Source organism: Dermacentor andersoni, unplaced genomic scaffold, assembly GCF_023375885.2.
Source record: "Dermacentor andersoni unplaced genomic scaffold, qqDerAnde1_hic_scaffold ctg00000042.1, whole genome shotgun sequence".
Lineage (NCBI taxonomy): Eukaryota > Metazoa > Arthropoda > Arachnida > Ixodida > Ixodidae > Dermacentor > Dermacentor andersoni.
In genome coordinates, this window is record NW_027314756.1 from 959,140 (window position 1) to 1,031,228 (window position 72,089).

At 47.6% G+C, this 72,089-nt stretch overlaps 1 long non-coding RNA gene and 1 other non-coding gene across 2 annotated transcripts; both read right to left on the bottom strand.

Moving 5' to 3' along the window:
• Positions 1-12,136: 12,136 nt before the first annotated feature.
• On the bottom strand, positions 12,137-12,209 carry TRNAS-UGA (transfer RNA serine (anticodon UGA)). Its single transcript has one exon. It is a non-coding gene; the product is annotated as a tRNA-Ser (tRNA).
• Positions 12,210-26,651: 14,442 nt separating this feature from the next.
• Positions 26,652-28,616, bottom strand: LOC140214420 (uncharacterized). The gene is made up of 2 exons (XR_011891356.1): positions 28,170-28,616; positions 26,652-27,410 (listed from the first exon to the last, which is right to left on the bottom strand). It is a non-coding gene; the product is annotated as an uncharacterized lncRNA (long non-coding RNA).
• Between the last annotated feature and the right edge of the window lie 43,473 nt (positions 28,617-72,089).

The window sequence follows — 72,089 nt, forward strand, 5'->3', positions numbered from 1 at the left end:
GCAGCATAATGCTGACCGATGAACAGCTGCCAAGTCTCAACATTGATCTGGCGGCGCTTTAGGAATGTGTGAGGAGTGGTGGCGTGGGGGGGGGGGGTATGCCACTTGATTTCGGGGGGGGGGGCCCGGGCCCCCCCGGGCCCCTCAATGGGTACGTGCCTGTATATATATATATATATATATATATATATATATATGTGTGTGTGTGTGTGTGTGTGTGTGTGTGTGTGTGTGTGTGTGTGTGTGTGTGTCTGTTTATATGTGTGTGTGCGTGTGTGTGTGTGTGTAAACTTGTAAACACAGGCTTACTAACTAACTTACCAATAATGATGTCAGTGCGCATAGGCAAACACGCACGCATCACACTCGATGACCGTGGACACTCGCTGCCAAAACACAGGCGTGAGGAACCGCGGCAGCAGCAGCGAGCGAAGTGACCTTCGTTCTGTCTATCGCCTTAACGCAAAGTGAGCGCCGAAAACGCAGCACGCGAAAAGTTACGAGCCGTCGGCCCACCTAGACTGCAGTGCCCCAAAGCTTTCAAGGTCCACACGACAGCGCGCGCTGCTGCCGAAGTACAAGGCTTCCCCTGCCTCCGCAAACCCCGCCCCCCCTCCCCACCCCCGTTTACTTGCATGCTACAGAACACTGCGCGCTTCCTCCCCGCTTTCCCCTCTTGCGCACGCGAGATTGAGCCGTGATCGTTGGCTCACTCTCGCACGCTTTCACTCGCACGTACAGAATGCGGTGCGTGGCGGTAGTGTTATCGCCTTTGGAGTTTATACTGGAAATCACGGCGACGGCGATGACTGCGCAAAAATGCACCTGGAGTGTTCATATAATTTCTATCGCAATATTAAGTGAAAGAGCCTGGAAATGCTTCGATGAGTTATGTTTGTATTAAACAGACATAACCTATTTATCAATACACATAGGGCCCCGGGGGCCCGAAAAATTAGTTTAATTTGCATTTATTTCTTGCAACTATATGAAATCGCAAGGTGATACAGGGACAAAAAGCAATGAGTGCTCCACAGACGTCCCGGATCCCGCCCAGTAGCAGCAGTACAGCGCACATGAACAGTGCTCATTTGCGACCAACAATTTTATTTATTAAACAAAAGAAGTGTACTCGGTGTTTGACTTCGCAGCATAAACGTATCGCTAGTCTAGGTAATAGCATTGTCGAGGTTATACGCAACGAAGTATAATCAACGTAAGTTACTTGCAATATTCACAGGAACGACAGCAGATGTGTGGGACTTTAGAGAATGACAACCCGATTTCCAGTGAAGCTGTTTCTCTCGAGGAACAAACGTTTCAGTTTCTATTAATTATATCGCATACGTTAAAAAGGTGCCAGTATATATATATATATATATATATATATATATATACACTCGTAGTAGTGACGGTGAATAATACAGTGGGAAAACTGCGGATGACGAAACTAACTTTTTTATTGGGCGAACTTCTGCCCACAAGAGCAAGTTACACTCAAAACACAGCGATAGCGGCGAAAACAGTCGATGATCGTCGAAACCTGATCTGCCGGTCAGGCATGGTCAAGCGCGTCGGCTTTTATACATGAGCCATCGAAGGTTCCAGACTAATTGCTGGTGCCCGCGTGTCAGAACATCAGGTCGATAATGATGGCCTCCTATTATGGCTCACACGGACACTGGGGTATTGGCCAAGAATTGTGCGCTGACACGCCTACTTAATCATTTGAAGCACTGCATATTCGATTGAAACAAGAAAAAAAGGCATACAAAAACGTCAGACGAGTCCTGTGTAAGTTTAATGGAGTAACACGGCAGCGTAATCTCGTGATAAGTACTTCTGGTTGTCTTGATGAACCCCCCCCCCCCCCCAACCACAGGATTTTCCACGGAAATTTTAGGTGCTGAAATTCTGTCCATGTTATTATTGATTCAGTGACGTCTCTATGAATTGAATATTTTCGATATAATATTGCTGTTATGTGCGCCACTACTAGAAGAACCGGCGTTATATGTCCACTCAGGCATGCTCGCGCTAATGAGTGTGCCATTTCATTTAAATGTAATCCACAGTGACTTGGTACCTATACTAGTTTTAGAGAATTCAACTGTGAAGGAACTAATGTTAGAAACGTGTTTAGATTTGACGAATTGCATGAAGCTGTAAGCGATGTACAAACAGAAGGGAAACGTGTTATAGACCGTTTTTTCGTAGGCGCCGCCATATTGTGAGCTCAGTGGCGCCGCCTATGAGCAGCGCCATACTGGCTTGGGTGAAAGCGGTCCTTTGCATGGCAGGTATACGCTCGGCGGTCGGTTCTGGCGTTTGTTTTCGCGGTCGCGCACTCTGTTTAGCATGACGTGCGTATCCTACGTGGTAAACGGTTCTGTGAGACGTGCTGAAGTGGTTTAAGGCGTTATGGCCGGAATTTCTGCTGGCGTTGAGGTGGACGGAACACGCAGCGCGAGGTGTGCGCGCATATTCGAGCCTACAATCTAGCCTCGGAGATCATTTGTGTATTTCTGAATGTTCTAGTCATTAATGTGACCTTATTGCAGTATTATGCTCTAATTCTAAGCTGCGGTTTAGGAGCCATGAAACATACGCGACGATCGTAACAGCGTGGGTACCGTTCTGCTACGATAGGAGCTGTGATGTTATACTTTGACAAGCGTTCAAACTGTTCGCTGCAGGTTACATTGCGTGACTACTTGGTTCGATGGATGAGGTTTCCACCCATCAATAAAATAGTTTTGCCAAGTAATAGCAGCATACCTTACAGTCTGAATTAGGCTTGTCCAGCAAAGGGACTGTTTACGAACTGCGCGAGCGTCCTAAGCAGTGGTAGGTGCTGGATCACATATATCTTTGTTCTATATACCGCATGGTCCAAGCATACGGCACCAGCGGTTATATATTTATAAACGTTGTGCGGCGTGACTATGCGAGGTCCTATTGCGGCGTTAGCCCGTTTTCTCTTGCTCTTGAAAGATGATGATAACCGATTTTTCTTCGGTTGTGTTCATTCCGTTCTCTACGATGCACTCACGCGTATTACAGAAATTTTGTCCTCAAAAATAGGCATCGCATTCTTTTTATGCGATCCCTCTCATATATTATGGCTGCATGCAGGCCAAAAAGGCAACGCCGAAGCGCACAGCTTACATATGTATCGTGCTAGTTCACCAACCGCAGTGATCAGTGTGCTGAGCAGCGCCATCGGCCTCATGCAGGAAGGCTAGCGTAGACATATGGTAATTTGAAGCCTACTAGACCAGAAATGCGCGAGAACGATGTCGGCGCATCACAAATATTTGATAGCGCCTGCAGCTTAGATGTTTCGTGGTTGCCTTAGGTTGGCCGTGCACGAGCATGCGCTCTTATGCTTTATGTTTTACTCCCTACGCCAAGCGATCAGATAGTGAGCAGATTTACCATTCCATGCTGCTAATACAGAGACACCGCTTTCCTTTGTTGAATTAAAACCGATATAAGCAAAATAATTCACAGCACATACACACACCGCGACTGATAATGTGCGTACACCAAGGCTGATAAAACGCGTCACATTTTTGCGCCCCCAAGAGATATTTCCGCCTACTGTAGTTACCGATGCACAGGAAGGCTTCCCTGACGACCTCATGTGAACGGACATGGAGTAAATTTCACAAAGTACCATCGAAAACAACTCGAAATCGTTCCGCAGCACGCGACAGCAATACTTTCAAGCAGCGCCGCGCCGGATCGCCCAATCCAGAGAGGAGGAAAGGCCCTCCGCGCGCCCTATCCTCTTCGCCCGATGAAACGGTCTATAAGAAGCGCACTTACTGCGTTCGAAGGGAACTTCCGGAGCGCTAAAATCATTGCTTCAAGCTCCACATCAAAAACAGGAATGAAATCTTGCAGTCCCAAAGGGAATGAACAGCAAGCGAAAGCGAGGAAATGCCTACCCCCGCCTTTTCGTTGTTCACTGAATCGTCTGTAGCTATTATGTTGTTAGTGTGTACGTGTTCTAGGTAATCTTGCAGCAACTTATTAAGAACGACACTGATTGCAACTGAGGGTTTCACGGGAAATTGTCATCAAATGCTATCTGAATATTGTGATTCGATTCAGTTGGTCGAATTACCTCTGGAATGTTCACATTTAGACAATCTAAATGTTTTTGTACACATACAATCTGTGGAGTGCGGTAAAGAGGCCAATTAGCAAGCAAAAAGGAATTTGGATCATTAATAAAGGCGTATTCAAATCGTCTAAGTGGCAAGCTGTAAATTCTCAGAAATGTTTGAATTGTGAGGATGCGAAATCCGCAGGGCAATGTTGGTAGGCGCGCTTCTTGACAGATAACATTATCAGCCACAAATCTACCCAGTCCCACACACAGCCGCAGGGCTTCACGCTCCAAAAGAACCACAGGATTTGTTTTGTAAGCAGGGCCGCCTGACAACAATACACACACGAATTACAACATTGGGCGCATATAAGTTTTTTAAATCGTTAGGGAATCTCTACTAAGTCCACATTGTCGGTTACTCATTCAGCGGCGCTTACCTGAAGCACGTTGTGCCTTAGACGCTAGACTTTGTATGTGTGGACTCCAGTTGTTTTCTGCCATACATAATTTCCAAATATTTTAGAGACTCAACCTGGGAAATGGGTTATTTTTTATAAGATATAGAATTTGAAATCGAATCCATAAACGGCAACTCTAGGAAGCCTAATCAGTCTCACTCCAGAAAATATTGCAGGCGGACTGACCATCTGACTGACCACCTTAAAAGTGTACAGCCTGCACTATTTCCTCAAGTCAGATATGAGCTGTCCTAACTGAAAAATTATCAGCAGATATAGTTAGAAGCCATAAATTCTCATGGTACACCTACCAGGTAATGTAATCCAACTGAAGGGTGTAGCTATTTCAGCGAGTTATTAAATCTTGACTTCCCGTACGTAGCAGACGAAAAACAAAGACGACAATTGCAGAGCGAAGAGGAGACAAAGGTCCCAGCGGTTCATATGTCTCCTCTTCTCCTTTTAATCGCTTTGTTCATTGTGACTTAGGCATATATGAAGTCGAGATATGCCAGCTCATGCATGTTATCATAACAAGGAATCCTTAAATTCCGACAATGCAATGACGATCGATGCACCCCAAAAAGTAAATATTCAGGCCAACTACAAACATCGCATAGGTGACAATATATTTTTACAACATAGAAAAAATGGAAGGTCTCGCCGTAATTAGGTAAAAGCGCCGTACGAGTTACCGCAGATCCCTACGAAAAAATGAAATCAGAAATGTCCGCTTCAACGGAACGCTGCGGCATCCGTCGAATTCTCTGGAGGCGCGTCATCGGAAAAATTGCGCGAGGGCAGCCAGGATTCCAGCTCGGCGATTGCAGAGCCGATTTTATGGAAGCCTATAACATCCGAACGAACAGCCCGGACGTCCTTGTACTGCTTGAAAAGTATCTTCGAAAACTGCTCCGCCACAGTCAGAATGGCGGCGGAGTGCTCGCCCTCGCGGAACTGCAACTGCCCGCACGTATGTTGAAGGTCTCGTGGTGCTCGACGTGGGACAGGGCAGGGCGTCGAAGGCGATGACGGCGGGGTTCTCGAATCCACGCGCGGAGCCAGCCACGCAAAAGCTGTGGGTGCACTCGAAGCGAGACGCGTCGCCCTTGCGCCAAGCCCCACCGCTGGAACAGGGGCTAGGACTGCGAGGTGCCCGTGCGATGGTCAGACGGTGGGCGGAGGCTTCGACAACGCGGCGCTGGTGTGGAGATCGCCCGGGATGACACGCTGTACCGGCTGCGAGCTCGTTCCGCCTCCTGTGAACCGTCGCGTTGGTTGCTGAAGCTGGAGTGAGAAGCCACGCCGAGATTGCACCAGCAGATCCGCGACCAGAATTTCTTGGGTTGACTCCTTGGTGGTGCTTTCCGCTGAAACATTAAGATTTTGCAATAAATCGGAATATTTGCATCACTGCGCCTAAAAAGTTCGTCACAGTTTGTTTGTCCTCTTCTATGATATTTTTCTATCGCATAATTACTTTCAATACTAAATGCTCAAATAACAATGATGTATTAAGTGAAATTTATATTTTCTTAATTAATATTTCATTAAAGGCCTAATCGAATAACATGCATTTAGCTCCTGGGCGGTTACACAAAATAAATTTCATTAAGCTAGAAGTGTTCACAAGAGCAAATGTCACCCAAACGTGATTTTCGACGTTTTACGAAGCAGAAACAACCTGCCAATGCCAAACAACCAGTTACAACCAAAAGGTATCTCCTTCCTTCCGCTGCTGATTACAGTCAGTAGAACAAGGCTGGCACAATGAGAACACGTCCACACGAGGTGAGCGCAGTGTCGCATGTGTTCTCTTTGTGTTTGGCCTTCTGCTGCGCATGAAAAACATTTATCCAAGTTTCAACATGCCAGCTTAACAGGTTAAAGGAGCCTGCGCACCCAATGTACGAAGGACATGCACGTTTCTTTTGGGATTAGCGCTACGTGAGAAGACGTATTCGAAATAGCCCTAAAACTGCTTGGCGCGACAATTGCCGCGGGCTTTGGTGTACGCGGTGCCACCGACACGAGTGCGACCTCTCGTCAGAGCACTGCATGAAGGATACTTTTAAACTATCTCTCTCAGAAATGCTAAAGTTTGGCTGAGAGAACATGTCAGAATATTCACCTGTCTGCTGTTCCGTTATAGACGCGAGAGCAAGCGCCTCCGGGCAAATGGAACGCCGACTCGTGGCGGCCGCCAGAAGGGAAGACCCCGGGATGCATGCCGCGTTTCGTCCACCCACGAGAAGGTTGAAACCGAGGGTCGCCGTGTGCGGACACCGTCGCTGATGCCTGAACGCGGCCGCAGGCGTCGTCTTGTTGAGCAACGTGGCGAAATCCGTGGCCAGTCGTCTTTGCATCCTGGTGCGAAGTCGTGGCGTCGGACTGAGGCCGTTGCATCTTGATTGGCAGGAGGCGTCGCAAGAGTATCGCTCGAGGGAAAAGCAGGAGTTCCCGCTGGTCGGCGTCCAAGAAACCTCGCCGGATTATTTAGATGAAGTACTGCGGGACCAAAGCGCCTAGTAGCTCCCACAGAATGGAGGCGGGTGCGCAATGCACGAGGCAGGCTGCGTTCTTCTTTTTCTTCTACTCACGCGCATAGAACGCATTCGAGGATGTTATATAAGGCGTCGCTGCCTACCGCAGCGCCATGAGAAGGCGCGCGCTTGAAGTCGCCCAAGGTGGAGGAAAAAGAGGATGGAATAAAGGCAGAGAATGAGTAATGCCTCCATTGCTGTCGTACTGAGTAATATGCTCGATATAACAGAGGAAATATCTTCTGAACACTCCAGAGAATGATTATTATTATTATTATTATTATTATTATTATTATTATTATTATTAATATTATTACACTTTGCCTTTTGATGTACGATTATTGTAAGATGGCAACAATAAATATTATTATTATTATTATTATTATTATTATTATTATTATTATTATTATTATTATTATTATTATTATTCGATGTGGGAACGCATATGCATTGCACAGAGATGGAAATTTAATCGAGAGGCGCCGGACGCCTGCCTACTCTTCAGGAAGGAGGGAATATAAAAAGAATTTCAAAATGAAAAAGAAATCAAGTTGAGGGGAAAATTGTAGCGGTTTCGGGGATATTTTTTAGTTATTCATAGATTGTTTTTATTCATTTCTTCATGAGAATTTTCACTTTCTTCAGGAGTAGCTGCAAATTTCCCTAACACCACCTGAATCTCGGCTGATCTCTCACACTGGGCGTGCGCCATAACCGTAGGAACACAAAACGAAAGCAGAGAAACAGCAAGATGACCGGCCACACGGACTAAAGTAAAACAACGGCAAAGTGTAGAGTGTCCCAGTATGAACCGAACAGTAATGCAGGCGCTCCGTTGAACAGCAGCCTAGAAGACATGTTCGAACAGGTCTTCTTTTGCACCTACGCAGTACTGTGTCCGCTTTATCACACCTTCAGTGGGTTTCTTGATGACCGACGCTGGAACTCTACGGCAGACATCTGTTGTCCTTGCCTTGAACTAATCTGACATCTGTCTCGATCATGTAAGTACGATCTTTCGCGTAACCCCAAAGAAAGAAATCGAGTTGAGAGAAATCAGGTCAGAAGCGAGTCAGGGACTCGCTTCTGCGTAGCGCTGCTCTAGAAAAGCAAATCCTGGCTGTCCGGCGTGCCCGCGATCGGGCCGGTGGGCTAGACCTGCCGGTTCCGACGCGGGACTATAGCCGGGTGCGCGACGAGTTCGCGTCCTCGCCGGACCTGCAATAAAGTTTCTTCCCTCACTCAAGTCAGGTGACCTAGCCGGCCAATTTACAGGCCTGTGCCTTCCAATCTATTGCGCATGAAATATCGCATCCAGCCAGTTTCGTGCTCGGCTGCTGCGGTGTGTGGGCGCCCCATCTCGCTGATACCACAGAAGTGGAAGACGTGACGTACAGCGGGATTTCGATAAAAAACTCGTCCACCACTCCTTCAAGGGTTTCGTTCAGGTAACGCTGTCCATTCACTGTGTGATCAAAGTAGATGGGACCGATTATAGCACCGGCGTAAATTACGAAACACACATTGAGGGACCACTGGTACTGGTGCCGATTGCGCTTTACCCAGTGTAGATTGGAGTCCCTCCAATAGTGTGCATTATGCAAATTTACCTAGGTGTTTCTGCGAAAACTGGCTTCATCTGTGCACATGATGTTGCGCAAAGAGCCCGATGACTCATCGGCTTTAGTGAGGACACAATTCGAGAAATCTAGACGAATATACTGGTCCATATCTTCTAAACATTGGTGCTGTTTAAGGTGGTACGGGTGAAACGCCAAGTCATTTAATATCTTCCAAACTGACGACTTGGAAATTGGTACCTGGGCGGCCACGTCCCGCACGCTAGCATGAGGGTTTGAGGCAATAAATGGAACACCCGTGCATATTCTAGGACTCAAAGATGGACTCCTCCGCCGCTGTTTCTTGAAGCTGCCGGTTCGCCAGAGGTTTTCATAATTTCTGATGATAGTCGATGCGTTTGGTCTACCGCCTCACTTCCATGACACACACACACACACACACACACACACACACACACACACACACACACACACACACACATATATATATATATATATATGCGGCCTTCCTCTTGTTGCAATTTGCAGATCCCAAAGCAAGGATCATGTATGAAAGACATGGCGAATTGGACGAAAACAAAACGCATCTTTAAGCCCTCTGCACTGCCGTTGTCGATTCACTTTTGTGGCGATATGTTTTGTTGAAAAAGAAGAAACAAACATCCGTGCACTTTATCTACGCTAAGACAACAGCTATCACAGCTTGTTTCTAACCAACGCCAAACGCGAGGCAATAGCTCGATCATGATGTTTTTTTCTTTATTTCCTTTGTTTCGTTCTGGATAACTCAAAGGGAGCCTGTTCGAGGGCGCTGGTTTATGATCCGGGTGGGAGGGCGGTCATGTGGTATTCCCCATATTTTGCAGGGTTTATTTATCAGTCGGAAAAATTCAGTACGCGCCTAGTACGTCGCTGAAAACACCGCAGTTAGATGTCCCTTGGCTGCGCCTACAAATGCTCATTGACGCTTTGATAATTAAGATACGTCTCGAGTTGGACAATTAATTACAATTACGTCATTAAATCTCAGTAACGAAAATATTACTGGCAGCTACTTCATGGTACTGGAAACAATATGCACTAGGTTTTCTTCGAGTATAACGCATTGCTCTTTTTTAAAATCTTGGTGCATGATAGTTAATAGGGACACCCTGTATATATTTATTAACTTTGCGTGCAACTGACGATGATTTCATCCCTAACAAATGGTGTAAATTATTAGAAATGTTTTTTTTTTTCATGAGTCGTTAGCATCGCTTAGTGGAAAGAGAAGCAATACTGAGACACACAACATTCACGTGCATTTCACACGCCATTGATAAAAGACTCTGCCGAAGGCGTTGCTGAAGACTATAGGTTTCTTTCGTGGTCAAAAAAGCACGCAAAGCAATTTCAAGGGTGGCGAACAAACAACAAAATATTCATTCTCTAGGCATAGGCTATCCAGAGCATTAGAAATAATTTTTAGTTGGCTAGCACTATCCCTTTCAAAAACATAATAAACTTTGTCCTGTGTGTATATTGAAATATATCGTGTATGTGCATGGTATTTACAGTGGAAATTTAAAACAATGTTGAAGTGAGAAAATACGGATGAGGCAGCCGCCGCTAGCGCTACTAATGCGTATGTCCTCCTATTGTCAGGATTTGCAGAAATAAAGCGAAAGTATGAATTAAAAGCCATGCACGTCCGCGCCAACAATGATGCAGTAAGCTATTAGCCCCAGTAAAATTTCAAGTGAAATGGTCGAGGAAAGTTAAAAGAAACCTCAAATGTTGTGGGTGACAAAGCTCTGGTAATGGCATTTTAGGTGTGTGTATGTGGGGGGGGGGGGGCTTCAGTATCCCCCGGAGGGTGCTCAGCCCCCCCCCCCCCCCCCGGAGAACTCCGGAGGGGGCTCGGGTCCAGGAGCCCCCCCCTTCGTAGTCGGCGCCTATGCAAGTCGCCATGGAGTCTGGTGGCGTCGAAAAGCAAAACCACTCTGGGTGGTCGTGCTTGGTCCGCAGTGTACGACACATGAAAAGATCAGCTGTACGTAAAATGACACCAGTGTCAGTGTGCATTGAAGATTGTGGTTTTGGCAACTGAATTGAAGATTGTGGTTTATTACAGCATGCGGCACCACAGTCGATGTTGAATCTTTAAAACATGGTGCATATATACTCACGTTGACGAATGACCACAGACAAAGCGATCCTGTAAGATTTTAAGAAGTGTCTAAACTTGCAAAAAAATAAAAAATAAATTATTGTACATGGCGCATCTGTGAGACACATCGTTCTTGTGGCGTTGTAAGTACAATACGAAGTCATAATTTTTAAGGATGTTTTTAATTTCGCTAGTGGCAGGGAGTATAATTCTTGTATAATTCTAGTATAATTCTAAGAACAAAAGCCCGAATAAAACATGAAAAGGGGGAGTGATTCCACTGTCACTGTGTTTTGTACAAGGTCAGCATTGTTAGTCCGTGCTATGTATTTAACGTATGGTTGCTTGGTAGACTTGGATGATTAGTTAAACGTGAAAATGGTTTGTTGGGCTAGTTGGTAGATGGCCCTAGTCGCAGAATGCCAGCAAACGTGAAAAAGGAGAAAGTCGAGAGGATGATGGCTGAACAAACAACTTGTCTTCATTCTTGAAAACAACTACCCCAAAGCCGCACTAAACATGCCCAAGGCACAACATATCATAATAACGGTAATCACATTATCTATGCAGGGCAACACGGCTAAAGATATTAGAGCTCATTCTTGGTTAGGATCACCGATGTCGCGCTTACACACTTTTCGGGGCCAAGTTTAGAAATGCGATAGGCTTCTGTCAACTCTCTTTCCTGCTGCGTCCTCGCCTTCCCCCCGACTGACATGTTGCTGAAGATGGGAGTGCATCCGTGCTGCTTACAATGTTGCGGAAGGTTGCCGCCCGAGCTTGTAGGCACACGGGACACGAGGGGCAGCTGTAGCTCTCCCATGTTCAGTTTGCCGCCACGTTTACGTAAAGCTTTAAGCCCTCCAAATAATTTTCGAAGTCGGCAAGCAGTCGGTACGTGTCTGCGTTAGAAGCACAGCGTCTGCCGCTGTCCAAAACTGCACGTAGTCGAAACAAAGGGTGAACAAAGGCACGGAAGAAAAATCCTTGGAACACGAGACACCTTATTATGCTGCTCATTTGGTTTTGATCCGCACGCTCAGGGTGCCCGGTCTCACTATGACATAAGGAAAAAAGAGCCCTCTAGCTACAAATCAGTGAGTGTATATATATATATATATATATATATATATATATATATATATATATATATATATATATAGTAATATCATAAGAAGCTAACAAACCATGACACCAAGGACAACATAGAGGAAATTACTTGTGCTTAATAAAGGAAATAAAGAAACGATAAATTAATGGAAATTAAATTGGATGAAGAAACAACTTGCCGCAGGTGGGAACCGAACCCACAACCTTCGCATTTCACGTGCGATGCTCTACCAATTGAGCTGCCACGGCGCCGCTTCCCATGCACTTTCTTGGGTATTTATGTCTCCTAGTAGAACCCTGGGAGTGTTAGCCAGCGCCACCACTCACAGACCTTGGCGGCGGACGTGGAACGTCCTTTTTGCCGCAGGCGTCACGAGAACGTGATCTTTTTGGGTGAAGGCAACTGGTCAATAAACCCACATATGCTACCTGAAGGCATCAATGTTGCCGGTTTCGAGATAGCTCAATTGGTATCATTGTTTGTTGGCTTCTTATGATATGACTAATAAAAATCGGGCCCCTTGGTTAACCCCCTTTCTTCTCGTTTATATACATACATATATATATATATATATGGGCGCTTGCAGGTTGAGGATGCACGTTCGAGAAAAACGATGCTTTATCCCTACGGTTCGAAAAGGGTCCGGCCTTCGTCAGCGTCGGTCAGCCGCCGAAATGTACTGAATAAAGCAGTGTTTTTTTCGTACGTGCATCCTCAACGTACAAGTGCCTCTTCGACTATCGGATCCCGGCAGACTCTCATTTTGTATAGGAATATATTGTAATGGAGACAGATAAGCAAACAACAAACGCACCTCATCAGTTCTGCTGAAAGTCTCTTTTCTTAAGGCGATACAAATGCACAAAAAATTGTTTCTCCTGCGTTGGTCCACACCGGTATCACTAGCCGGTTACCGTACAGGCCACGTGTTCTCACTCAGTGTCTCGGCGATCAGGAAAGGACAGTCCAACTTTGCGTACAACTTCTTGCATGGTGACTGTGCGTATTGCTCTACCCACAACTCGTCCCAGACCTGCTATTACGGCGCTGGTCGGTGCCAGCGGCCATAGTACCGTTTCTGGGCTTTTGCGCGTCGGGGGCCCTTTTGCGTACCTCAGCCCGAATGTTGAGGCAGATGGTTTGTCTTTTAGTGGTACGTCCATCTTTTACATGTGTGTCCAAGTTTTTGACGGCGGTCAATTTTGTAATGTGTCGGTAGAGATCTTCATAAGGTGAAGTTCAAAAGAAGATTGAAACGTCGCATTAATTGCGTATGCAGGTGCTGCTACCAGGTGTTCATCCCAGTCCGTTTCGGTTTCTTGTTCCTCCATTAAGCGATGAGTCGGGCCTGTAGGGTCGGGTTGTGACACTCAGTTAATCCATTCGCTTGAGGATGCTATGCTAAAGTGAAGTAGTATTCCACGCCAGCATTCAGGAAGTAAGTTCAAAGTTCACGACTGCGGTTAAAGGGCACTCTGTCTGGAACCACGTTTCTTGAGCAGACCGTGTTTCCATTGAAAGCGGTCCTGCAGAAATTTATGACCAAGTTAGCAGCGAGAGAAGGCACTGCAATGACTTCCACAAACTTCGATAAGCAGTCCACTGCGACTAACACGTCCCGCTTCCCTCCTGCTGTAGTTGGTAATTGGTCGACGTGATCACTCCCGTTTTGTTAAATTAAATTAAGTTATAGGGTTCTATGTGCCAAACCACTTTCTGATTATGAGGCACGCCGTAGTGGGAGACTCCGGAAATTTAAACCACCTGGGGTTCCTTAACGTGCACCTAAACCTAAGTACACGGGTGTTTTCGCATTTCGCCCCCATCGAAATGCGGCCGCCTTGGCCGGGATTCGATCCCGCGACCTCGTGCTCAGCAGCCCAACACCATAGCCACTGAGCAACCACGGCGGGTTCTCGTTTTGTGACGAATAGTGTCAGGGAGCGGAATAGCTTGGCATCCCGGGCGACACCTATGCTTTTGGCTCATCTCGCAGTTCGTGAAGTACGACGGAATGCTCTTATCCATCCTAGGCCACATAACGTCCCTGGATCTTACGAAGATTAGCCCGTAAGGGTGTGTGTCCACCTTCCGGGGTATCATGAATGGCGTGGAGGATTTCAGAATGCATGGTCGAGGGGATTAGTAGAAGATGACATTAATCTTGGTTGCTGGCCGATTGGGGTCGATACAAAGTTTTTGGCACAGCACAAATTTGGAATCGCACTGCATATCTCCGAGGGAGGTTATTATTGATGCCAAATCTGAATCACACCGTTGAGAGAAACGTCCAGTTTTAAGAACCAGATCCACCCTTCTTCGGTTTGAGGTGAGCTCTCCTCCCATGGATTTCGCGATAGTGCATCAGAAACCTGGTTTCGCGTCGCAACCCGATGCTTTACGTCGTAGGCATGAATTAATTTTGCAGTCGAATGATCCAGCGGGTGAACTTGTGCTTCAGGGGTTGTTTGGCAAACACCCATGCATGGCGGCGTTGCCCGTCGCGATAGGGAACTTGTGGCCGAAGATGTAGTGCCGAATCTTCTCGCGAACGCTCCAGACAACGGTCAAGCGCTCCAGGCCATTCAAGGAGTAATGGCGCTCCATGTATCATAATTTATAAGTGACGCAGGCGACAAGCTGCTTAGCCCCATCGGGATAGCGCTCAAGGAGAACTACTCCTAGGCCGGCCTGGCTGGCATCAGGCTCCACCTGGTTGTCTTACTCGTCCTTGAAGTTGTGTGAGCCGGTGCTAGAGGGCTTTAAATGCGGTGTCTTGTGAAGGCGCCCACTCAAACCTCGAGGCTTTCTTAAGCATGTTCGTGAGTGGAGCTGCTGTCCATGTGAGGCTTGGAACAAACTTCAGCAGGCACGACGCGAGGCCCAGAAATGCCTGTAGCTGCTTCGAACACATCGGAGTAGGAAAGCTGGCTACAGCTGCCACCCTTTCGGGTAGAGGTTCCCTGCGGTCACGTTGTTGGAAAGGAATTGGCATTTTCTCGGATTAATCGGAACCCCGCATCATAAAGTCGTTGTAGAAATTCGTCCATCTTCCAATGATTTCTTCTTCTGTTGTGCCCATGACTAATATGTTGCCGAGGAACCTGACACAAGCGTGGTCTTTGAATGTGCCGAGAAAAATACTCATGGCACGCTAAAATGCACTTGCCGCTGTTCGCAGCCCGAAAGGCATGTGGTTAAACTAATGAAGGCCGGAAGGTGTTCGCAACGCTGTGTTATCCTTGCCTTCCACAGTAACGTTGATTTCCTAGTGCCCCGAACGAAGATAAAGTGATGAATAGAATCTAGAGTTTCGCAAGTTGTTGGTGGCGTCGTCAATGCGGGTACGTGGGTAGGAATCAGAGGTGGTATGCCTGCTTAACTCTCAATAATGAACACAAAACCGGAGACTGCCGTTCTTCGTAGCAAAGACGACAGGTGCGGCCAAAAGGCTACAAGATCATTGGATGACGCTAGCGGCCAGCATTTGCTGCCCTTGTTTGGCAATGACGGTACGTTCCCGATCAGTGTAACGTAGCAATGGTATGTATATGGTTGGGTGCTCCTCCATACGAATGCGATGTTCCAGTGAGTTAGTGCCTGGTAACTACAATGTAATGTCTGCGAAAATCGCTCCATAGCGTTCGAGAACTGTGAAAACTGTTATACATCTGTCAGGCTCCCCTGTAGCGACTGCAGTAGCTGTTGAAGTTGAGGCTATTGGGTGGAAAAGGATTGCAACGCCCTCGATGACGAGATGCACGTCAACGGACAGTAGGTAGTCGGTTCCTAGGTTCAGATCGGCTCGTACTTATTTGAAGACGGGAGCAGCGGCCAGAGACTTGCTTCCATCGTCTGTGGGGAGTCGCAGGTGAAGAGCAGCAGTGGGCAGCACGCTACCCAGAGGCTTCAAAGAGGTGGCTCGGTCCATGGCTGAAGTGTGTGTGTGTGGCGTGACGTCGCAGCAGGGCCGCGCGCTCAGCTAACGTGTCAACAAGTACCGTGAGCTCATTTATGCCGACAACGCGGACACGGAGTGTTGGTAGTGGGCGGGTTTGATATGGCGTGGTCTATCTTGGATCTAGCGAACAGTTCCTGTAGCAGTGGCCCACGCGGCCGCAAGGAAAACATCCCCGTCTAAGCAGGACCTGGGGAGAGGTGTGCTCAGGGGCTGTGGCTGCCAAACGCCGACTTGCGGTATCCTGTACTTCGGCTGCCTTCCGGACAAAAAGCGTGCCGACTGGGTTTCGTTGGCTGCACGAAATGGAGGGCGGCAGGGGTGGGACCTCGGATACCACCAGTGATATACTGCCTGACCGCAGGGTACGCCCAAGCAAGGCGAGAGTTTCGAGAAGGTATGATTTCCCGTAGATGTTTGTGGCGACATCCCATTGTCCCTCTGACAGCAGGATCGCATCCCCATAAATCTAATATCGTAGCTCCCCGGAAGTTCCTCAAATTGGGAAATCAACGCTGCGCTCCACTTTGCCCATGTTGAGTATTGGCGTACTTCAAAACGACGCCATGATACTACAGCTCCATGGAGACATCCTTCGGCGATGGATCTCTTCTGCGCGTCCGTCCGTTGATTGGATACGGCCAGTGTCCACGTTGTGAACTAAGATGGAAGAGTCATCCTTGAACCCGTGAACATCAGTGAGCGTCCGTGCAGAAGTTGCCAAAGCACCGGGACCGACTAGTGGAGTAAAGGAATTAGTCGCGTCACGGAGACTGTTCAAGGTCACCGTCAGCAGCGCTGCGGCCGCACTTTACCAATGCCGCTGTGGAGACCTGAATGCTGTCCAAGGGCGTTGCGGCAATTGAGGGCTGGGAATGTTGGTCCGGAAGGCGGCGACCTCTTCTAGGAGCACCATGTTTCACGGCCAGGCGTTGGGAGACCCGTTGTTAATCGACTGCGCCATTGTAACGGGGAAAAAGACACAACACCCGTTCTACGGGCCGCCTGTTTCATTCATTACGGTGATGATGTTCTTAAAGTCCTTGACACTGTTCATAAAATCATCTTGTTGTTCATGTTGACTGAAAACGTGGCTCGTTCCGACTGTTCTGTTTCCTCCTTTGTCGTAACCGAAAGCGTTACCATGCTAGGCAACAAATGCACTTGGAATGTTCCGCTTTCAATGAACACTTATCAACCGACATTTCAGCGAATTGCGCAGTGATCTCACCGGGTATCGGCGGTTCAGTAATTACTTGCAACGCTTCAAACTGGGCCAGGAACGCAAAAATGTTGTTGCACATTGCAGTTACCATGTCCAGTTACCAAGATATGGGCGAAAGTTTTGCACTGCCAGAACAACAGCAAGGCACTCCCCCTGCTCGGTTATAGTGTAATTCTTCTCTGCAGTGGTTAGTGTACGACTAGCGTATGCAATTACTCGTTCGCGGAAGATGTTGTCACGTTGCAGTAGAATGGGACCGAGACCATGACTGCTAGCGTCAGTGTGAAGGATGGTGGGCGCGCTCGGATTGAAGTGGCACAGTACTGGGTCCGACGCCAGAGCAAGTTAGCCAGGAAAGCACGTTCACATTCGTCGGACCAAGCGAAGGGCGCATGAATGGCGAGGAGTTGATGCAGCGGGGCCGCAAGCGCAGCGACGTTGCGTATGAAGCAACGGAAGTATAAGAAGCAAGTCCGAGAAAACTGCGCAGGTCTTTTTGGCGCAGCGGACGGCAAAATTCGAGGACGGCAGCGAGCTTTTCAGGGTCCGGTCGAATACCTTCCGTGCTGACTATGTGAACCAGAACTTTGATGGTCTTGCTGGCGGAACTTCATTTTTTCTGTTGAGCTGCAGGCCAGCGTTTTCAAGACAGGCAAGCACTTCATGAAGACGTTGCAAATGTCGTCGAGATAGCACAGACATGTTTTCCGTTTTCAAACCACGCAAGACGTTATCGATCATGCGTTCTAAGGTGGCAGGCGTATTGTGAAGTCCAAAAGACGTCACATTGAACTCGGAGAGTTCATCAGGGGTAGCAAACGCCGTTTTTTCTTTGTCGGATTTGGACATCCCTATTTGCCTGTATCCTGATCTAAGGTCAAGGCTCGAAAAATATTCGGCACAGTGGAGCGAATATAGTGCATCGTCGATCCGTGGCAGGGGTAAACGTCTTTGCGGGTGATTTTGTTCAGTGCACGGTAATCGACGCAAAAACGCACTGAGCCCTCTTTCTCTTGCACTAGAACAACTGGGGAGGACCAGGGACTCGAGGAAGGACGTATGATATTTCGTCTAAGCATGTCTGATACGTTTTCCTCGATGATCTTACGCTCTGCAAGAGCCACGCGATATGGGCGCTGCTGAACAATGCGGGATCCATCAGTCTTATGGGGTGAGTAGCGGCGGTAGTCATACCGAGGAAGGGCGAATTCACGCCGAACAAGGAGCGGTGTTTGTTCAATAGTGCGAGGAGTTCTTGACTCTAGACGAACGTTAGGTCAGGGCTCATGGTTGCCAACAATGGTGTGGAAGAGGCATTACTTGGCGGCGATCTTGACCCGGGTGGCACTGTCGTAAGTGTGACAATTGCAGCGGGATGAGTGTCAACAGCGCAAGTGACAGTTTATCCACAAGGCAACATTTGGGGTTCGGGCTCGAGTTTGGTTTAAGGCGGTAAGCAATGCAGACCCTTGAGAGAAATGAATAAGGCCAGGGGTAATCAGAATCCCTCGAGATAGGGTAGGGCCGTAGGGTAGAATGAGCACGTCGCCATTCACAATGTTGCAGGAGTTGACGCTTATAATATCTTCTCTAGATGGCCAAAGAACGTAATCGGAGGAGGTGACGAGACGAACGCGGTCTTCATGGTTAGGAAGAGATTTGCCGGTGGCATCCAGTTGTATGAGGCGCTGACGACAAGAGATAGAAGCGGACGGGAAAGATAAGAACGCCCACTCCAAGATGAGTTCGTGGGTACACTCACGAAATACCGTAAAAAAAAAGTGGTGACGAATTCCGTTTGTGGGCACCCACTGCGCGATTGGCCGAATAATAGCGTTGGTCGCTGCACGAAGAGAAGGGCCGGAGTAAGGCGTGGTCACTTTTCGAAGGCGGGATCAAAAGTCAGGACGAATAATCGAAATGGCGGCGCCTGTAATAACGGTAGCTTCGACGAATACACCTTCTACAAATACTGACAACAAGTTGGACGGTCGCTCTGGAGGAATTGTAGGCTGTCCAATGGATGCAGTTTCCTCTCCTAAAACTGCATCGGGGAGTTTTCCGAGAGGGCGTTCGTGACATGAGAAGCGGGTCGGAGAGACGACACCTAACGAAGACGGGGAGACGGCGACGTGCGGCGATAGTCACGAGAATTCACATGCATATCAGTAGTGTAGGAAGGAGAAGGTGACCGGTGATAAGAGGAGCGGTAAGACGTGCGCTGATAGCCCAATGCTGGATGGATGCGTGTACGTTCCTCGGGAGCGTAGCCACGTTGCTCATCTTGTTGACGCCTACTACAAAATCGGGAGATGTGCCCTCGATAGCCACAGTAGTAGCAAATGGGCCTGGCAGGACGCGGAGCGTAGTAACGCTGTACACGCACTGGCGGTGACAACAAAGCCACTGGAGGGTGGTCATCTGGTGCAGGCGAAGGGGCGGTGATGGCTGCAGAGAGCGCCGCAACGTCGACATGCATTGGAACCTGATGGGAGCAGGGGCAGTCGGAGCACGGTAGCCGCGATGCGGACGTGATCTCTTGCTGAATGAGGTCGCACTAAAGCCCCTACATCCACGCGCCACCGCCGCTTTCCTGGTCGGCGGAAACGTGTATGGAGGGGCTTTAAGTCGCACAAGCCGTCGGTGGAGAAGGAACGATACTTTGCGGAGCACAGGAAGAGCACCACCCGTGAAGCTCTTCGCGAATAAGCGTGCGTCCATGTCGCGAATAAGCGTGCGTCCATGGTCGAAGGGGGACGAATGTCGGAGATATCGGTGCCTAGCCAAAGGGACTGGAGCTCCTCAAGCCTCTGGCAAGTAGTCATCACATCTTGGATGGTAGCAGGATTTTGCGTAGCCAGGGCATTGAAGGCGACGGTGTTTATCCCTTTAATAATGTGGCGTAGTCGGTCGCTCTGGGACATGGTGGCGTTCACACGCTTGCACAATGCAAACGCATCCTCAATGTATGAAGTGTACGATTCCACAGCGAATTGGATACGCTTACCGAGCTTCTTCGTGGCCTCAGCAGGAACAGCTGGGGCACCGAAAATCTACCGAAGCTGTTGCGAGAACGTCGCCCAGTCAGGAAGATCGGGCTCATAGATCCAAAACCAGGTTTTCGCGACATCGGACCGGTAGAACGGGATGCTCCGTAATTTCTGTGAACTGTCCCACGTGTTGAAGTCACTTGCGAAGTCGTAGTTTTGGAGCCAGTCCTCTACGTCATCTACGCGCAAACCAGCGAAGACTTGGGGGTCGCGCTGGCGGCTGTCGGTGGTCACGACGGAAGGCGAAGGCTGCAATGGAGCAGCGGCCTCGGACGTGTCTGGATTCGGACGTGGCCTCGGACGTGGCCGCTGGTGTTATGCGGCGACCCGAGCGGAGCTCCAGTGAGAATGTGCGAGAGGTCTTGGGGAACGAAAGGCACCGTCCAATACTTATAAGTTGTAAGGAACCGCTTTGTTCCAGCCGAGCTCGTGCTACTACCACGAGGATCAAGCTGTGCTGCTGCTGCTGATATATACAGATGAAGAAGATGCACAGATGCACCATGGATGATGATATGTGGAGATGATGAACTTAAAAGTCAGGCATGTGTTGCGCTCACAATATATATATATATATATGTTTGTGTGTGCGTGTGTGTGTGGGTGTAAACTTGTAAACACAGGCTTCCTAACTAAATACCAATAATGATGTCAGCGCGCATAGGCAAACACGCACGCATCACACTCGATGACCGTGGACACTCGCTGCCAAAACCCTGGCGTGAATAACCTTGGCAGCAGCAGCGAGCGAAATGACCTTTGTGTTGTCTATCGCCTTAACGTAAAGTAGGAGCCGAAAACGCAGCACACGAAAAGTTACGAGCCGTCGGCCCAGCTAGACTGCAGTGCCCCAAAGCTTTCAAGGTCCACATGAAAGCGCGCACTGCTGCCGAAGTACAACGCTCCCCCTGCCTCCGCAACCCCCCCCCCCCCCCGCGGTTCCTTGCATGCTACAGAAGACCGCGCGCTTCCTCCCCGCTTTCCCCTCTTGCGCACGCGAGATTGAGCCGTGATCGTTGGCTCACTCTCACACGCTTTCACTCGCACATACAGTATACGGTGCGTGGCGGTAGTGCTGTCGCATTTGGAGTTTATACTGAAAATCACGGCGACGGGGATGACTACGGCAAAAATGCACCTGGGGTGTTCATATAATTTCTATCGCAATATTAAGTGAAAGAGCCTGGAAATGCTTCTATCAGTTGTGTTATGCACTTCACCAATCTCTGACGGAAGTGCAGGTTGCCGAAGACTTCTGTAAAAGAGTCACCTGTACCGATGCTTCAGCATGTCCAACATTGGATCTACCCGTGCTACCTCCTAAATATGATCGTCTTGACCTTCCTTTCACGATGCCGGAATTGGAAGCTGCACTTGCTGCGTCGAGACGATCTTCTGCCCCTGGACCTGACGGTATTTCATATACTGCTCTGTGCCACCTTGGGATGGAAGGTCGGAAAGTCCTGCTGTCATACTATAACGCCACGTGGTCATCCAGTACAGTCCCGAAGCAGTGGAAAACCAGCCGTTTGGTCGCCCTCCTAAAGCCAGGAAAATCGCCTTACGAAATGTCATCTTACCGGCCAGTAGCTTTAGCAAGCTGTGTCGGTAAGGTGATGGAACGGATGGTGCTCACTAGATTAGAATAGTTCATGGAAAAGAATGAGCTTTATCCTGAAATGATGACCGGATTTAGACGTGGCCGGTCTGCAATAGATGGGGTCATTGATCTCATGTCCACGATCGAACACGAAAAAAAGCGACACCAACTTGTAGGAGCAGTTTTCTTAGACATAAAAGAAGCTTATGACAATGTACTGCGCGAAGTCATTCTTGATGCCTTCAGTAATTTAGGCATCGGCGGCCGTCTCTACATGTGGATTGATAATTACCTAGATGGTCGTACAGTCTTCATGTCCACGAATGATGGCGAAACGACAAGACACGCTGTAGTTCGTGGAGTGCCTCAAGGAGGAGTTCTCACCCCGACTCTTTTCAATGTTGCTCTTATTGGCCTTGCGGAAATAATTCCTGATACAGTACGCATCAGTACATACGCAGACGACATATGCATATGGGCATCTGCAGTCACACGACCGCAAATTCGTGCCAGATTGCAGCGAGCTGTTTCTTTAACGTCTCAGTACCTGCAGTGCCAAGGACTGCAACTGGCCCCAGACAAGTGCGCTGCGATAGCGTTCACACGGAAGCTTATGTGTTGGTATCCAATTATGATCAATGGAAATGCCATCCCATATGTCACCCACCACAAGTACCTCGGCGTTGTCATTGACCGCGGTGTTTCATGGTCGAAACATGCGGCAATGTTAAAGAAAAAATTAACTGGGCTTGCTCAAGTTTTTCGCTTTCTGGCCGGTATGAAGTGAGGTCCATCTGAGTGTTCGCTACTCCGGCTGTACCAGGCTCTCTACGTCGGATACATTCGGTATAGCCTGCCAGTTTTATCAGGTATGAGCCCGTCATGTTTACGCACGCTGGAAAGTGCCCAGGCACAGATACTGAAAACATGTCTCGGTGTTTCACGTTGCACCTCAACCCACGGAACAATTGAGGAGGCTCGCGTCACCCCTTTACCTGTCTATCTACGATGCGACCCTCTTCGAGTATTCCTGCGACTGCTCTGTCGTCATGGACGCCATCCCTTATCGACATTACCCGATATACGGCCGGACTCCACTTTTTCAAGAGCCGTTAAATGGCAAGAATCTGCCATACCAGAATACTTTGCCCCGGCTGACCTTCCACATATGCCCCCATGGGTAATGTCCAAAATACCGGTACGTCTATCTATTCCGGGAATTTCTAAAAAATCGCGAATACCTACCGTCGGCCTCAGACATTTAACACTTGAATATATATCGAAAGAATATGACTCCTCGGTAAGCGTGTATACAGACGGATCGGTATCGTCGTATGCGTCTGGTGCGGCTTTCGTCGTGCCTGCTCATCAAGTCATTCGACGGTTTCGTCTGCATAACAAGACGACTTCAACATCTACGGAACTAGTGGCAATCAGAGAGGCCGTTCAATATATTTCGCGACAGCCTCCTCAAGTATGGACAGTCTTCAGGGACGCCAAATCGGCTTTTCAACTACTTAGAGTGGTGTTGAAAGAAAGCGCTTACAGAGTGTTGGCTCTTCAAACTGACGAGCTCTACACTTTTGCGCAAGAAATGGCCACCACATCACATTTCAGTGGATTCCCAGTCACTGTGGTATACAGGGCAACGAACTGGCCGACGCTGAAGCGAAGAAAGCACTCGAAGAACGAGAGTCACAGCTTTCAATTCCTTTTTCAAGAGCGGACGCCAACTGTCTCCTCTCCAGTGTCATCCGAAAATTGACAGCAAAGCACTGGGACAATCCGGATAATCGCCACAGACGACTCCAGAGATTGAACCCTACCATGAATTTTAGGCTATCACCGAAAATTCAACGAAGCTGTGCCAGTCTTCTGCGCAGACTAAGGCTGGGGGTAGCGTTTACGCGCGGATACGTGCACCTCATACGACGCACCGAGTCTCCACAATGTGAGGTGTGCAATGTGGCTGAGGCTATAGGTCATGTGCTTTGTGACTACACTAAGTATACGTGGAAGAGCGTGAAAGGTTGGACAACGACCTTACGCGTCTCGACAGCCCACCGTTGTCGGAGGACGTTATTTTAGGCCCTTGGCCAGATGCTCAATCGAGTTTCAAGGCCATTCAGGCATTACTGAACATTTTAAAAACTACGGGCCTGGGTTGCAGACTTTGAGCATGCGAAATTGCTTGCGATATGTTCTACATCTTCCTTTTATCGTCATCGTCACCCATCATGCACCTCTTCCCTCTTTCTTTCCCTCTTCCCCTTCCCCCAATGCCGAGTAGCTGGCTAGAGGAATATACCTCAGGCCGACCTCTCAGCATTTCGTATCATTAAACTTCTCTCCCTCTCTCTAAACAGACATAACCTATTTATCAATATACGTAGGGCCACGGGGGCCCAGAAAAATTATTTGAATTTGCATTTATTTCTTGGAACTATATAAAATCGCCAGGTGATACAGGGACAAAAAGCAATGAGTGCCCCACAGAGGTCCCGGATACCGCCCAGTAGCAGCAGTACAGCGCACATGAACAATGCTCATTTGCGACAAACAATTTTATTTATTAAACAAAAGAAGTGTACTCGGTGTTTAACTTCGCAGCATAAACGTATCGCTAGTCTAGGTAATAGCATTGTCGAGGTTATAGACAACGAAGTATAATCAACGTAAATTACTTGCAATATTCACAAGAAAGACACCTGATGTGTGGGACCTTACAGAATGACAACCCGATTACCCGCGAAGCTGTTTCTCTCGAACAGTCAGTTGGAATGAACGTTTCAGTTTCTATTAATTATATCGCATACGTTAAAATGTTGCCAGTATATATATATATATATATATATATATATATATATATATATAGTCGCGTAGTAGTGATGGTGAATAATACAGTGAAAAAACTGTGAATGACAAAACTAACATTGTTATTGGGCGAACTGGCGCCCACAAGAGCAAGTTACACTCAAAACACAGCGATATCGGTGAAAACGGTCGCCGATCGTCGAAATCTGATCTGTCGGACAGGCATGGTCGAGCGCGTCGGCTTTTGTACATGAGCCATCGAAGGTTCCAGAGCAATCGCTGGTGCCCGCGTGTCAGAACATCAGGTCGATAATGATGGCCCCATATATATGCCTCATACCGACACTGGGGTATTGGCCAAGAATTGTGCGCTGACACGCTTACTTAATCTTTTAAAGCACTACATATTCGATTAAAACAAGAAAAAAAAGGGCATACAAAATCGTCAGAAGAGTCCTGTGTAAATGTAAGTTTAATGGAGGAACACGGCAGCGTAATCTCGTGATCAGTACTTCTGACTGTCTTGATGGACACCACTAGATTTTCCACGGAAATTTTAGGTGCTGAAATTCTGTCCATGTTATTGATTCAGTGACGTCTCTATGAATTGAATATTTTCGATATAATATTGCTGTTATGTGCGCCACTACTGGAAGAACCGGCATTATATGTTCAATCAGGCATGCTCGCGCTAATGAGTGTGCCATTTCATTTAAATGTAATCCACAGTGACTTGGTACCTATACTAGTTTTAGAGAATTCAACTGTGAAGGAACTAATGTTAGACACGTGTTTAGATTTGACGAATTGCATGAAGCTGTAAGCGAAGTACAGACAGAAGGGAAACGTGTTATAAGAAGCGCACTTAATGCGTTCGAAGGGAATTTCCGAAGCGCTAAAATCACTGCTTCAAGCTCGACTTCAAAAACAGGAGTGAAATCTTGCAGTCCCAAAGGGAATGACCAGCCAAGCGAAAGCGAGGAAATGCCTACCCCCGCCTTTTCGTTGTTCACTGAAGCGTCTGTAGCCATTATGTTATTAGTTTGGCCAATTATCAAGAAAAAAGGTATTTGAATCATTAATAAAAGCGTATTCAGATCGTCTAAGTGGCAAGCTGTAAAATCTCAGAAATGTTTGAATCGTTAGGATGCGAAACCCGCAATGCAATGTTGGTAGGCGCGCTTCTTGATAGATAACGTCATCAGCCACAAATCTACCCAGTCCCAAACACAGCCGCAGGGTTTCACGCTCCAAAAGAACCACAGGCTTTTTTTTGTAAGCAGGGCCGCCTGACAACAATACACACCCGAATTACAATATTGGGCACATACATATTTTTTAAATCGTTAGAAGGGAATCTCTGCTAAGTCCACATTGTCGGTTACTCGTTCTGCGGCGTATACCTAAAGCACGTTGTGCCTTAGACGCTACACTTTCTATGTGTGGACTCCAGTTGAGGTTTCTGCCATACGTAATTCCCAAATATTTTAGAGACTCAACCTGGAGAATGGGTTCTTTTTTTATAGGATATAGAAATTGAAATCGGTTCCGTAAGCGGCAACACTAGGAAGCCTAATCAGTCTCACTTCAGAAAATATTGCACGCGGACTGACCATCTGACTGACCACCGTAAAAGTGCACAGCCTGCACTATTTGCTCAAGTCAGAGATATGAGACTTCCTAACTGAAAACTAATCAGCAGATATAGTTAGAAGCCATAAATTCTCATGGTACACCTACCAGGTAATGAGTAATCAAACTGAAGGGTGTAGATATATTTCAGCGAGTTATTACATCTTGACTTCCCGTACGTAGCGGACGAAAAACAAAGACGACAATACAGAGCGAAAGGGAGACAAAGGTCCCAGCGGTTCATATGTCTCCTCTTCTCCTTTTAATCGCTTTGTTCATTGTGACTTAGGCATATATGAAGTCGAGATATGCCAGCTCATGCCTGTTATCATAACAAGGAATCCTTAAATTCCGACAATGCAATGACGATCGATGCACCCCAAAAAGTAAATATTCAGGCCACTAGAAACATCGCATAGGTGACAATATATTTTCACAAAATAGAAAAAAATTGAAGATCTCGCCGTAATTAGGCAAAAGCGCCGTACAAGTTACCGCAGATCCCTACGAAAAAAAGAACTCAGAAATGTCCGCCTCAACGGAGCGCTGCGTCATCCGTCGAATTCTCTGGAGTCGCGTCATCGGAAAAATTGCCCGAGGGCAGCCAGGATTCCAGCTCGGCGATTGCAGAGCCGATTTTATGGAAGCCTATAACATCCGAACGAACAGCCCTGACGTCCTTGTACTGCTTGAAAAGTATATTCGAAAACTGCTCCGCCACAGTCAGAATGGCGGCGGAGTGCTCGCCCTCGCGGAACTGCAACTGCCCGCACGTATGTTGAAGGTCTCGTGGTGCTCGACGTGGGACAGGGCAGCGCGTCGAAGGCGATGACGGCGGGTTTCTCGACGCCACGAGCCGTTCCAGCCACGCAAAAGCGGTGGGTGCACTCGAAGCGAGACGCGTCGCCCTTGCGCCAAGCCCCACCGCTGGAACAGGGGCTAGGACTGCGCGGTGCCCGTGCGATGGTCAGACGGTGGGCGGAGGATTCGACAACGCGGGGCTGGTGTGGAGATCGCCCGGGATGACACGCTGTACCGGCTGCGAGCTCGTTCCGCCTCCTGTGAACCGTCGCCTTGGTTGCTGAAGCTGGAGTGAGAAGCCACGCCGAGATTGCACCAGCAGATCCGCGACCAGAATTTCTTGGGTTGACTCCTTGGTGGTGCTTTCCGCTGAAACGTTAAGATTTTGCAATAAATCAGAATATTTGCATCGCTGTGCCTAAATAGTTCGTCGCAGTTTGTTTGTCCTCTTCTATAATTTTTTTCTTTCGCATAATTACTTTCAATACTAAATGCTCAAATAACAATAAAGTATTAAGTGAAATTTATATTTTCTTAATGAATATTTCATTAAAGGCCTAATCGAATAACATGAATTTAGCTCCTGGGCGCTTACACAAAATAAATTTCATTAAGCTAGAAGTGTTCACAAGAGCAAATGTCACCCAAACGTGATTTTCGACGTTTTACGAAGCAGAAGCAACCTGCCAATGCCAAACAACCAGTTACAACCAAAAAGTATCTCCTTACTTTCGCTGCTGATTAAAGTCAATAAAACAAGGCTGCCACAATGAGAACACGTCCACACGAGGTGAGCGCAGTGTCGCATGTGTTCTCTTTGTGTTTGGCCTTCTGCTGCGCATGAAAAACATTTATGCAAGTTTCAACATGCCCGCTTAACAGGTTAAAGGAGCCGGCGCACCCAATGTACGAAGGACATGCACGTTTCTATTGGGATTAGCGCTACGTGAGAAGACGTATTCGAAATGGCCTTAAAATTGCTTGGCGCGACAATTGCCGCGGGCCTTGGTGTACGGTGCCACCGACACGAGTGCGACCTCTCGCCAGAGCACTGCATGAAGGATACTTTTAAACTATCTCTCTCAGAAATGCTAAAGTTTGGCTGAGAGAACACGTAAGAATATTCACCTGTCTGCTGTTCCGTTATAGACGCGCGGGCAAGCGCCTCCGGGCAAATGGAACGCCGACTCGTGGCGGCCGCCAGAAGGGAAGACCCCGGGATGCATGCCGCGTTTCGTCCACCCACGAGAAGGTTGAAACCGAGGGTCGCCGTGTGCGGACACCGTCGCTGATGCCTGAACGCGGCCGCAGGCGTCGTCTTGTTGAGCAGCGTGGCGAAATCCGTGGCCAGTCGTCTTTGCATCCTGGTGCGAAGTCGTGGCGTCGGACTGAGGCCGTTGCATCTTGATTGGCAGGAGGCGTCGCAAGAGTATCGCTCGAGGGAAAAGCAGGAGTTCCCGCTGGTCGGCGTCCAAGAAACCTCGCCGGATTATTTAGATGAAGTACTGCGGGACGAAAGCGCCTAGTAGCTCCCACAGAATGGAGGCGGGTGCGCAATGCACGAGGCAGGCTGCGTTCTTCTTTTTCTTCTACTCACGCGCATAGAACGCATTCGAGGATGTTATATAAGGCGTCGTTGCCTACCGCAGCGCCATGAGAAGGCGCGCGCTTGAAGCCGCCCAAGGTGGAGAAAAAAGAGGATGGAATAAAGGCAGAGAATGAGTAATGCCTCCATTGCTGTCGTACTGAGTAATATGCACCATATAACAGAGGAAATATCTTCTGAACACTCCAGAATATTATTATTATTATTATTATTATTATTATTATTATTATTATTATTATTATTATTATTATTATTATTATTATTATTATTATTATGCGATGTGGGAACGCATATGCATTGCACAGAGATGGAAATTTAATCGAGAGGCGCCGAACGCCTGCCTACTCTTCAGGAAGGAGGGAATATAAAAAGAATTTTAAAATGAAAAACAAATCAAGTTGAGGGGAAAATTGTAGTTGTTTCGTGGATATTTTTTAGTTATTCATAGGTTGTTTTTATTCATTTCTTTATGAGAATTTTCACTTTCTTCAGGAGTAGCTGCAAATTCCCCTAACACCATCTGCATCTTGGCTGATCTCTCGGACTGGGCGTGCGCCATAACCGTAGGAAAACAAAACGAAAGCAGAGAAACAGCAAGATGACAGGCCACACGGACTGAAGTAAAACAACGGCAAAGTGTAGAGTGTGCCAGTATGAACCGAACAGCAATGCAGGCGCTCCGTTGAACAGCAGCCTAGAAGACATGTTCGAATAGGTCTTCTTTTGCAGCTACGCAGTACTGTGTCCGCTTTATCACACCTTCAGTGGGTTTCTTGATGAGCGACGCCGGAACTTCAGGCTGGTTCAGGCCGGCCCTTCAGACTGGTTGTCCCTGGTGCCTGCTGGCCTCGATAGAGCGACCGTTTCGTTGACCTGCAGTGGTGTTTTGGCTGAGTATCGGGTGGTTTAAGGTGTCTCAATAACCACATTTTAGTTCCTGGTTGATTGGCATTCCTTGCGTCAGCCGTCTTGAGCTGATGTCGACCAGTTCTCCTGGCCAGGCGCGATCCGCCTGGTCAGCATCCCTGCCACCTAATGAATTGCCCATAGATTTATTTTTTCGCAGTGGCGTCAGCACCATTCCTGTGGCGCTTGTGCCTACCAATGGAGGTTCCATCAGAATCACGAATCCACAGGCTGTCCAGAAGGCACTTAAGGCCACGTCCAACCACTTCCAGACCATCACTGATGTGCGAGCGTTCGGACGGGGAGGTATAGTGTGTCGTTCACCCGACCAGACCTGTGTAGAAGACCTCTTGAAATGCACTTCATTCGCTTCCCCCCCGGTGAGTGCTTTTATTCCGCCTCACCTTGCGTGCACCAAGGGTCTTGTACGAGGCGTAGACTCCCGATTAAGTCCTACTGAAACCCTGGACAAGCTATCCGCAGCAGGCGTCATTGCCATCTACCGTTGCAATCGACTGGCCAATAACGAGAGGGTTCCTACAGAATCTGTTATTGCAACGTTTGTGGGCACATCATGTCCATCTGAAATAAAGGTGTGGCCTCTTGTGTTCCGTGTAGAGCCGCTTGCGTCACGTCTAATCCAGTGTAAGAATTGTTGGAGATTCGGGCACAGCGCAGGAGGATGTAAGTCTAGCTTGCGTTGCCGCACCTGTGGGGATGGTCATTCTTCAAGTGAATGCTCTACTCAATCTCAAAAGTGCTGCCTCTGTGGGGGAGAACACCCAGCAGACTATTCGAACTGCTCAGCTCGCGCTCAAGAAATACAAATTCTTGAAATAATCGACCGCCGTCGTTGCTCCCGAAGAGATGCAATTTCAGTTATCAAAGACAGGGCCTTCGGATACTCTGGTGTTACAGCGCGCAACACTCCAAGTATGGATCTTAACCTCTCAGAAGCAATTGACTCTGCTGTGGAAAAAGCAATGGCTAAAGCTATGGACAAATTGATATCCAGTCTCTCTGATTGCTTAGCACAAATCATTTCCAGCCACATGATGCAAATATTGCAGCCCAATAAGACACCAATGCAGTGCCCAGTATCTAACGCCACACCTCAAACGCCTAGCAACGAGGTAGAGACGCCTTCCACAGTTGCAGAATATTCCACAGACACTACTTCGGTAGTCCAAACACGCGAGGATGAGCCCTCTTATTCAGACACTGTTATTGTCACAGACATGGAACTTGACACTCGAGCTCCCAAACGTATGGGGTCCCCAATTTCAAAAACTATGAAACCAAAATCAGAAAAGAGTCAACCAACTCCTGTGCTTACAGAAAGTATTCTAAAGGCGGCAGTTGCCGCTGCTGTGCGTTCTACACCATTGGACAGTTGAAAGTGCTGCAGTGGAACTGTCGTTCTATATTTTCAGCTTCAACAGATTTATCTTGCCTATCTATTCAATTCAATCCAGATATCTTACTTCTTCAGGAAACGTGGCTTTCACCAGAGAAAAATTTTCATTTAAAAGGTATTCGGTCCTTCCGATTAGAGAGACTCGCGAGGTGGAGGATTAATGATACTTGTTTCCAGTAAAATTTGTCACAAGGCAAAAATTTCTTTTCAAATCATGGACTGCGACTGTGAAATTTTGGCCATAGATTTATGCCTCCCAGGATACCATCCATTTTCAATTATAAATGCTTATTTCCCCAACGGCGTGCAAAGTACACGTCAACTTGATAGGGCTGTGGCTGCCTGTAGAAAAGAAATTTTGTTTGTAGGGGATTTCAATTCGCTTCGCTCTATTGGTCTAACTTTATCAGTGCCTGTGATCCTATCTTTTGGAGCCTCCATTGTTGGGTTCCGCCACAGAAATGTTTGCTTGGCGATCCAAAATTAGCTAATTGAAACCAATCGATTTCCATGTTAGATTGATCGTTCTCCCTCCCTACCATAGCTTTCTTTTATTTCTTATCTATTATTAATTATTATTGTTATTATTATTATTATTATTTTCTTATACCCGGTTTTCATCTGATTATCTATTTTTTTCTCCAGAGACAAAACGTTTACTTTTAAGCTCACACGCCCAAATTGTTAACTCCCTTGTTATCAATATTATTTTTAGGCACCTAATTAAACCGCCCGATTCTTGGCCAATCCCCCACTGTGGGTATGTGCCACGGCCATTCAGGACAACAACAACAACAACAACAGCTACGCAGCAGTGAGTCCGCTTTATCAAATCTTCAGTGGCTTTCTTGATGACCGACGCCGGCAATTTACGGCTGACATCTGTTATCCTTGCCTTGAACTAATCTGACATCTGTCTCGATCATGTATGTACGATCTTTCGCGTAACCCCAAAGAAAGAAATCGAGTTGAGAGAAGTCAGGTCAGAAGCGAGTCAGGGTCTCACTTCTGCGTAGCGGCGCTCTAGAAAAGCAAATCCTGGCTGTCCGGCGTGCCCGCGATCGGGCCGGTGGGCTAGACCTGCCGGTTCCGACGCGGGACTATAGCCGGGTGCGCGACGAGTTCGCGTCCTCGCCGGACCTGCAATAAAGTTTCTTCACTCACTCAAGTCAGGTGACCTAGCCGGCCAATCTACAGGCCGGTGCCTTCCCATCTATTGCGCGTGAAAAGTCGCATCCAGCCAGTTTCGTGCTCGGCTGCTGCGGTGTGCGGGCGCCCCATCTCGCTTATACCACAGAAGTGGAAGACGTGACGTACAGCGGGATTTCGATGAGTAACTCGTCCACCACTCCTTCAAGGATTTCGTTCACGTAACGCTGTACAGTCAGTGTGTGATCAAGGTAGATGGGACCGATTATAGCACCGGCGTAAATTCCGAAACACACATTGAGGGACCACTGGTACTGGTGCCGAATGCGCTTTACCCAGTGTAGATTGGAGTCCATCCAATAGTGCGTGTGCATTGTGCAAATTTACCTAGGTGTTTCTGCGAAAATTGGCTTCATCTGTGCACATGATGTTACGCAAAGAGCACGATGACTCATCGGCTTTTGTGAGGACACAATTCGAGCAATCTAGACGATTATACTGGTCCATATCTTCTAAGCATTGGTGCTGTTTAAGGTGGTACGGGTGAAAGGCCACGTCATTTAATATCTACCAAACTGACGACTTGGAAATTGGTACCTGGGCGGCCACGTCCCGCACGCTAGCATGAGGGTTTGAGGCGATAAATGCTTGAACACCCGTGCATATGCTAGGACTCAAAGATGGACTCCTCCGCCGCTGTTTCTTGAAGCTGCCGGTTTGTCACAGGTTTTCATAATTTCTGATGATAGTCGATGCGTTTGGTCTACCGCCTCAATTCCATGACACACACACACACACACACACACACACACACACACACACACACACACATATATATATATATATATATATATATATATATATATATATATATATATATATATATATATATGTTTATATTTGTGGCCTTCCTCTTGTTGCCATTTCCAGATCCCAAAGCAAGGACCATGTTTGAAAGACATGGCGAATTGGACGAAACAAACCGCACCTTTAAACCCTCTGCACTGACGTTGTTGATTCGCTTTTGTGGCGATATGTTTTGTTGCAAAATAAGAAACAAACATCCGTGCACTTTATCTACGCTAAGACAACACCTGTCACAGCTTGTTTCTAACTAAAACCAAACGCGAGGTGTTACTTCGGCCGGGGCGCGGCACATAAGGCACTAGCTCGATCATGATGTTTTTCTTTATTTCCTTTGTTTCGTTCTGGGTAAGTCAGAGGGAGCTTGTTCGAGGGCGCTGCTTTCTGATCCGGGTGGGAGCGCAGTCACGTGGTATTCCTCATATTTTGCAGGGTTTATTTATCAGTCGGAAAAATTCAGTACGCACTTAGTACGTCGCTGAAAACACCGCAGTTAGATGTCCCTTGGCTGCGCCTACAAATGCTCATTGATACTTTGATAATTAAGATACGTCTCGAGTTGAATAATTAATTACAATTACCTAATTAAATATCAGTAATGAAAATATTACTCGCAGCTATTTCACGGTACTGGAAACAATATGCACTAGGTTTTCTTCGAGTAACGAATTGCTATAGGTTTCTTTCGTGATCAAAAAAGCACGCAAAGCAATTTGAAGAGTGGCGAACAAACAGCAAAATATTCATTCTCTAGGCATAGGCTATCCATAGCTTTAGAAATAATTTTTAGTTGGCTAGCTCTATCCTTTTCAAAAATATAATAAGCTTTGTCCTGTGTGTATATTTAAATATATTGTGTATGTGGATAGTATTTACAGTGGAAATTTAAAACAATGTTGAAGTCAGAAAATACGGATGAGGCAGCCGCCGCTAGCGCTACTAATGCCTATGTTGTCCTATTGTCAGGATTTGCAGAAATAAAGCGAAAGTATGAATTAAAAGCCGTGCACGTCCCCGCCAACAATGATGCAGTAAGCTATTAGCCCCACTAAAATGTCAAGTGAAATGGTCGAGGAAAGTCAAAAGAAACCTCAAATGTTGTGGGTGACAAAGCTCTGGTAATGGCATTTTAGGTGTGTGTGGGGGGGGGGGCTTCAGCATCTCCCCCCCCCCCGAAAACTCCGGAGGGGGCTCGGGTCCCAACCAAAGCCCCCCCCCCCGTAGTCGGCGCCTATGCAGGTCGCCATGGAGCTGTAAGTACAATACGAAGTCATAACTTTTGACTTTTGAGGTTTAGGGATCTTTTTAATCTCGCTGGTGGCAGGGAGTATAATTCTTGTATAATTCTAGTATAATTGTAAGAACAAAAGTCCGAATAAAAATTGAGAGGGGGGAGTGATTTCACTGTCACAGAGCTTTGTATAGGGTCAGCATTGTTCGTTCGTACTATGTATTTAACGTATGGTTGCTTGGTAGACTTGGATGATTAGTTAAACGTGAAAATGGTTTGTTGGGCTAGTTGGTAGACGGCCCTAGTCGCAGAATGCCAGCAAACTTGAAGAAGGAGAAAGTCGAGAGGATGTTGGCTGGACAAACAACTTGCCTTCATTCTTGAAAACAACTTCCCCAAAGCCGCACTAAACATGCGCAAGGCACAACACCTCATAATAACGGTAATCACATTATCTATGCACGGCAACACGGCTAAAGATGCTAAAACTCATTCTTGGTTAGGACCACCGATGTCGCGCTTACACAGTTTTCGGGGCCAAGTTTACAAATGCGATAGGCTTCTGTCAACTCTCTTTCCTGCTGCGTCCTCGCCTTCCCCCCGACTGACATGTTGCTGAAGATGGGAGTGCATCCGTGCTGCTTACATTGTTGCGGAAGGTTGCCGCCCGAGCCTGTAGGCACATGGGACACGAGGGGCAGCTGTAGCTCTCCCATGTTCAGTTTGCCGCCACGTTTACATAAAGCTTTAAGCACTCCAAATAATTTTCGAAGTCGGCAAGCAGTCGGTACGTGTCTGCATTAGAAGCACAGCGTCTGCCGCTGTCCAAAACTGCATGTAGTCGAAACAAAGGGTGAACAAAAGCACGGAAGAAAAATCCTTGGAACACGTGACAGCTTATTATGCTGCTCATTTGTTTTTGATCCGCACGCTCAGGGTGCCCGGTCTCACGGCGACATAAGGAAAAAACAGCCCTCTAGCTACAAATCAGCGAGTGTATATATATATATATATATATATATATATATATATATATAGTCATATCATAAGAAGCCAACAAACAATGACACCAAGGACAACATAGAGGAAATTACTTGTGCTTAATAACGGAAACAAAGAAACGATAAATGAATAGAAATTAAAGTGGATGAAAAAACAACTTGCAACAGGTGGGAACCGAACCCAGAACCTTCGCATTTCGCGTGCGATGCTCTACCAATTGAGCTACCACGGCGCCGCTTCCCATTCACTTTCTTGGGTATTTATGTGTCCTAGTAGAACCCTTGGGTGTTAGCCAGCGCCACCACTCACAGACCTTCGCGGTGGACGTGAAACGTCCTTTTTGCCGCAGGAGTCACGAGAACGTGATCTTTTTGAGTGAAGGCAACTGGTCAATAAACCCACATATGCTACCTGAAGGCATCAATGTTGCCGGATTTGAAATAGCTCAATTGGTAGAGCATCGCACGCGAAATGTGAAGGTTGTGGGTTCGGTTCCCACCTGCGGCAAGTTGTTTTGTCATCCGCTTTAATTTCCATTAATTTATCGTTTCTTTATTTCCTTTATTAAGCACAAGTAATTTCCTCTATGTTGCCCTTGGTGTCATTGTTTGTTGGCTTCTTATGATATGACTAATAAAAATCGGGCCACTTGGTTAACCCCCTTGTTTCTCGTTTATATATATATATATATATATATATATATATATATATATATATATATATATATATATATATGGGCGCTTGTAGGTTGAGGATGCACGTGCGAGAACACCGATGCTTTCTCCTACGGTTCGACAAGGGTCTGGCCTTCGTCAGCGCCGGTCAGTCGCCGAAATGTAGGGAATAAAGCATTGTGTTTTTCGTACGTGCATCCTCAATGTACAAGTGCCTCTTCCACTATCGGATCCCGGCAGACTCTCATTTTGTATAGACATATATTGTAATGGAGACAGATAAGCAAACAACAAACGCACCTCATCAGTTCTGCTCAAAGTCTCTTTTTCTTAAGGCGAGACAAATGCACAAAAAATTGTTTCTCCTGCGTGGATCAGCACGGAAGCAGAAAGCATCAAGAGGAAAATTGGTAAGGCAACCCTAACAGACTGGGATGCCTTCCGAATCCACTGCAAACAGCTAAAAGGGGATATAACTTCAGTAGAAGAATGGAGCCAACAACTCCAGCAAATCAGGGACCTCTACACCAAAGAGGTAGATCGAACAGAACAAGCGCCGGAAGTGGACAAGCGACTCCTCAGACTATGGGAGGCACGACGGGGCCTAACCAAGCGCTGGAAGCGCCAAAAACTAAATCGGAAACTAAAGAAGAAAATTGCTGAAATAACACAGCAAGCGGAGGAATATGCAAAGCAGCTAGCGAGACAGGGGTGGCAACAGTTTAGTACCTCCCTGAATGGCACCCTCGGCACAGCTAGAACGTGGCAGATCCTCAGAACACTAATGGACCCAAGCAAAAGCAAAACACAAAGCAGCAAATCTATTCAGAGACTAATTCACCAATATGAAGGGACCTAAGACCAGCTACTCCAAGCAGTACGAGAAAAATGCTATGGGAAAGACTCGGTGGAATGCTTTCAAGGCGACTACCAAGGAGAGGAGAACCCCACAACAGACAGGCCCATCACAAGGGAAGAAGTTGTCGAAGCCATACGAGCAACCACGAAGAACACGGCGGCAGGGGCGGACAAGATTCGCAACTCGCTAATACGAAACCTAAGTGAAGAAGCAATAGACCAACTCACTATCTACCTCAACAAATTATGGGAAGACGGAACAGTCCCAGCGGAGTGGAAACACGCCGTGGTGGTCATGATTCCCAAGCCCGGCAAGAAACTACAAATTGAAAACCTCAGACCAATCTCGCTCACACCGTGCCTCGGCAAGCTGTTTGAGAAAATTGTGACCCGACGAATCCAAACGCACCTAGAAGACGGAGGGTGGTACCCCAACACGATGTTCGGCTTCCGGGCAAACCTATCCACCCAAGACATCCTGCTACAACTAAAAGAAGAGGTACTCGAACCAATGCCGAAAAACGGGGAGAACGTCGTCATGGCCATTGATATCAAAGGGGCCTTTGATAACGTATCCCACGCCGCCATTATGGAAGGACTCAACACTACCAACTGCGGGAAGAGAGTACACTCCTATGTCAGAAGCTTCCTCACAGATAGAACAGCGACAGTAGGCCTCGGAGACCTGCGGAGCGGCATCTTTCAAACGCCATGCAAGGGCACTCCGCAGGGCTCGGTAATTTCGCCGATACTTTTTAACATCGCCATGGTCAACCTTGCGAAGAAGCTCAACGAAGTCCAGGGCATCAGTCATGCCATATATGCAGATGACATAACCATCTGGACCACCGAAGGATCACTAGGGAACAAGCAAGAGGCGCTACAGAAAGCCGCTGCTTGCATCGAGGAATATACGCAGCAAAGAGGCCTCAGATGCTCCACGGAGAAGTCTGAGCTCCTCAGAGTGGGAAGGCACCCAACAGATGCCCCACTCGAAGTAAAAATGGAAGGCCAAAACATTCCGGAACAGAAAATGATCAGGATCCTCGGTATGTGGCTGCAGGGCAGCCGGAGGTGCAGCCACACCCCCTGCCTGCTGAGTAGAGCAGCTGGACAAGTGGGCCGCATGATCAGCAGAGTTGCGCACAAGAGATACGGCATGAGAGAGGAAGATACCCTCAGGCTGGTCAACAGCCTGGTGGTCAGCCGGGTCACATACTCCCTGCCGTACCATGTAACCATCAAAGCCGAAAGAGAACAAGCCGAAGTAATCCTTCGGAAGGCATACAAAACAACCCTTCATCTCCCAAGAAACACATCCAATGACAAGCTGATGCAACTGGGAATCAGCAACACGTTTGAAGAACTAAAAGAATGCCAGCTCAAGGCACAAGCGCGAAGGCTCAGTAACACAACAACGGGAAGGGCGCTCCTGACAAAGTTGGGTTGGGAAATAGAAAAACCGCAAAGTAGTAGGGCAATAATACCAGACCTGCTAAGGAAGAAACTACGCATACAACCTGTCCCCCGCAATATGGACCCCAATCTCCATACCAGCAGGCGACAGGCTAGGGCAGAATTCTACGAAAGAACGATGGGGCAGAGAGACAACACAGTCTACACAGATGCTTCCCTCTATCCAAAAGAACACAGGAAACACGCAGTAGCGGTAGTAGCTAATAATAAAAGCAAACTAATCACGAGTCTCACGGCAGTGGTATCAGACATAACCGAAGCAGAGGAAATAGCTGTTGCACTGGCAGCAGAGGAAGGATACAGGATAGGAAAATCCCTCAACATCCTAACAGACTCACAAGAGGCGTGCCGAAACTATATCAGGGGTAGAATAAGCAGCACGGCACTCAAGATCCTTAGTAGAGCACCGCTCTATGAAGGACAACCTACACACAACATAATCTGGATACCAAGCCACGCAGGGATTCAGGGCAATGAAGGGGCGGACAGCTTAGCTCGAGGCTTCACCATCCGAGCAGGCACCTCAGTCCCCCCGGGAGAGCCTCAGATTACTTGTGGGGACAGTTATTCAGAGCTGCTAAACCTATATAGGGGGCGAAGATTCCAATACCCCCCACCACACAAAGCGTTGACGAAGGAGGAAGCCGCAGGATGGCGTAGACTGCAGACGGGTTCCTTTCCAAATCTTTACATACTAAGCAGGATGTTCCCCACACAATATTGCGCCGTATGCCCGTGGTGCGCAGTAGGCCAACACTATATCACATCACATGGGAATGCGAGTGAAACAAGACATTCCACAAACATACAACACCAAGTGCGGAGCAATGGGAGAGCCGGCTCACCAGCTGCGAGCTAGGGGTCCAAAGGGCCCTCATAGCACACACAAGCGAGGTGGCCCGACTCAGTGGTGCCCTGGACTAGGGGCCCACCCAAGGATGAAGAGGACCCAAAGTTTTCAAGAATGAAGACTTCGTCCTCAACTCGCTAATATCTTAAAGAACCAATAAAGTTTTCCATTCCATTCCATTCTCCTGCGTTGGTCCACAACGGTATCACTAGCCGGTTACCGTACAGGCCACGTGTTCTCACTGGGTGTCTCGGCGATCAGGAAAGGACAGTCCAAGTTCGCGTAGAACTTTTTGCGTGGTGACTGTGCGTATTGCTCTACCCACAACTCGTCCCAGACCTGCACTTGCGGCGCTGGTCGGTGGCAGCGGCCATAGTGCCGTTTCTGGGCTTTTGCGCGTCGGGGGCCCTTTTGCGTACCTCAGCCCGAATGTTGAGGCAGATGGTTTGTCTTGTAGTGGTACGTCAATCTTTTACATGTGTGTCCAAGTTTCTGACGGCGCTCAGTTTTGTAATGTGTCAGTACACATCTTCATAAGGTGAAGTTCCAAAATAAGATTCAAACGCCGCATTAATTGCGTATGCAGGTGGGGTTCCAGGTGTTCATCCCAGTCCGTTTCGGTTTCTTGTTCTTGCATTAAGCGATGAGTCGGGCCTGTAGGGTCGTGTTGTGACTCTCAGTTAATCCATTCGCTTGAGGGTGCTATGCTAAAGTGAAGTAGTATTCCACGCCAGCATTCAGAACGTAAGTTCAAAGTTCACGACTGCGGTTAAAGGGCACTCTGTCTGGAACCACGTTTCTTGAGCAGACCGTGTTTTCATTGAAAGCGGTCCTGCAGAAATTTATGACCAAGTTCGCAGCGAGAGAAGGCACTGCAGTGACTTCCACAAACTTCGATAAGCAGTCCACTGCGACTAACACGTTCCGCATGCCTGCTGCTGTAGTTGGTAATTGGTCGCCGTGATCACTCCCGTTTTGTTAAATTAAATTAAATTATGGGGTTCTACGTGCCAAAACCACTTTCTGATTATGAGGCACGCCATAGTGGGAGACTCCGGAAATTTAAACCACCTGGGGTTCTTTAACGTGCACCTAAATCTAAGTACACGGGTGTTTTCGCATTTCGCCCCCATCGAAATGCTGCCGCCGTGGCCGGCATTCGATCCCGCCACCTCGTGCTCAGCAGCCCAACACCATAGCCACTGAGCAACCACGGCGGGTTCTCGTTTAGTGACGAATAGTGTCAGGGAGCGGAATAGCTTGGATTCCCGGGCGACACTTATGCTTTTGGCTCATCTCGCAGCCCGTGACGTACGACGGAATGCTCTTATCCATCCTAGGCCACATAACGTCCCTGGATCTTACGAAGATTAGCCCGCAAGGGTGTGTGTCCACCTTCTGGGGTATCATGAATGGCGTGGAGGTTTCAGTACGCATGGTCGAGGGGATTACTAGAACATGACATTAATCTTGGTTGCTGGCCGATTGGGGTCGATACAAAGTTTTTGCCACAGCATAAATTTCGAATCGCACTGCCTATCTCCGAGGGAGGTTATTATTGATGCCAAATCTGAATCACACCGTTGAGAGAAACGTCCAGTTGTGCGAACCAGATCCACCCTTCTTCGGTTTGAGGTGAGCTCTCCTCCCATGGATTTCGCGATAGTGCATCAGAAACCTGGTTTCGCTTCGCATACCGATGTTTACGTCGTAGGCGTAAATTAATCTTGCAGTCGAATGATCCAGCGGGTGAACTTGTGCTTCAGGTGTTGTTTGGCAAACACCTATGCATGGCGGCGTTGCCCGTCGCGACAGGGAACTCGCGGGCGGTAGGGGTGGGACCTCGGATACCACCAGTGATTTATTGCCTGAACGCAGGGTACGCCCAAGCAAGGCGAGAGTTTCGAGAAGGTATGATTTCCCGTTGATGTTTGTGGCGACATCCCATTGTCCCTCTGACAGCGGGATCGCATCCCCATAAATCTAATATCGTAGCTCCCCGGAAGTTCCTCGAATTGGGAAATGAACGCTGCGCTCCAGTTTGCCCATGTCGAGTATTGGCGTACTTCAAAACGACGCCATGATACTCTAGCTCCATGGAGACATCCTTCGGCGATGGATCTCTTCTGCGCGTCCGTCCGTTGATTGGAGACGGCCAGTGTCCACGTTGTGAACTAAGATGGAAGAGTCATCCTTGAACCCGTGAACATAAGTGAGCGTCTGTGCAGAAGTTGCCAAAGCACCGGGACCGACTGGTGGAGTAAAGGAATTAGTCGCGTCGCGGAGACTGTCTGTTCAAGGTCACCGTCAGCAGCGCTACGGCAGCCCTTTACCAATGCCGCTGTGGAGACCTGAATGCTGTTCAAGGGCGTTGCGGCAATTGAGGGCTGGGAATGTTGGTCCGCAAGGCGGCGACCTCTTCTAGGAGCACCATGTTTCACGGCCAGGTGTTGGGAGTCCCGTTGTTAGTCGACTGCGCCATTGTAACGGGGAAAAAGACACAACACCCGTTCTACGGGCTGCCTGTTTCGTTCATTACGGTGATGATGTTGCTAAAGTCCTTGACACTGTTCATAAAATCATCTTGTTGTTCTTGTTGACTGAAAACGTGGCTCGTACCAACTGTTCTGTTTCCTCCTTTGTCGTAACTGAAAGCGTTACCATGCTACGCAACAAATGCACTTGGAATGTTTCGCTTTCAATGAACACTTATCACACCGACATTTCAGCGAACTGCGCCATGATCTCACCGGGTATCGGCGGTTCAGTAATTACTTGCAACGCTTCAAACTGGACCAGGAACGCAAAAATTTTGTTGCACATTGCAGTTACCATGTCCAGTTACCATGATATGGGCGAAATTTTTGCACTGCCAGAACAACAGCAAGGCACTCCCCCTGCTCGGTTATAGTGTAATTCTTCTCTGCAGTGGTTAGTGTACGACTAGCGTATGCAATTACTCGTTCGCGGAAGATGTTGTCCCGTTGCAGTTGAATGGGGATAAGGCAGAAGTTGTAAAGAGCCAGAAGGAACTGTTGTCAGTAGTTTGCGGCTTTGACAACGAACGCAGCATTCAACGTACTTCGCAACGACTGAAGACAGGCCAGGCCAGGAGCAGCGACTTCGTATTCTGTCGTAAGCCTTGTGGTAGCCTAGATGACCAGCCGTCGGATGATCGCGAAAAGCTTCGAGCACCTCACGTTGCAGAGAACGTGGTATGATCGGGACCGATTTGTTGCCATCGACGTGATAAATGTAACGATGTAAAGCCCCATTGCGCAGCTTTAATTCATTAAATTGTCGACGAAGTCGGGCGTTCGCAGTTGACGAAGAACCTTCCATGCGTTGGAGAATAGTTCAGCAGTATGGGTCGATACGTTGGTGGGACACAAGAACAGATGGGCTGTGGGGTCTTAGCCAATGGGTAAAGTGATGGGTAAATGCGATGGGCAAAGCCGATGAAGGGGACTCGCGACGTACGCTAGTACGGAGAGGAGAGGGTGAATCGTCATGATCCTGGCAGAGGGTAACGAGATAGAGCATCGGCGTCTTGATGCTTTCTTCCAGCCCTGTAGGTGACATCGAAATGGTACTCCTGTAGGCGAAGCACCCAGCGACCCAGGCGACCTGATAAATTCTTTAGCGATGAAAGCCAGCAGAGTGCGTCGTGGTCGGTAACGACTGTGAAATAGCGGCCGTGAACATATGGGCGAAATTTTCGCACTGCCAGAACAACACCAAGGCACTCCCCCTGCTCGGTTATAGTGTAATTCTTCTCGGCAGTGGTTCGTGTACGACTAGCGTATGCAATTACTCGTTCGCGGAAGATGTTGTCACGTTGCAGTAAAATGGGACCGAGACCATGACTGCCAGCGTCAGTGTGAAGGATGGTGGGCGCGCTCGGATTGAAGTGGCACAGTACTGGGTCGGACGCCAGAGCAAGTTAGCCAGGAAAGCACGTTCACATTCGTCGGACCAAGCGAAGGGCGCATGAATGGCGAGGAGTTGATGCAGCGGGGCCGCAAGCGCAGCGACGTTGCGTATGAAGCAACGGAAGTATAAGAAGCAAGTCCGAGAAAACTGCGCAGGTCGTTTTGGCGCAGCGGACGGCAAAATTCGAGGACGGCAGCGAGCGTTTCAGGGCCCGGTCGAATACCTTCTTTGCTGACTATGTGCCCCAAAACTTTGATGGTCTTGCTGGCGGAACTTCATTTTTTCTGTTGAGCTGCAGGCCAGCGTTTTCAAGACAGGCAAGCACTTCATCAAGACGTTGCAAATGTTGTGAAAACGTGGTCAAAAACACTACAATGTCGTCGAGATAGCACTGACATGTTTTCCATTTTCAAACCACGCAAGACGTTATCGATCATGCGTTCGAAGGTGGCAGGAGTATTGTAGAGTCCAAAAGATGTCACATTGAACTCGTAGAGTCCATCAGGGGTAGTAAACGCCGTTTTTTCTTTGTCGGATTTGGACATCGCTATTAGCCAGTATACTGATTTAAGGTCAAAGCTGGAAAAATATTCGGCACCGTGGAGCGAATCTAGTACATCATCGATCCGTGGCAGGGGTAAACGTCTTTGCGGGTGATTTTGTTCAGTGCACGGTAATCGACGCAAAAACGCACTGACCCGTCTTTCTTTTGCACTAGAACAACTGGGGAGGACCAGGGACTCGAGGAAGGACGTATGATATTTCGTCTAAGCATGTCTGATATGCTTTCCTCGGTGATCTTACGCTCTGCAAGAGACACGCGATATGGGCGCCGCTGAACAATGCGGGATCCATCAGTCTGTATGGGGTGAGTAGCGGCGGTAGTCATACCGACGAAGGGCGAATTCACGCCGAACAAGGAGCGGTGTTTGTTCAGTAGTGCGAGGAGATCTTGACTCTGGGTGAACGTTAAGTCAGGGCCCATGGTTGCCAAAAATGGTGTGGAAGAGGCATTACTTGGCGGCGATCTTGACCCGGGTGGCACTCTCGAAAGTGTGACAATTGCAGCGGGATGAGTGACAGCGCAAGTGACAGTTCATCCACGAGGCAACAGTTGGGGTTCGGGCTCGAGTTTGGTTTAAGGCGGTACGCAATACAAACCCCTGATAGAAATGAATAAGGCCAGGGGTAACCAGAATCTCTCGAGATAGGGTAGGGCCGTAGAGTAGAATGAGCACGTCGCCATTCACAATGTTGCAGGAGTTGACGCTTATAGCTTCTCTAGATGGCCAAAGAACGTAATCGGAGGAGGTGACGAGACGAACGCGGTCTTCATGGTTAGGAAGAGATTTGCCGGTGGCATCCAGTTGTATGAGGCGCTGACGACAAGAGATAGAAGCGGAGGCGGAAGATAAGAACTCCCACTCCAAGATGAGTTCGTGGGTACACTCACGAAATACCGTAAAAAAGAAATGTGGTGACGAATTCCGTTTGTGGGCACCCACTGCGCGATTGGCCGAATAATAGCGCTGGTCGCTGCACCAAGGGAAGGGCCGGAGTAAGGCGTGGTCACTTTTCGAAGGCGGGATCAAAAGTCAGGACGAATAATCGAAATGGCAGCGCCTGTAATAACGGTAGCTTCGGCGAATACACCTTCTACAAACACTGACAACAAGTTGGACGGTCGCTCTGGAGGAATTGTAGGCTGTCCAATGGATGCAGTTTCCTCTCCTAAAACTGCATCGGGGAGTTTTCCGAGAGGGCGTTCGTGACATGAGAAGCGGGTCAGAGAGGCGACACCTAACGGCGACGTGGAGATGGCGACCTACGGCGATAGTCACGAGAATTCACCTGCATATCAGTAGGGTAGGAAGGAGGTGGCGACCGGTGATAAGAGGAGCGGTAAGACGTGCGCTGATAGCCCAATGCTGGATGGACGCGTGTACGTTCCTCGGGAGCGTAGCCACGCTGCTCATCTTGTTGACGCCTACTACAAAATCGGGAGATGTGCCCTCGATAGCCACAGTAGTAGCAAATGGGCCTGGCAGGACGCGGAGCGTAGTAACGCTGTACACGCACTGGCGGTGACAACAAAGCCACTGGAGGGTGGTCGCCTGGTGCAGGCGAAGGGGCGGTGATGGCTGGAGAGAGCACCGCAACGTCGACATGCGTTGGAACCTGATGGGACCAGGGGCCGTCGGAGCACGGTAGCCGAGATGCGGACGTGATCTCTTGCCGAATGATGTCGCACAAGCCGATCGGTGAATAAAGGATGATACATTGCGGAGCACAGGAAGAGCACCGCCCGTGAAGCTCTTCACGGACGATGTCGCGAATAAGCGTGCGTCCATGGACGAAGGAAGACGAATGTCGGAGATATCGATGCATAACCGAAGGGACTGGAGCTCCTCAAGTCGCTGGCAAGTAGTCATCACATCCTGGATGGTAGCAGGATTTTGCGTAGCAAGGGCATTGAAGGCGACGGTGTTTATGCCGGTAATAATGTGGCGTATTCGGTCGCTTTAGGACATGGTGGCGTTCATACGCTTGCACAATGCAAAAACATCCTCAATGTATGAAGTGTACGATTCCACAGCAAATTGGATGCCCTCACCGAGCTTCTCCTTCGTGGCCTAAGCGCGATCAGCTGGGGCACCGAAAATCTGCCGAAGCTGTTGCGAGAATGTCGCCCAGTCAGGAAGATCGGGCTCATGGTTCCAAAACCAGGTTTTCGCGACATCGTACAGGTAGAACGGGACGTTCCGTAATTTCTCTGAACTGTCCCACTTGTTGAAGTCGCTTGCGAGGTCGTAGTTTCGGAGCTAGTCCTCTACGGCATCTACGCGTAGACCAGCGAAGACTTGCGGCTCGCGCTGGCGGCTGTCGATGGTCACGAGGGAAGGCGAAGGCTGCAGTGGAGCAGCGGCCTCGGACGTGTCTGGATTCGATGAAGCGAGCATGGCCGGTGCTGTTATGCGGCGACCCGAGCGGAGCTCCGGTGCGAATGTGCGAGAGGTCTTGGGGAACGAAAAGCACCATCCACCACTTGTAAGTAGTAAGGAACCGCTTTGTTCCAGCCGAGCTCGTGCTACTACCACGAGGATCAAGCTGTGCTGCTGCTGATATATACAGATGAAGCAGATGTACAATATATGATGATATGTGGAGATGATGAAGTTAAAAGTCAGGCATGTGTTGCCCTCACAATATATACAGGCACGTACCCAGGATTTTTTTTCGGGAGGGGGGGGGGGCCCACCACCTCCATCATCATCATCATCATCATAATCATCATCATCATCATCATCCTCATCATCATCATCAGCCTGTTTTATGTCCACTGCAGGACGAAGGCCTCTCCCTGCGATCTCCAATTACCCCTGTCCTGCGCCAACCGATTCCAACTAGCGCCCGCGAATTTCCTAATTTCATCGTTCCACCTAGTGTTTTGTCGTCCTCTACTGCGTTTCCCTTCTCTTGGCATGCATTCTGTAACCCTAATGGTCCAAAGGTTATCTAACCGGCGCATTACATGACCTGCCCAGCTACATTTTTTCCTCTTGATGTCAATTAGAATATCATCTATACCCGTTCGCTCTCTGATCCAAACCACTCTCTTTCTCTCTCTCAACGTTATGCCTAGCAATCTTCGTTCGATCGCACTTTGCGCGGTCCTTAACTTGCTCTCAAGTCTCTGCCCCATATGTCAGCACTGGCAAAATGCACTGATTGCACACCTTACTTTTCAATTATAATGTTAAGCTTCCAGTCAGGAGCTGGCAATGTCTGCCGCATGCGATCCAACCTATTTTTATTCTTCTGTGAATTTCCTTCTCATGATCAGGGTTCCCTGTGATTAATTGACCTAGGTAAACGTACTCCTTCACAGTCTCTAGTGGCCAACTGGCGATCCTGATCTCCTGTTCCTTTGTCCGGCTATTTATCATTATCTTCATCTTCTGCATATTAATATTCAACCCCACTCTTAGACTCTTTCTGTTAAGGTCTCCAATCATTTGCTTTAACTCGTCTGCATTGTTGTTGAATAGAACAATGTCATCGGCAAACCGAAGGTTGCTAAAATATTTGCCGTCGATTTTTACTCCTAAGGCTTCCCAGTTTTATAGCTTGAATTCTTCTAAGCACGCAGTGAATAGCTTTGGAGAAATTGTGTCTCCCTGTCTGACCCCTTTCTCTATAGGTATCTCCCTGCTTTTCTTGTGTAGAATTAAGGTAGCTGTAGAACCTCTGTAGATATTCTTACGCGAAGGACGAGTCAGTAAGGCGAGAAACTATTTACAGATTATATTTACAACAACGGTTGCAGCGCTAACCGGTTAGATTCACAGCGCGAGCCCAGTTCGTTCTTCCTCCTCTTTTCTGGAGTGATGGCGCCCACGCGCCTCGTTCAACCAAACAAATACCACACGCATGTAGCAATATTTTCCAGGCTTTTTACGTAAGCGTTCTGTACTCCTTGATTACGTAGTGCCTCTATGACTGCTGGTATTTCTACTGAATCAAATGCATTTTCGTAATCTATATAAGCCACGTGGAGAGGCTTATTGTACTCTGCAGATTTCGCGATAACCTGATTGATGACATGGATGTGATCCATTGTAAAGTATCTCTTCCTGAAGCCAGCCTGTTCCCTTGGTTGACAAAATCCAGTGTTGCCCTTATTTTATTGGAGATTATTTTGGTAAATATGTTACATAATACTGGGAGCAAGCTAATGGTTCTATAATTTTTCAATTCTTTAACGTCTCCTTTTTTGTGGATTAGTATAATGTCTGCATTCTTCCAGTTTTCTGGGACCCTTGCAGGCGATAGACACTTCGTATGAAGAGCCGCCAGTTTTCCAAGCATTATGTCTCCTCCATCTTTGATTAAATCGACTGTTATTCAACCTTCTCCTCTCGCTCTTCATCGTTTCATGTCTTGCAGGGCTCTTCTGACCTCATCTCTAGTTATAGGAGGAGTTTCTGTATCCTGTTCATTACTGTTTCTAAGTGAGGTATCGTGACTCCTCTGGGTACTGTATACAGGTCAGCTTAGAATTTTTCCGCTGCTTTTACTATATCTTCGAGATTGCTGATGATATTATCCTTCTTATCTTTTAGTGCATACATCACGGTTTGTCCTATGCCAGGTTTCTTTTTTACTGATTTCAGGCTGCGTTCATTTTTTACGGCTTCTTCAGTCTTTCTCATGTTATAGTTTCGAATATCAGTTATTTTCGCCTTGTTGATCAGTTCTGACAGTTCCGCGAATTGCGTAACGCTGTGCGGCCGCCAGTCCCATTCAACCGCGTAGAGCGCTGGACTCTGCGATTCTAGACGTACTGCGCTCACCGCGAAAGGTTAGAAAAACACCCACATAAGCAGAGCAGAGAAGTGGCTACGTGAGGCGGTTCGACCGATAACTGTAGAAGCGTCATTCAAAACAAGTAGTTGTTCTCCGCTTCCGGCGGCGTTTTCTCTACTTCCTTTTTAAATAAAAATATGTTGACCCATAAATATTCTCATAAACAACGGTTAACTTGCTATTATTCGCTTTTGCTTGCAGTTTGGTTGTTGCCTTGGCTCTTTCCCTTAGTAGATCGCTTAATTTCTCAACTCCATGCGATTTTTGTTTCCACTTGCCAATTTTGCACGAAAAGTGCTATACAATTAGGGAAAAACAGACGAGGTAACGGGCGACAGTCATCTTGCTTATGGGGTTAAGGGTCATTGCAGGGTTTCATGATGGACGCTCTTTCACATTATTTTATTTCCCACCTTATCTAACCCATATCACGTGTATATGGTTCCGGGCATCTGCCAGCGTCGCGGCCAGCCGTAACTCAAGGAAATAACGAAGCAAAGGGAAAAGTTAAACGCAATTGGCGTTTTCTCCGGCAGCAACTCGTTCCATGAGAGTACAGACCAGCTGAGTAACAGCCGCATCCCTCTCCTGGTCCCAGGATCAGCCTAAACAAAGAAGGTTGAACTAACAAAAGCAGCAGCTATGCGCGTGACGGTTGAATAGATGGTGACAATTGAACGCATCTCGAGTTAATCGCGCGGGTACGGAATCTATGAGAAAACTGTCCTTCACATTACAAGAGATGCCGATAACTACCGCCATCTAAAAGGAGTGAAAAAGGCAGCATAATGCTGACCGATGAACAGCTGCCAAGTCTCAACATTGATCTGGCGGCGCTTTAGGAATGTGTGAGGAGTGGTGGCGTGGGTGGACAGGGGGGTATGCCACTTGATTTCGGGGGGGGGGGCGGGCGGGCCCCCCCGGGCCCCCCCTGGGTACGTGCCTGTATATATATATATATATATGTGTGTGTGTGTGTGTGTGTGTGTGTGTGTGTGTGTGTGTGTGTGTGTGTGTGCGTGCGTGTGTGTGTGTGTGTGTAAACTTGTAAACACAGGCTTACTAACTAAATTACCAATAATGATGTCAGTGCGCATAGGCAAACACGTACGCATCACACTCGATGACCGTGGACAATCGCTGCCAAAACGCAGGCGTGAGGAACCGCGGCAGCAGCAGCGAGCGAAGTGACCGTCGTGCTGTCTATCGCCTTAACGTAAAGTGAGCACCGAAAACGCAGCACACGAAAAGTTACGAGCCGTCGGCTCACCTAGACTGCAGTGCCCCAAAGCTTTCAAGGTCCACACGAAAGCGCGCGTTGCTGCCGAAGTACAACGCTTCCCCTGCCTCCGCAACGGCCCCCCCCCCCCCCGGTTCCTTGCATGCTACAGAACACTGCGCGCTTCCTTGTCGCTCTCTGTCGATCTAGCGTACAGGCACATGCGAGTACAGAGGCCAGCGCACCACGTGAGCTTCCTCCCCGCTTTCCCCTCTTGCGCACGCGAGATTGAGCCGTGATCGTTGGCTCACTCTCGCACGCTTTCACTCGCACGTACAGAATGCGGTGCGTGGCGGTAGTGTTATCGCCTTTGGAGTTTATACTGGAAATCACGGCGACGGCGATGACTGCGCAAAAATGCACCTGGAGTGTTCATATAATTTCTATCGCAATATTAAGTGAAAGAGCCTGGAAATGCTTCGATCAGTTATGTTTGTAATAAACAGACATAACCTATTTATCAATACACATAGGGCCACGGGAGCCCGAAAAATTATTTTATTTGCATTTATTTCTTGCAACTATATGAAATCGCAAGGTGATACAGGGACAAAAAGCAATGAGTGCCCCACAGACGTCCCGGATCCCGCCCAGTAGCAGCAGTACAGCGCACATGAACAATGCTCATTTGCGACAAACAATTTTATTTATTAAACAAAAGAAGTGTACTCGGTGTTTAACTTCGCAGCATAAACGTATCGCTAGTCTAGGTAATAGCATTGTCGAGGTTATAGGCAAAGAAGTATAATCAACGTAAGTTACTTGCAATATTCACAAGAACGACAGCAGATGTGTGGGACTTTAGAGAATGACAACCCGATTTCCAGCGAAGCTGTTTCTCTCGAGGAACAAACGTTTCAGTTTCTATTAATTATATCGCATACGTTAAAAAGTTGCCTGTATATATATATATATATATATATATATATATATATATATATATATATATATATAAATATATATATATATATATATATATATATATATATATATATATATATATATATATATATATATATATATATATATATATTTATATATATATATATACACTCGTAGTAGTGACGGTGAATAATACAGTGGGAAAACTGTGAATGACGAGACTAACTTTCTTGAGCCCACAAGAGCAAGTTACACTCAAAACACAGCGATATCGGCGAAAACGGTCGGCGACCGTCGAAATCTGATCTGCCGGACAGGCATGGTCAAGCGCGTCGGCTGAGGCATGAGCCATCGAAGGTTCCAGAGTAATCGCTGGTGCCCGCGTGTCAGAACATCAGGTCGATAATGATGGCCTCCTATTATGGCTCACACCGACACTGGGGTATTGGCCAATAATTGTGCGCTGACACGCTTACTCAATCTTTTGAAGCACTACATATTCGATTAATACATGAAAAAAAGGCATACAAAAACGTCAGACGAGTCCTGTGTAAGTTTAATGGAGTAACACGGCAGCGTAATCTCGTGATAAGTACTTCTGGTTGTCTTGATGAACCGCCCCCCCCTCCCCCCCACCACTGGATTTTCCACGGAAATTTTAGGTGCTGAAATTCTGTCCATGCTATTATTGATTCAGTGACGTCTCTATGAATTGAATATTTTCGATATAGTATTGCTCTTATGTGCGCCACTATACTAGAAGAACCGGCATTATATGTCCACTCAGGCATGCTCGCGCTAATGAGTGTGCGATTTCATTTAAATGTAATCCACAGTGACTCGGTACCTCTACTAGTTTTAGAGAATTCAACTGTGAAGCAACTAATGTTATAAACGTGTTTAGATTTGACGAATTGCATGAAGCTGTAAGCGAAGTACAGACAGAAGGGAAACGTGTTATAAGAAGCGCACTTACTGCGTTCGAAGGGAACTTCCGGAACGCTAAAATCATTGCTTCAAGCTCGACATCAAAAACAGGAATGAAATCTTGCAGTCCCAAAGGGAATGAACAGCCAAGCGAAAGCGAGGAAATGCCTACCCCCGCCTTTTCGTTGTTCACTGAAGCGTCTGTAGCTATTATGTTATTAGTTTGGCCAATTATCAAGAAAAAAGGTATTTGAATCATTAATAAAGGCGTATTCAGATCGTCTAAGTGGCAAGCTGGAAAATCTCAGAAATGTTTGAATCGTTAGGATGCGAAATGCGAAGCGCGATGTTGGTAGGCGCGCTTCTTGATAGATGACGTCATCAGCCACAACTCTACCCAGTCCCAGACACAGCCGCAGGGCTTCACGCTACAAAAGAACGACAGGCTTTTTTTTGTAACCAGGGCCGCCTGACAACAATACATTCCCGAATTACAATATTGGGCGCATACACATTTTTTAAATCGTTAGAAGGGAATCTCTGCTAAGTCCACATTGTCGGTTACTCGTTCTGCGGCGTATACCAAAAGCACGTTGTGCCTTAGACGCTACACTTTCTATGTGTGGACTCCAGTTGAGTTTTCTGCCATACATGATTCCCAAATATTTTAGAGACTCAACCTGGAGAATGGGTTCTTTTTTTATAAGATATAGAAATTGAAATCGGTTCCGTAAGCGGCAACACTAGGAAGCCTAATCAGTCTCACTTCAGAAAATATTGCACGCGGACTGACCATCTGACTGACCATCTTAAAAGTGTACGGCCTGCACTATTTGCTCAAGTCAGAGATATGAGACGTCCTAACTAAAGACTAATCAGCAGATATAGTTGGAAGCCATAAATTCTCATGGTACACCTGCCAGGTAATGAGTAATCAAACTGAAGGGTGTAGCTATTTCAGCGAGTTATTACATCTTGACTTCCTGTACGTAGCGGACGAAAAACAAAGACGACAATACAGAGCGAAGAGGAGACAAAGGTCCCAGCGGTTCATATGTCTCCTCTTCTCCTTTTAATCGCTTTGTTCATTGCGACTTAGGCATATATGAAGTCGAGATGTGCCAGCTCATGCCTGTTATCATAACAAGGAATCCTTAAATTCCGGCAATGCAATGACGATCGATGCACCCCAAAAAGTAAATATTCAGGCCACTGCAAACATCGCATAGGTGACAATATATTTTTACAAAATAGAAAAAAATTGAAGATCTCGCCGTAATTAGGTAAAAGCGCCGTACGAGTTCACGCAGATCCCTACGAAAAAAAGAACTCAGAAATGTCCGCCTCAACGGACCGCTGCGTCATCCGTCAAATTCTCTGGAGGCGCGTCATAGGAAAAATTGGCCGAGGGCACCCAGGATTCCAGCTCGGCGATTGCAGAGCCGATTTCATGGAAGCCTATAACATCCGAACGAACAGCCCGGACGTCCTTGTACTGCTTGAAAAGTATATTCGAAAACTGCTCCGCCACAGTCAGAATGGCGGCGGAGGGCTGGCCCTCGTGGAACTGCAACTGCCCGCACGTATGTTGAAGGTCTCGTGGTGCTCGACGTAGGACAGGGCAGCGCGTCGAAGGCGATGACGGCGGGGTTCTCGACGCCACGAGCCGTTTCAGCCACGCAAAAGCGGTGGGTGCACTCGAAGCGATACGCGTCGCCCTTGCGCCAAGCCCCACCGCTGGAACAGGGGCTAGGACTGCGAGGTGCCCGTGCGATGGTCAGACGGTGGGCGGAGGATTCGACAACACGGGGCTGGTGTGGAGATCGCCCGGGATGACACGCTGTACCGGCTGCGAGCTCGTTCCGCCTCCTGTGAACCGTCGCCTTGGTTGCTGAAGCTGGAGTGAGAAGCCACGCCGAGATTGCAGCAGCAGATCCGCGACCAGAATTTCTTGGGTTGACTCCTTGGTGGTGCTTTCCGCTGAAACATTAAGATTATGCAATAAATCCGAATATTTGCATCACTGCGCCTAAAAAAAGTTCGTCAGAGTTTGTTTGTCCTCTTCTATAATATTTTTTCTTTCGCGTAATTACTTTCAATATTAAACGCTCAAATAACAATAAAGTATTAAGTGTAATTTATATTTTTTTAATTAATATTTCATTAAAGGCCTAATCGAATAACATGCATTTAGCTCCTGGGCGCTTACGCACACAAAAAAAAATGTCATTAAGCTAGAAGTGTTCACAACAGCAAATGTCACCCAAACGTGATTTTCGACGTTTTACGAGGCAGAAACAACCTGCCAATGCCAAACAACCAGTTACAACTAAAAGGTATCTCCTTACTTTCGCTGCTGATTACAGTCAGTAAAACAAGGCTGCCACAATGAGAACACGTCCACACGAGGTGAGCGCAGTGTCGCATGTGTTCTGTGTGTTTGGCCTTCTGCTGCGCATGAAAAACATTTATGCAAGTTTCAACATGCCCGCTTAACAGGTTAAAGGAGCCGGCGCACCCAATGTACGAAGGACATGCACGTTTCTATTGGGATTAGCGCTACGTGAGAAGACGTATTCGAAATAGCCCTAAAATTGCTTGGCGCGACAATTGCCGCGTGCCTTGGTGTACGGTGCCACCGACACGAGTGCGACCTCTCGCCAGAGCACTGCATGAAGGATACTTTTAAACTATCTCTCTCAGAAATGCTAAAGTTTGGCTGAGAGAACATGTCAGAATATTCACCTGTCTGCTGTTCCGTTATAGACGCGAGAGCAAGCGCCTCCGGGCAAATGGAACGCCGACACGTGGCGGCCGCCAGAAGGGAAGACCCCGGGATGCATGCCGCGTTTCGTCCACCCACGAGAAGGTTGAAACCGAGGGTCGCCGTGTGCGGACACCGTCGCTGATGCCTGAACGCGGCCGCAGGCGTCGTCTTGTTGAGCAGCGTGGCGAAATCCGTGGCCAGTCGTCTTTGCATCCTGGTGCGAAGTCGTGGCGTCGGACTGAGGCCGTTGCATCTTGATTGGCAGGAGGCGTCGCAAGAGTATCGCTCGAGGGAAAAGCAGGAGTTCCCGCTGGTCGGCGTCCAAGAAACCTCGCCGGATTATTTAGATGAAGTACTGCGGGACGAAAGCGCCTAGTTAGCTCCCACAGAATGGAGGCGGGTGCGCAATGCACGAGGCAGGCTGCGTTCTTCTTTTTCTTCTACTCACGCGCATAGAACGCATTCGAGGATGTTATATAAGGCGTCGCTGCCTACCGCAGCGCCATGAGAAGGCGCGCGCTTGAAGCCGCCCAAGGTGGAGGAAAAAGAGGATGGAATAAAGGCAGAGAATGAGTAATGCCTCCATTGCTGTCGTACTGAGTAATATGCACGATATAACAGAGGAAATATCTTCTGAACACTGCAGAGGATTATTATTATTATTATTATTATTATTATTATTATTATTATTATCTTTATTATTATTATTATTATTATTATTATTATTATTATTATTATTATTATTATTATTATTATTATTATTATTATTATTATTATTATTATTATTATTCGATGTGGGAACGCATATGCATTGCACATAGATGGAAATTTAATCGAGAGGCGCCGAATGCCTGCCCACTCTTCAGGAAGGAGGGAATATAAAAAGAATTTCGAAATGAAAAAGAAATCAAGTTGAGGGGAAAATTGTAGTTGTTTCGTGGATATCTTTTAGTCATTCATAGGTTGTTTTTATTCATTTCTTCATGAGAATTTTCACTTGCTTCAGGAGTAGCTGCAAATTCCCCTAACACCATCTGCATCTTGGCTGATCTCTCGGACTGGGCGTGCGCCATAAGTCTAGGAAAACAAAACGAAAGCAGAGAAATAGCAAGATGATAGGCCACACGGACTAAAGTAAAACAACGGCAAAGTGTAGAGTGTCCCAGTATGAACCGAACAGCATTGCAGGCGCTCCGTTGAACACCAGCCTAGAAGACATGTTCGAATAGGTCTTCTTTTGCAGCTACGCAGCACTGAGGCCGCTTTATCAAATCTGCAGCGGCTTTGTTGATGACCGACGCCGGAACTCTACGGCTGACATCTGTTATCCTTGCCTTGAACTAATCCGACATCTGTCTCGATCATGTAAGTACGATCTTTCGCGTAACCCCAAAGAAAGAAATCGAGTTGAGAGAAGTCAGGTCAGAAGAGAGTCAGGGACTCGCTTCTGCGTAGCGCCGCTCTAGAAAAGCAAATCCTGGCTGTCCGGCGTGCCCGCGATCGGGCCGGTGGGCTAGACCTGCCGGTTCCGACGCGGGACTATAGCCGGGTGCGCGACGAGTTCGCGTCCTCGCCGGACCTGCAATAAAGTTTCTTCACTCACTCAAGTCAGGTGACCTAGCCGGCCAATTTACAGGCCTGTGCCTTCCAGTCTATTGCGCATGAAATGTCGCATCCAGCCAGTTTCGGGCTCGGCTGCTGCGGTGTGCGGCCGCCCCATCTCGCTGATACCACAGAAGTGGAAGACGTGACGTACAGCGGGATTTCGATGAGAAACTCGTCCACCACTCCTTCAAGGATTTCGTTCACGTAACGCTGTACAGTCAGTGTGTGATCAAAGTAGATGGGACCGATTATAGCACCGGCGTAAATTCCGAAACGCACATTGAGGGAGAACTGGTACTGGTGCCGATAGCGCTTTACCCAGTGTAGATTGGAGTCCCTCCAATAGTGTGCATTATGCAAATTTACCTAGGTGTTTCTGCGAAAATTGGCTTCATCTGTGCACATGATGTTACGCAAAGAGCACGATGACTCATCGATGACAATTCGAGAAATCTAGACGATTATACTAGACCATATCTTCTAAGTATTGGTGCTGTTTAAGGTGGCACGGGTGAAAGGTCAAGTCATTTAAAATCTTCCAAACTGACGACTTGGAAATTGGTACCTCGGCGGCCACATCCCGCACGCTAGATGGGGGTTTGAGGCAATAAATGCTTGAACACCCGTGCATATGCTAGGACTCAAAGATGGACTCCTCAGCCGCTGTTTCTTGAAGCTGCCGGTTCGCCAGAGGTTTTCGTAATTTCTGATGATAGTCGATGCGTTTGGTCTGCCGCCCCACTTCCATGACACACACACACACACACACACACACACACACACACACACACACACACACACACACACACACACACACATATATATATATATATATATATATATATATATATATATATATATATATATATATGTTTATATTTGTGGCCTTCCTCTTGTTGCCATTTGCAGATCCCAAAGCAAGGACCATGTTTGAAAGACATGGCGAATTGGACGAAACAAACCGCACCTTTAAACCCTCTGCACTGACGTTGTTGATTCGCTTTTGTGGCGATATGTTTTGTTGCAAAATAAGAAACAAACATCCGTGCACTTTATCTACGCTAAGACAACAGCTATCACAGCTTGTTTCTAACTAAAACCAAACGCGAGGTGTTACTTCGGCCGGGGCGCGGCACATAAGGCACTAGCTCGATCATAATGTGTTTCTTTTTTCTTTTGTTTCGTTCTGGATAACTCAGAGGGAGCCTGTTCGAGGGCGCTGCTTTATGATCCGGGTGGGAGGGCAGACACGTGGTATTCCCCATATTTTGCAGGGTTTATTTATCAGTCGGAAAAATTCAGTACGCGCTTAGTACGTCGCTGAAAACACCGCAGTTAGATGTCCCTTGGCTGCGCCTACAAATGCGCATCGACACTTTGATAATTAAGATACGTCTCGAGCTGGACAATTATTTACAATTACCTCATTAAATCTCACTAACGAAAATATTACTGGCAGCTACTTCACGGTACTGGAAACAATAGGCACTAGGTTTTCTTCGAGTAACGCATTGCTATAGGTTTCTTTCGTGGTCAAAAAAGCACGCAAAGCAATTTGAAGGGTGGCGAACAAACAGGACAATATTTATTCTCTAGGCATACGCTATACATAGCTTTAGAAATAATTTTTAGTTGGCTAGCTCTATCCTTTTCAAAAATATAATAAGCTTTGTCCTGTGTGGACATTTAAATATATTGTGTATGAGGCAGCCGCCGCTAGCGCTACTAATGCGTATGTCCTGCTATTGTCAGGATTTGCAGAAATAAAGCGAAAGTATGAATTAAAAGCCGTGCACGTCCCCGCGAACAATGATGCAGTAAGCTATTAGCCCTACTAAAATGTCAAGTGAAATGGTCGAGGAAAGTCAAAAGAAACCTCAAATGTTTTGGGTGACAAAGCTCTGGCAATGGCATTTTAGGTGTGTGTGTGGGGGGGGGGGCTTCAGCATCTCCCCCCCCCCGTAAACTCCGGAGGGGGCTCGGGTCCCAACCAAAGCCCCCCCCCCCCCCCCCGCCCCCCCCGTAGTCGGCGCCTATGCAGGTGGCCATGGAGTGGTAAGTACCATACGAAGTCATAGCTTTTGACTTTTGAGGTTTAAGGATCTTTTTATTCTCGCTGGTGGCAGGGTGTATAATTCTTGTATAATTCTAGTATAATTGTAAGAACAAAAGTCCGAATAAATGTTGAGAGGGGGGAGTGATTTCACTGTCACAGTGCTTTGTATAGGGTCAGCATTGTTCGTCCGTACTATGTATTTAACGTATGGTTGCTTGGTAAACTTGGATGATTAGTTAAACGTGAAAATGGTTTGTTGGGCTAGTTGGTAGACGGCCCTAGTCGCAGAATGCCAGCAAACTTCAAAAAGAAGAAAGTTTAGAGGATGGTGGATTGACAAACAACTGGTTTTTATTCTTGAAGACAACTTCCCCAAAGCCGCACTAAACATGCGCAAGGCACAACATATCATAATAACGGTAATCACATTATCTATGCACGGCAACACGGCTAAAGATATTAAAGCTCATTCTTGGTTAGGATCACCGATGTCGTGCTTACACACTTTTCGGGGCCAAGTTTAGAAATGCGATAGGCTTCTGTCAACTCTCTTTCCTGCTGCGTCCTCGCCTTCCCCCCGACTGACATGTTGCTGAAGATGGGAGTGCATCCGTGCTGCTTACATTGTTGCGGAAGGTTGCCGCCCGAGCCTGTAGGCACATGGGACACGAGGGGCAGCTGTAGCTCTCCCATGTTCAGTTTGCCGCCACGTTTACATAAAGCTTTAAGCACTCCAAATAATTTTCGAAGTCGGCAAGCAGTCGCTACGTGTCTGCGTTAGAAGCACAGCGTCTGCCGCTGTCCAAAACTGCATGTAGTCGAAACAAAGGGTGAACGAAAGCACGGAAGAAAAATCCTTGGAACACGTGGCAGCTTATTATGCTGCTCATTTGTTTTTGATCCGCACGCTCAGGGTGCCCGGTCTCACGGCGACATAAGGAAAAAACAGCCCTCTAGCTACAAATCAGCGAGTGTATATATATATATGTATATATATATAGTCATATCATAAGCCAACAAACAATGACACCAAGGACAACATAGAGGAAATTACTTGTGCTTAATAACGGAAATAAAGAAACGATAAATGAATGGAAATTAAAGTGGATGAAAAAACAACTTGCAATAGGTGGGAACCGAACCCAGAACCTTCGCATTTCGCGTGCGATGCTCTACCAATTGAGCTACCACGGCGCCGCTTCCCATTCACTTTCTTGGGTATTTATGTGTCCTAGTAGAACCCTGGGAGTGTCAGCCAGCGCCACCACTCACAGACCTTGGCGGTGGACGTGGAACGTCCTTTTTGCCGGAGGAGTCACGAGAACGTGATCTTTTTGAGTGAAGGCAACTCGTCAATAAACCCACATATGCTACCTGAAGGCATCAATGTTGCCGGATTCGAAATAGCTCAATTGGTAGAGCATCGCACGCGAAATGTGAAGGTTGTGGGTTCGGTTCCCACCTGCGGCAAGTTGTTTTTTCATCCACTTTAATTTCCATTAATTTATCGTTTCTTTTTTTTCCTTTATTAAGCACAAGTAATTTCCTGTATGTTGTCCTTGGTGTCATTGTTTGTTGGCTTCTTATGATATGACTAATAAAAATCGGGCCACTTGGTTAACCCCCTTTTTTCTCGTTTATATATATATATATATATATATATATATATATATATATATATATATATATATATATATATATATATATATATATATATATATATATATATATATGGGCACTTGTAGGTTGAGGATGCACGTTCGAGAAAAACGATGCTTTACTCCTACGGTTCGACAAGGGTCCGGCCTTCGTCAGCGTCGGTCAGCCGCCGAAATGTAGGGAATAAAGCATTGTTCTTTTGGTACGTGCATCCTCAACGTACAAGTGCCTTATCGACTATCGGATCCCGGCACTCTCATTCTGTATAGAAATATATTCTTATGGAGACAGATAAACAAACAACAAACGCACCTCATCAGTTCTGCTGAAAGTCTCTTTGCTTAAGGCGAGACAAACGCACAAAAAATTGTTTCTCCTGCGTTGGTCCACACCGATATCACTAGCCGGTTACCGTACAGGCCACGTGTTCTCGCTCAGTGTCTCGGCGATCAGGAAAGCGCAGTCCAAGTTCGCGTAGAACTTGTTTCGTGGAGACCGTGCGTATTGCTCTACCCACAAGTCGTCCGAGACCTGCTATTACGGCGCTGGTCGGTGCCAGCGGCCATAGTACCGTTTCTGGGCTTTTTCGCGTCGGGGGGCCTTTTGCGTACCTCAGCCCGAATGGTGAGGCAGATGGTTTGTCTTGTAGTGGTACGTCTATCCTTTACATGTGTGTCCAAGTTTCTGACGGCGCTGAGTTTTGTAATGTGCCGGTAGACATCTTCATAAGGTGAAGTTCCAAAAGAAGAATGAAACGCCGCATTAATTGCGCATGGAAGTACTGCTTCCAGGTGGTCATCCCAGTCCGTTTCGGTTTCTTGTTCGTGCATTAAGCGATGAGTCGGGCCTGTAGGGTCGGGTTGTGACTCTCAGTTAATCCGTTCGCTTGAGGATGCTATGCTAAAGTGAAGTAGTAATCCACGCCAGCATTCAGGACGTAAGTTCAAAGTTCAAGACTGCGGTTAAAGGGCACTCTGTCTGGAACCACATTTATTGAGCAGACCGTGTTTTCATTGAAAGCGGTCCTGCAGAAATTTATGACCTAGTTAGCAGCGAGAGAAGGCACTGCAGTGACTTCCACAAACTTCGATAAGCAGTCCACTGCGACTAAATCGTTCAGCTTGCCTGCTGCTGTAGTTGGTAATTGGTCGCCGTGATCACTACCGTTTTGTAACGAATAGTGTCAGGGAGCGGAATAACTTGGCATCCCGGGCGACACTTATGCTTTTGGCTCATCTCGCACCTTGTGACGTACGAAGGAATGCTCTTATCTATCCTAGGCCACATAACGTCCCTGGATCTTACGAAGATTAGTCCGTAAGGCTGTGTGTCCACCTTCCGGGGTATCATGAATGGCGTGAAGGATTTCAGAACGCATGCATGGTCGAGGGGATTAGTAGAACATGACATTAATCTTGGTTGTTGGCCGATTGGGGTCGATACAAAGTTTTTGGCACAGCACAAATTTCGAATCGCGGTGCCTATCTCCGAGGGAGGTTATTATTGATGCCAAATCTGAATCACACCGTTGAGAGAAACGTCCAGTTGTGCGAACCAGATCCACCCTTCTTCGGTTTGAGGTGAGCTCTCCTCCCATGGATTTCGCGATAGTGCATCAGAAACCTGGTGTCGCGTCGCATACCGATGCTTTACGTCGTAGGCGTAAATTAATCTTGCAGTCGAATGATCCAGCGGGTGAACTTGTGCTTCAGGTGTTGTTTGGCAAACACCCATGCATGGCGGCGTTGCCCGTCGCGACAGGGAACTCGCGGCCGAAGATGTAGTGCCGAAACTTCTCGTGAACGCTCCAGACAACGGCCAAGCCCTCCAGGCCGTTCGAGGGGTAATGTCACTCCATGTATCATAATTTATAAGTGACGCAGGCGACAAGCTGCTTAGCCCCATCGGGATAGCGCTCAACGAGAACTACTCCTAGGCCGACCTGGCTAGCATCAGGCTCCACCTGTTTGTCTTACTGGTCCTTGAAATTGTGCGAGCCGGTGCTAGAGGGCTTCAAATGCGGTGTCTTGTGAAGGCGCCCACTCAAACCTCGAGGCTTTCTTAAGCATATTCGTGAGTGGAACTGCTGTCCATGTGAGGCTTGGAACAAACTTCAGCAGGCACGACGCGAGGCCCATAAATGCCTGTAGCTGCTTCAAACACGTCGGAGTAGGAAAGCTGGCTACAGCTGCCACCCTTTCGGGTAGAGGTTCCCTGCGGTCACGTTGTTCGAAAGAAATTGGCATTTTCTCGGATTAATCGGAACCCCGCATCAAAATGTCGTTGTAGAAATGCGTGCATGTTCCAAAGATTTCTTCTGTTGTGCCCATGACTAATGTGTTGCCGAGGAACCTGACACAAGCGTGGTCTTTCAATGTGCCGACAAAAATACTCATGGCACGCTAAAATGCACTTGCCGCTGTTCGCAGCCCGAAAGGCACGTGGTTAAACTAGTGAAGGCCGGAAGGTGTTCGCAACGCTGTGTTATTCTTGCCTTCCACAGTAACGTTGATTCCCTAGTGCCCCGAACGAAGATAAAGTCATTAATAGAATCTAGAGTTTCGCAAGTTGTCGGTGGCGTCGTCAATGCGGGTACGTGGATAGGAATCAGAGGTGGTATGCCTGCTTAACTCTCAATAATGAACACAAAACCGGAGACTGCCGTTCTTCGTAGCAAAGACTACAGGTGCGGCCAAGGGGCTACAAGATCATTTGATGACGCTAGCGGTCAGTATTTCCTGCCCTTGTTTGGCAATGACGGTACGTTCCCGATCAGTGTAACGTAGCAATGTTATGTATATGGCTGGGTGCTCCTCCATACGAATGTGATGTTCCAGTGAGTTAGTGCCTGATAACTACAATGTAATGTCTGCGAAAATCGCTCCATAGCGTTCGAGAACTGTGAAAACTGTTATACATCTGTCAGGCTTACCTGTAGCGACTGCAGTAGCTGTTGAAGTCGAGGCTATTGGGTGGAGAAGGACTGCAACGCCCTCTCGATAACGAGATGTACGTCAACGGACAGGAGGTAGTCGGTTCCTAGGTTCAGATCGGCTCGTAATTATTTGAAGACGGGAGCAGCGGCCAGAGACTTGCTTCCATCGTCTGTGGGAAGTCGCAGGTGAAGAGCAGCAGTGGGCAGCACGCTACCCAGAGGCCTCAAAGAGGTGGCTCGGTCCAAGGTGTGTGTGTGTGTGGTGTGACATCGCAGCAGGGCCGAGCGCTCAGCTAACGTGTCAACAAGTACCGTGAGCTCATTTATGCCGACAACGCGGACACGGAGTGTTGGTATAGTGGGCGGGTTTGATATTGCATGGTCTATCTTGGATCTAGCGAACAGTTCCTGTAGCAGAGGCCCACGCTGCCGCAAGGAAAACATCCCCGTCTAAGCAGGACCTGGGTATAGGTGTGCTCAGGGGCTGTGGCTGCCACGCGCTGACTTGCGGTATCCTGTACTTCGGCTGCCGTCCGGACAAAAGCTTGCCGACTGGGTTTCGTTGGCTGCACGAAATGGAGGGCGGTAGGGGTGGGACATCGGATACTACCAGTGATATACTGCCTGAACGCAAGGTACGCCCAAGCAAGGCGAGAGTTTCGAGAAGGTATGATTTCCCGTTGATGTTTGTGGCGACATGCCATTGTCCCTCTGACAGCAGGGTCGCATCCCCATAAATCTAATATCGTAGCTCCCCGGAAGTTCCTCAAAATGGGAAATGAACGCTGCGCTCCAGTTTGCCCATGTCGAGTATTGGCGTACTTCAAAACTACGCCATGATACTGCAGCTCCATAGAGACATCCTTCGGCGATGGATCTCTTCTGCGCGTCCGCCCGTTGATTGGAGACGGGCAGTGTCCATGTTGTGAACTAGGATGGAAGAGTCATCCTTGAACCCGTGAACATCAGTGAGCGTCTGTGCAGAAGTTGCCAAAGCACCGGGACCGACTCGTGGAGTAAAGGAATTAGTCGCGTCACGGAGACTGTCTGTTCAAGGTCACCGTCAGCAGCGCTGCGGCCGCCCTTTACCAATGCCGCTGTGGAGACCTGAATGCTGTTCAAGGGCGTTGCGGCAATTGAGGGCTGGGAATGTTGGTCCGCAAGGCGGCGACCTCTTCTAGGAGCACCATGTTTCACGGCCAGGTGTTGGGAGTCCCGTTGTTAGTCGACTGCGCCATTGTAACGGGGAAAAAGACACAACACCCGTTCTACGGGCCGCCTGTTTCGTTCATTACGGTGATGATGTTCTTAAAGTCCTTGACACTGTTCATAAAATCATCTTGTTGTTCATGTTGACTGAAAACGTGGCTCGTACCGACTGTTCTGTTTCCTCCTTTGTCGTAAGCGAAAGCGTTACCATGCTACGCAACAAATGCACTTGGAATGTTCCGCTTTCAATGAACACTTAACACACCGACATTTCAGCGAATTGCGCCGTGATCTCACCGGGTATCGGCGGTTCAGTAATTACTTGCAACGCTTCAAACTGGACCAGGAACGCAAAAATTTTGTTGCACATTGCAAATACCATGTCCAGTTACCAAGATATGGGCGAAATTTTTACACTGCCAGAACAACAGCAACGCACTCCCCCTGCTCGTTTATAGTGTAATTCTTCTCTGCAGTGGTTAGTGTACGACTAGCGTATGCAATTATTCGTTCGCCGAAGATGTTGTCACGTTGCAGTAGAATGGGACCGAGACCATGACTGCTAGCGTCAGTGTGAAGGACGGTGGGCGCGCTCGGATTGAAGTGGCACAGTACTGGGTCCGACGCTAGAGCAAGTTAGCCCGGAAAGCACGTTCACATTCGTCGGACCAAGCGAAGGGCGCATGAATGGCGAGGAGTTGATGCAGCGGGGCCGCAAGCGCAGGGACGTTGCGTATGAAGCAACGGAAGTATAAGAAGCAAGTCCGAGAAAACTGCGCAGGTCTTTTTGGCGCAGCGGACGGCAAAATTCGAGGACGGCAGCGAGCTTTTCAGGGTCCGGTCGAATACCTTCCTTGCTGACTATGTGCCCCAGAACTTTGATGGTCTTGCTGGCGGAACTTCATTTTTTCTGTTGAGCTGCAGGCCAGCGTTTTCAAGACAGGCAAGCACTTCATCAAGACGTTGCAAATGTCGTCGAGATAGCACAGACATGTTTTCCGTTGTCAAACCACGCAAGACGTTATCGATCATGCGTTCGAAGGTGGCAGGCGTATTGTAGCGTCCAAAAGACGTCACATGGAACTCGTAGAGTCCATCAGGGGTAGCAAACGCCGTTTTTTCTTTGTCGGAATTGGACATCCCTATTTGCCAGTATCCTGACCTAATATCAAGGCTGGAAAAATATTCGGCACCGTGGAGCGAATATAGTGCATCGTCGATCCGTGGCAGGGGTAAACGTCTTTGCGGGTGATTTTGTTCAGTGCACGGTAATCGACGCAAAAACGCACTGAGCCGTCTTTCTCTTGCACTAGAACAACTGGGCAGGACCAGGGACTCGAGGAAGGACGTATGATATTTCGTCTAAGCATGTCTGATACGTTTTCCTCGATGATCTTACGCTCTGCAAGAGACACGCGGTATGGGCGCCGCTGAACAATGCGGGATCCATCAGTCTGTATGGGGTGAGTAGCGGCGGTAGTCATACCGAGGAAGGGCGAATTCACGCCGAACAAGGAGCGGTGTTTATTCAATAGTGCGAGGATTTCTTGACTCTGGGAGAACGTTGGGTCAGGGCTCATGGTTGCCAACAATGGTGTGGCAGAGGCATTACTTGACGGCGATCTTGACCCGGGTGGCACTGTCGAAAGTGTGACAATTGCAGCGGGATGAGTGTCAACAGCGCAAGTGACAGTTTATCCACAAGGCAACATTTTGGGTTCGGGCTCGAGTTTGGTTTAAGGCGGTAAGCAATGCAGACCCCTGAGAGAAATGAATAAGGCCAGGGATAATCAGAATCCATCGAGATAGGGTAGGATCGTAGGACAGAATGAGCACGTCGCCATTCACAATGTTGCAGGAGTTGACGCTTATAATATCTTCTCTAGATGGCCAAAGAACGTAATCGGAGGAGGTGACGAGACGAACGCGGTCTTCATGGTTAGAAGAGATTTGCCGGTGGCATCCAGTTGTATGAGGCGCTGACGACAAGACATAGAAGCGGACGCGAAAGATAAGAACTCCCACTCCAAGATGAGTTCGTGGGTACCCTCACGAAATACCGTAAAAAAAATGTGGTGACGAATTCCGTTTGTGGGCACCCACTGCGCGATTGGCCGAATAATAGCGCTGGTCGCTGCACGAAGAGAAGGGCCGGAGTAAGGCGTGGTCACTTTTCGAAGGCGGGATCAAAAGTCAGGACGAATAATCGAAATGGCAGCGCCTGTAATAACGGTAGCTTCGACGAATACACCTTCTACAAACACTGACAACAAGTTGGACGGTCGCTCTGGAGGAATTGTAGGCTGTCCAATGGATGCAGTTTCCTCTCCTTAAGCTGCATCGGGGAGTTTTTCGAGAGGGCCTTCGTGACATGAGAAGCGGGTCGGAGAGGCGACACCTAACGACGATGTGGAGGCTGCGACCTGCGGTGATAGTCACGAGAATTCACATGCATATCAGTAGGGTAGGAAGGAGGTGGTGACCAGTGATAAGAGGAGCGGTAAGACGTGCGCTGATAGCCCAATGCTGGATGGACGCGTGTACGTTCCTCGGGAGCGTAGCCACGTTGCCCATCTTGTTGACGCCTACTACAAAGTCGGGAGATGTGCCCTCGATAGCCACAGTAGTAGCAAATGGGCCTGGCAGGACGCGGAGCGTAGTAACGCTGTACACGCACTGGCGGTGACAACAAAGCCACTGGAGGGTGGTCGCCTGGTGCAGGCGAAGGGGCGGTGATGGCTGGAGAGAGCGCCGCAACGTCGACATGCGTTGGAACCTGACGGGAGCAGGGGCCGTCGGAGCACGGTAGCCGAGATGCGGACGTGATCTCTTGCTGAATGAGATCGCACTAGAGCCCCTGCATCCACGCGCCACCGCCGCTTTCCTGGTCGGCGGAAACGTGTATGGAGGGGCTTTAGGTCGCACAAGCCGGTCGGTGGAGAAGGGACGATATACTTTGCGGAGCACAGGAAGAGCACCACCCGTGAAGCTCTTCACGGACGATGTCGCGAATAAGCGTGCGTCCATGGCCGAAGGGAGACGAATGTCGGAGATATCGGTGCCTAGCCAAAGGGACTGGAGCTCCTCAAGTCGCTGGCAAGTAGTCATCACATCTTGGATGGTAGCAGGATTCTGCGTAGCAAGGCCATTGAAGGCGACGGTGTTTATGCCTTTAATAATGTGGCGTATACGGTCGCTCTGGAACATGGTGGCGTTCACACGCTTGCACAATGCAAACGCATCCTCAATGTATGAAGTGTACGATTCCACAGCGAATTGGATGGCCTCACCGAGCTCCTTCTTCGTGGCCTCAGCACGAACAGCTGGGGCACCGAAAATCTGCCGAAGCTGTTGCGAGAACGTCGCCCAGTCAGGAAGATCGGGCTCATAGTTCCAAAACCAGGTTTTCGCGACATCGGACAGGTAGAACGGGACGTTCCGTAATTTCTCTGAACTGTCCCACGTGTTGAAGTCGCTTGCGAAGTCGTAGTTTTGGAGCCAGTCCTCTACGTCACCCACGCATAAACCAGCGAAGACTTGGGGGCCGCGCTGGCGGCTGTCGATAGTCACGACGGAAGGCGAAGGCTGCAGTGGAGCAGCGGCCTCGGACGTGTCTGGATTCGATGAAGCGAGCATGGCCGCTGGTGTTATGCGGCGACCTGAGCGGAGCTCCAATGAGAATGTGCGAGAGGTCTTGGGGAACGAAAAGCACCGTCCACCACTTGTAAGGAACCGCTTTGTTCTAGCAGAGCTTAAGCTACTACCACGAGGATGAAGCTGTGCTACTGCTGCTGATATATACAGATGAGGAAGATGCACAATGGATGATGATATGTGGAGATGATGAAGTTGAAAGACAGAGAGAAGGGTTTTCCCGCCGCCTCACTCCAAGCTAAGCAGGCCGCTGGCGGTCACACTCAGACTCCTGCAGACGAACTCCTACCCAAATCCGGCGTCCCTTAATAGCATATATCCCGAGATTTATCCGAATTGTCCTTGCGTGACCTGTGGTGAGGTTGCTACTTTGCCTCAGATGCTCTGGGAGTGCGGGTCGCTTGGCCCGAAGTTCACCAAGGAAGAGTGGGACGCGCTCCTGCGAAGTCCCGTCTTTGAGGACCAAATCCTGGCCGTCCAGCGCACCCGCGATCGGGCCGGCAGACTAGATTGTTAGTCCCGTCGTGGGATTAGCCGGGTGCGCGTTTTATCGCGTTTTGCTGGACCAAATAAAAATTTATTCACTCACTCAGGCATGTGTTGCGCTCACAATATATATATATATATATATATATATATACATATGTGTGTGTGTGTGTATGTGTGTGCGTGTGTGTATAAACTTGTAAACACAGGCTTACTAAATAAATTACCAATAATGATAACGCATCACACTCGATGACCGTGGACCTGTGCTACTACCACGAGGACCAAGCTGTGCTGCTGCTGATATATACATATGAAGAAGATGCACAATGGATGATGATATGTGGAAATGAAGTTGAAAGTCAGGCATGTGTTGCGGTCACAATATATATATATATATATATATATATATATATATATATATATATATATGTGTGTGTGTGTGTGTGTGTGTGTAAACTTGTAAACACAGGCTTCCTAACTAAATACCAATAATGATGTCAGCGCGCATAGGCAAACACGCACGCATAACACTCGATGACCGTGGACACTCGCCGCCAAAACCCTGGCGTGAGTAACCGCGGCAGCAGCAGCGAGCGAAATGACCTTTGTGTTGTCTATCGCCTTAACGCAAAGTAGGAGCCGAAAACGCAGCACACGAAAAGTTACGAGACGTCGGCCCACCTAGACTGCAGCGACCCAATGCATTCAAGGTCCCCACGACAGCGCGCGCGGCTGCCGAAGTACAACGCGTCCCCTGCCTCCGCAACCCCCCCCCCTCCCCCCCGGTTCCTTGCCCGCTACAGAACACTGCGCGCTTTCTCCCCGCTTTCCCCTCTTGCGCACGCGAGATTGAGCCGTGATCGTTGGCTCACTCTCGCACGCTTTCACTCGCACGTACAGAATGCGGTGCGTGGCGGCAGTGTTATCGCCTTTGGAGTTTATACTGGAAATCACGGCGACGGCGATGACTGCGCAAAAATGCACCTGGAGTGTTCATATAATTTCTACCGCAATATTAAGTGAAAGAGCCTGGAAATGTTTCTATCAGTTATGTTTGTATTAAACAGACATAACCTATTTATCAATACACATAGGGCCACGAGGGCCCGAAAAGTTATTTGTATTTGCATTTATTTCTTGCAACTATATAAAATCGCCAGGTGATACAGGGACAAAAAGCAATGCGTGCCCCACAGAGGTCCCGGATCCCGCCCAGTAGCAGCAGTACAGCGCACATGAAAAATGCTCATTTGCGACAAATAATTTTTATTATTAAACAAAGAAAGTGTACTCGGTGTTTACCTTGGCAGCATAAACGTATCGCTAGTCTAGGTAATAGCGTTGTCGAGGTTATACGCAACGAAGTATAATCAAAGTTAATTACTTGAAATATTCACAAGAAAGACAGCAGATGTGTGGGACCTTAGAGAATGATAACCCGATTTCCTGGAAGCTGTTCCTCTAGAACAGTGGGAATAAACGTTTCTGTTTGTATTAATTATATCGTAAACTTTAAAAAGTTGCCAGTATATATATATATATATATATATATATATATATACATATATATATATATATATATATATATATATATATATATATATATATATATATATATATATATATATATATATATATATATATATAGTCGCGTAGTAGTGACGGTGAATAATACAGTGGGAAAACTGTGGATGACGAAACTAACTTTGTTATTGGGCGAGCTTGTGCCCTCAAAAGCAAGTTACACTCAAAACACAGCGATATCGGCGAAAACGGTCCACGATCGTCGAAATCTGATCTGCCGGTCAGGCATGGTCAAGCGCGTCGGCTGAGGCATGAGCCATCGAAGGTTCCAGAGTAATCGCTGGTGCCCGCGTGTCAGAACATCAGGTCGATAATGATGGCCTCCTATTATGGCTCACACCGACACTGGGGTATTGGCCAATAATTGTGCGCTGACACGCTTACTTAATCTTTTGAAGCACTACATATTCGACTAAAACAAGAAAAAAAAGGCATACAAAATCGTCAGACGAGTCCTGTGTACATGTAAGTTTAATGGAGGAACACGGCAGCGTAATCTCGTGATCAGTACTTCTGACTGTCTTGATGTACCACCACTGGATTTTCCACGGAAATTTTAGTTGTTGAAGTTCTGTCCATGTTATTATTGATTCAGTGACGTCTCTATGAATTGAACATTTTCGATATAAAATTGCTGTTATGTGCGCCACTACTGGAAGAACCGGCATTATATGTCCACTTAGGTATGCTCGCGCTATCGAGTGTGCCATTTCATTTAAATGCAATCCACAGTGACTCGGTACCTATACAAGTTTTAGAGAATTCCATTGTGAAGGAACTAATGTTAGAAACATGTTTAGATTTGACGAATTGCATGAAGCTGTAAGCGAAGTACAGACAGAAGGGAAACGTGTTATAAGAAGCGCACTTAATGCGTTCGAAGGGAATTTCCGAAGCGCTAAAATCATTGCTTCAAGCTCGACATCAAAAACAGGAATGAAATCTTGCAGTCCCAAAGGGAATGAACAGCCAAGCGAAAGCGAGGAAATGCCTACCCCCGCCTTTTCGTTGTTCACTGAAGCGTCTGTAGCTATTATGTTATTAGTTTGTACGTGTTCTAGGTAATCTTGCAGCAGCTTATTAAGGACGACACTGATTGCAACTGAGGGTTTCCCGGGAAATTGTCATCAAATGCTATCTTAATATTGTGATTCGATTCAGTTGGTCGAATTACCTCTGGAATGTTCAGATTTAGACAATCTAAATGTTTTTGTACAAATACAATCTTTGGAGTGTGGTAAGGAGGACAATTAGCAAGAAAAAAGGAATTTGGATCATTAATAAAGGCGTATTCAAATCGTCTAAGTGGCAAGCTGTAAAATCTCAGTAATGTTTGAATTGTTAGGATGCGAACTCCGCAGGGCAATGTTGGTAGGCGCGCTTCTTGATAGATAACATGATCAGCCACAAATCTACCCAGTCCCACACACAGCCGCAGGGCTTCACGCTCCAAAAGAACCACAGGCTTTGTAAGCAGGGCCGCCTGACAACAATACACACCCGAATTACAATATTGGGCGCATATATACGTTTTTTAAATCGTTAGGGAATCTCTACTAAGTCCACATTGTCGGTTACTCATTCAGCGGCGCTTACCTAAAGCACGTTGTGCCTTAGACGCTAGACTTTCTATGTGTGGACTCCAGTTGTTTTCTGCCATACATAATTTCAAAATATTTTGGAGACTCAACCTGGGAAATGGGTTATTTTTTATAAGATATAGAAATTGAAATCGAATCCATAAGCGGCAACTCTAGGAAGCCTAATCAGTCTCACTTCAGAAAATATTGCACGAGGACTGACCATCTGACTGACCATCTTAAAAGTGTACATCCTGCACTATATATTTGCTCAAGTCAGAGATATGAGACGTCCTAACTGAAAATTAATCAGCAGATATAGTTAGAAGCCATAAATTCTCATGGTACACCTACCAGGTAATGAGTAATCCAACTGAAGGGTGTAGCTATTTCAGCGAGTTATTAAGTCTTGACTTCCCGTACGTAGCAGGCGAAAAACAAAGACGACAGTTGCAGAGCGAAGAGGAGACAAAGGTCCCAGCGGTTCATATGTCTCCTCTTCTCCTTTTAATCGCTTTGTTCATTGTGACTTTGGCATATATGAAGTCGAGATGTGCCAGCTCATGCATGTTATCATAACGAGGAATCCTTAAATTCCGACAATGCAATGACGATCGATGCACCCCAAAAAGTAAATATTCAGGCCAACTACAAACATCGCATAGGTGACAATATATTTTTACAACATAGAAAAAATGGAAGGTCTCGCCGTAATTAGGTAAAAGCGCCGTACGAGTTACCGCAGATCCCTACGAAAAAAAGAAATCAGAAATGTCCGCTTCAACGGACCGCTGCGTCATTTACCTCATTAAATCTCAGTAACGAAAATATTACTGGCAGCTACTTCATGGTACTGGAAACAATATGCACTAGGTTTTCTTCCAGTAACGCATTGCTATAGGCTTCTGTCGTGGTCAAAAAAGCACGCAAAGCAATTTGAAGGGTGGCGAACAAACAGCAAAATATTCATTCTCTAGGCATAGGCTATCAATAGCTTTAGAAATAATTTTTAGTTGGCTAGCTTTATCCCTTTCAAAAATATAATAAGCCTTGTCCTGTGTGTATATTTAAATATATTGTGTATGTGCA